Genomic DNA, 60948 nt, shown 5'->3' on the forward strand with positions numbered 1-60948 from the left:
GTTCTGATCCATGGTGTGAAGCAGCAGTTTAGACTCCACTCCCTGCAGCAGGAACTGCACTGAGTTGGTGTTGTTTGCTGCAGGTCACCACCTTTGATGTCCTTCTTCCCTGTCCCAGAGCAGGTCACTGCAAGATGACGCCCTTGTACCAGGGCCTCTTTCTGTGTCATATTGCACTGTGGAATTTCTTTCTCTCCACCTACTCTTACAGGGCCTGGGAAACCTGTAACAAGGGTTTGCTTAGGTTTGTAAGGTATATTTTTGTACTTCAGCCTATAGAAACTTTTTATTCTTTTGGGGAAACACAGCTGTAGATAAGGTCTTGATGTTTTCCAATGTCTATGCTAAATGTCAAGAAGAGGCCTGACTGTTGTTTGGGTTTCCTTCATATAATGTAATTGCTTATCTATTCTGAAGCGTGGTTGACATTTGCAGATGGAAACAACCATTGTCATGCTGCAGCTGTTAGTGATGAAGCCATTCCAGAAAGGGTTGTGGTTTTATATCTCTATTTGTCACCTTTTGGATAGGGAGGAAACTTCTTACGATGGGCGCCCTATGCATTCTGTGAAGCTAATAATTTCGGAAGTGAATAGTGAAGATTATGAACAACCATTTGTCTGTCAGGCCTCCAATGCCTTTGGGCAGGTTGCATCCTATATTATACTAAAACACAGAGGTAAGAAATACTGTTATTTTTGAGGCTTGTGTTTGCCTTGACTTCCCCAGAAGGGGTTTTTATACCAAATGCTCATTTATCGTGTTGCTGGAAGACAGGTGGATTACAGTTTGCAGTATGTATGCATGTACCTGTCCATAGGGGAGGAGTCACTGTAGTACTGTATTTATCATTATGAAAATAATAGGTAGATGGAAGTGAAAAATATGATACTTGAATTTACATTTGTGTAAAAGATCATATTTGGACAAATTCAGCATTTAAAAAAAAATAATCTTCCTATATTTTTGTGCAGTTCCAGATTTACAAAGATGGCTGACTGGAGGGATTGTCTCTTTGTTAATTTTAACATTTATTACTTTAATAATCTACAAGATTTTCAAGATTGACTTGGTGCTTTGGTACCGTAATTCTGTCTGTGCCTTTGCAAGTAAGGAAGGTATGTAAGTGTGACCAGGTATGTTAGTGTAAATAGCCTGTTGATTTTTTTTCACTGGCTATTACTTCTAAGAAATGATGTGATTATTTAGTGGAATGTATGTGGAGTTTCCTTGAGGAATTTTCAGATATGCATAAAGATATTTTTTTGGGTAATTTTTCAGTCATATGAGTAAAACACATAATCATAGTTGATGCAATAAACACTGCATAATACTGAAGGCAGTCGTGGTGAGATAGGTCAGAAAGAACTCCAGGTTTTCCCCAAATTAGCATGTTGCTTTTTGCTTTTCAGTAGTTTCTTTACATGTAAATTTTTGGTCACTCTGATGATGATCAATAGGTGTCAGCAGAGCTACATCCTGTAAACTAGCTGTTTAAAGACATGCACTAAATATTTATATTGAAAATCAGACTCTCATTTTCTCAGAGATTAATTTTGTTGGGTTTTGGGTGGTTTTGTTTTTTTTTTTTTTTTTTTGCAACTTCTCTCTTTTACCCAACACTTTCTTTCTAAATTCTGTCAGTTATGATGGTTATATGCCAAAGAGAAAAAATACTACTAGTTCCATATTCAGTGATTCTTCTTAGGTGTTTTTATTGCTATGGTGTAGACAAATGGATTGGACAGGTGTGAAAAAATTGGAATAAGTGCAACACTAGAGATATTTTGTTTGGCAGCCCTCAAAATTAGACTGTCTGAAGTTCCCCATAGTTTGAAAGTTAAATGGATTTCATGCACTGAGATAGTTAACATTTACTCATGGCTGTTCTAAATGTTTTCACAGAAAAGTAATTTCAACTTCTGGTTAAAAATTCAGTTTTCCCAGAATGCTTTAATAGAGTTCTAGCAAAAAAAAAAAAAAAAAAAAAATCAAAGAAACTATCTCTTGTAGCTTGTTGAGCTAGACTTAACTTGGTGAGTTAAATCTAATTTTGTTGTGGTTTCTTCATTCCTGTTTATAACACAGTTTTAACTCCCAAAACCTCAGCTGCCTTCTGGTCTTTTCTTCTACCTGCTTTTCTCTCGCAGAATTACTACAAGAAAGAGTTGCCATTTTCCACCCTCTCTCATGGTTAGTCAGAAGTGGAGATAATAGCTGTTGAGTTTGTTTCAGGAGAGGTGGTGAAGAAAGTCCTCTAAGAGGACACTTTCTTAATGTCCTGACACCTCTGGGGCTTGGGGCTCCTTCCTGCAGGTCCCAGGTCCTGCATCCAGCTCTCTTGCTGGCACATCCATCCCCATGATGGAAAAAGAGGTCAGGTTTTGTGGCTGATCATCTTTCTTTTGATTTGTAGAGCATTTTAGTGCTTTGATGTTGTTCTGTCAGATAAGTGAATTAGCCCCCCATTACTATTTTTAAACAGTCCAAAATGAAACCTTGCAATAAAGGCACGTTCCTGGTTTTTAGTTCTTTAATATAAACATTTGTATTTGGTTTAGATGGGAAAGTCTATGATGCATATGTCCTGTACGCAAAGAGCAGTGGAGACAGAAGCTTCTATCGTCTGGAAACCTTTGTTCGTAGAATACTCCCAGATGTTTTAGAACAACAATGTGGATATAATCTCTTTATATTAGGAAGGGATGATTTACCAGGAGAAGGTATGCTTTAATTAGTACAGTTAATAGGTTGTCTTTTGACATGTTGTTCTTGGGTTAGAAGATGATATGTACAATTAAAGAACACCTATTTTGGGAAAAAAGTTATATTTGTTTATTTTTAATAGATAATTTGTTGATTTGCCCAATGGACATTTTTTTTTAGTTTAAATTTTGTCAGTTTCTTACAAAAAATTCTGTCATGAGGGTCTGCACTTTCTTTTTAGTGATGAACAAATGAGGATGCAGCAGCATTAATATATCATTGAGGTTCTTTGAATGATACCTGCTGCTTGGGACTGAAGAAAACAATTTTTGTCAGAAATTTCATGCAATTGATCATGAATCATGAATGACAGTTGGGAGATCTTAAACCCACCAGTCCTCTGAGATACCCACTGCTCTCTATATATGCAATTTTAAAATTAAGATATATTTTACATCAGTTGTAAAGTTGCAATGCAAACATTGATTGTTCCTTCATTACGTACAGCTGTGGTCAGTGTTGCTGATGAAACCCTTAAGCAAAGCAGAAGACTGATGATTGTTTTGGGATCAGAAACATCTAGTTGCTGCCTGTTAGAAGACACCTCTGAACAACAACTAGCAATGTATAATGCTCTCATCCGTGATGGGATTCAAGTAATTCTTATAGAAATAGATGAAATACAGGACCACACAAGCATGCCGGAATCGATCAGATATATTAAGCAAAAACATGGAGCTATCCAATGGAAAGGGGACTTCTCAGAGAAATCTTGTTCACCAAATACAAGATTCTGGAAAAATGTGCGCTATCAAATGCCATCCAGGAAGAAGGTATCTTATTCTGGAGTGTATTTATTGCCCCTAACCTTGAACAATTCTGCATCAAAGGGAAGTTAAGATGGACTTTTTAAAATAGTACTGAGAAGGTGCTTCTGCAGTGAAATTTATTTTTTAATTTATTTTCTTTTTTACACAAATTCTTTATATTACAAAGTAAACGTTTTCGTCAAGGAGTATAAGCTACTTATCCATTCCCCAAATTACACCCTAAAAGAAAAGCTTTCTGCAACTTTATTTCTGTTCTGGGTTTTGGACAAAATTTGTTGTGTTAATCTCACACAGATACGAGAAGTAAATGTTGCTGATGGCGGCAGGCTATTTAATAGTTGTGGTCCACGTAAAAGTAATATCCACTGAAGAAGCACGTGTGAAGTAAAGTAATTTTTTTTTTTTTAAAAATTGAAACTACAGTTGATAAATTAAAAATATGTTTCTGTTGTCTGCCTTTTCCTAGTCATTCTGTTCCTCTTCTTGTTGCCTCTCTGTGATTGTCTGACTTCCTCATTACTGCAAGAATCAGCACTGTACAAGTTTTGGGGTCTCTTCCTGATCAATAGGCCTTATCTTTGCTTCTTGAAGAGGCTGGGAAAACACATGATGTAGCAGGTATATTTAAAACTCCTCACAAACTAAATGTGTTTCAGATGAACAGTTGGTACTAAGTGTGTTCAGCAAATGGAATGGAATCTGTGGCTTTTCAGACAATTGTTGAATAATTCCGTGATGTCTGGTCTATGGGGTGTTTCTAAACTTAGTCTCTTGAAATGGTCAGGAAACTGAAAATATTTCAGATTTCTTGCAAAATGGAAGCTTTCCAGACTGTGCTGCTACTCTGGAAACCAGGGGTTCTCATTCTGTGTCTCAACTGTGCTAAATACAAGCACAGAAATTCACTGAGAATCTGTCAAAGGACTGTGCTTGGGCTGAGTATCCTGGAGAGAGTGGAAAGTGGCCAGTACCTAATGGCAAGGAATAACATCTTGTCTGCTTGTGTAAGAAAAAATTAGAGGTATGTGGCAATATCAACCTGCTTGGGGAGTAGCTTGGTATTTCTGGACCCCCATCCATTGTTCTGTGTGCATCACCATGAGAAAATGACATGCTGCTTCCTTTTCAAGATGATCTGAAGTGGCAAGAATTTTCACTCTCCAGCCTTGAAGAGCAGCATCTGAATGCAAATGTGAATTCTGCTTGCTGCTTTTTTTTTTTTTTTGTTCTTTGTTGAAGTTAAGTAGGTTCTTACATTATCTTTATTGCTAGGATAGCATCTGTCACTGAATTCCTTTCATCTGGTTCTCAGAAGCGTGTATGCTGTAGAATATACTCTTTGTTGGGCTGTATTGCTGGGAGAGAAAGCAAGGTCCAGGAGTGGAACATATGTTTAACGTGGAAGATTTGCAATAGCATTTCATGCTGCCTTTTTCTTTGAGAAGGTTTAGCTATAGTCCTTATGAGCAGTGTCTCATTATCCTGTCTGTGGGGTTCACAGCTGTGTAATTTTCCACAGCCTCCATTGACCAGAGACTTATGAAATGTTGCCATGAAAACTGAGAACAGGATAGATCCATCAGATGAAGTACTATTGTTCTAGTAGATGCTGAAACAGTTGTCTTTGGAAATGCATAATGTTTAGGCTGGAGCTTTTAAAAAATAAATTTGGGAACCTAGAGAGTTTAGATAATCATTATTGTCAAATTTTTACAGAGTGTGTAGACTTGTTGAAAACTACACTCTCTTTCAAAGATTTTTTTTTTCCACTTGTATTTAAAAACAGAACCCTCTTATTTCTATGTAGAATGAGAGAAATAATAAAGAAACTGCAACTTCCTGATTTCATAAGCTGTGAAATAAAAAAATACCAATAATTCTAGGATTTGCAGTACTACAGATGAGTACATTCATTTGCATGGAGTTGTGCTGGTATTTTTTGTTTCTTCTGTCAATGTGCAGTTATGATTTGTCACCACTTCTTTCATAGTTCTTTTCAGATGTTTGCTACAATATTCAAGACAAGCATTTTCACACTAAATGAGACTTAAAGGCTTTTAAGTGAAGACAGATAATTGTGAGTCAGCATTTATCTACTTGATACTTTCTTTTAAACAACCACATTTAGTATGATCATTCAGGCATTTTAGTTTTCTTGTGTGAAAAATAAGTGTGGGAGAACGGTTTCAGTTATCGTGGTTAGCTGTTAGCTAACTACTTGAATGTAGCATGACATGAAGTGGCTTATCCTTTTATCATTTTTTTTTATTTTGAAACTGAATTTTGTTTCTGTTTTCTCCCCTTGGAAACTCCCCTTGGAAACTTTTTTTTGCAAGTCACGTAGGAAAACACACTGGTTTTTGTGGTACAATAAAATTCCCATAGAGACAGATGTGCTGCTGATTGCTCTGTATTAAAAAAAAACAAAACAAAACAGTTAGTTGGCCACAGGCCTGCTTCTGGAAACTTGTTAGCTCCAGAAGGAAAAGGCAAATGCAGTGTAATCCTTGAAAAAGTATTTGTTCACCACAATGTGGTAGATATATTTCAGTTTATTGTATATCTGTGCTGACAGAGAAAATGATCTGAATGTTATGTGGTGTAAGATACACTGAAAGCATTCTCTGCACCATTTTTACTTTTCAAACATAACTATTTGATACTTCTTCTGCTGGCTTGTTCCTGACAATTTATTTGGCACTCTAGATTGCCCCTTCCGTTTCTTGCCTTATGATTAACTTGTCTCGGATTTTCTAATTCCACTGCATCTTTCCTTCCATACTATGAGGCTAGTTTTTTTCTGGGAGACTTTCCTCCTCTTATAATTTTCCTCCTATATCCCACTTTCTTGCCTTTATGTCAGTGCCAAGATATAGCCTGTTTCATGTTTTAATGTACACATCTATGACTGTATTAATTCATGAATTAATTCATGAATAGAGGCTTGTGTGATGGGGAAGGTCACTTGCTCTGAGCCCAAACCTAGAAAAAGTTGTTACAACCTCGTGGAGTCTGTGCAATGGCCCCATACAGGACAGCCCTGACTGACTTTTTCTTCTTTTTTCTTTTTAATTTACCTCTGTATTGCATCCTCGCAGGTGGAAAAACACAAAGGTAATTTCATATTTTCCTTTGTTGCCTTCAGCTTCTGCTAGAAGGAGGAGCCTAGTCTGCCTTTTGTTCAGAGGCTATGGTGGTTTAACTACTGTACCTCCTTCCATAGCTGCAGTTAGCTTGCAGATGAAGCAGGCAGAATACAATAAATGTTTATAAAAATCTGGGCTAAGGAGAAATAATTTTTTTTTCTTAGAAATACTTAAGTATATATTACATGTATTTTGAAGCTCTACAATGTAAGTAAAATCAGTGGCTAGCTGCCTTACTCCAGAGTACTCCCAGGTCTCTGGTTTAGTCATAGATGCTACAATGCATGAACACAGGAGCCATAGAGTTTCCTCTTCTCATCCCTACGCTCATTAGTCCCCAGAGTAAAGGCAAAGCACACCAGTTGACTCTTGTTCTCTTTTAAGGTGGGATAATATAAACCAGGACTTGATGCATTTGTTGAGATAAACTGAATATTAGTGAGCTAGAAAGTAGTACAAACCCCTTGTGTCCTCAGCCAACTCTTAAGATTGCTTCCCATGTTGAAATAGATTGGAAAAAGGAGTCTGATATCTGCTGAGCATCAGGTGGCACAGTTAAAAAGTACAGCTCATGTGTGACTTCCTCTGAGAGAGCACTGTGGCGTTGCAGCTGCAGCTAGAGCTCTGCTTGGCGATGACGGTGACTATCAGGAGTTGGTATTTCACCCTGAAGAAAGGCAGAAAGCTCACCAAGTCGTGAAGGTGAATATTCTGCTCCAGAAAGGTTGGTTTGGAATTTCTGCTCCAGATCAGGTGACTTGGATATGTAAATTATTTTTCTGGTTCAGTTTTGCCCCCAGCCACTCATTTGATCTTGACCTAATTTTTTTTTGAGCACAGCAGTGACTAGTAGAAGGGAAATTTTGAACACTGTGTCATTAGATTTTTTTTTATTTTATTTTTTTTTTCACTAAGCCGTTTCCCTGATGGACAATTCCCCCGTTGGCAATTATTAAAATCCATGTTCTCTCATTCCCTTATCTCACCAGCAATATGTATCAGGGGAGTGCTTCCTTTTCCTGCACTGTCCATGGTAACACTCCCCAGTGCTGCCTCATCTCTTCTCCAATCTCAAATGCTGATTTTGATCTTTGGCACTTTCTTGCTTAGTTTATATACTCTGAATACATTAGTAATAAAGGAGGACTAAGGAGAATATCCATCCTTTATTAGAAAGGGGCGGTACCATGGTGGCAAAGGATGAGGAGGAGGCTGAGATACTTAATGCCGCCTTTGCCTCAGTCGTTAGCAGTAGAGTTGGTTGTTCCCTGAGTACCCAGCCCCCTGAGCTAGTAGATAGGGGCAGGGGGCAGAATGAAGCCCCTGAAATCCAAAGGGAGATGGTGAGGGACCTGCTCCAGCACCTAGACATACACAAGTCTATGGGGCCAGGTGGGATCCACAGGGGTACTGAGGGAGCTGGCGGACGTGCTCACCAAGCCACTTGTCATCATTTACCAGCAGTCCTGGCAAAATGGGCAGGCCCTAGCTGACTGGCATCTAGCAAATGTGACACCCATCCACAAGAAAGGCTGCAAGGAGGATCCGGGGAACTACAGGCCTGTCAGTCCAATCTCGATGCTCAGGAAGGTCATAGAACAGATCATCTGGAGTGCCATTATGGGGCACATGAAGGACAACCAGGCACTCAGGCCCAGTCAGCATGGGTTCATGAAAGGCAGGTCCTGCTTGGCAAATCTTATCTCCTTCTATGACAAAGTGACCCACTTGGTGGATGAGGGAAAGGCTGTGGATGTTGTTTATCTAGACTTTAGTAAAGCCTTTGGCATGGTTTCCCACAGCATTCTCCTGGAGAAAGTGGCTGCCCATGACTTGGAAGAGAGCACTCTTCACTGGGTAAAATACTGGCTGGCTGGATGGGTGGTGAATGGAGTTAAATCCAGTTGCCAGATGGTCACAAGTTGTGTTCCCCAGGGCTCGGTATTGGGGCCAGTTCTCTTTAAAATCTTTATCAATGATCTGGACGAGGGGATCAAGTGCACCCTCAGTAAGTTTGCAGGTGACACCAAGTTGGGCAGGAGTATTGATCTGCTTGAGGGTAGGAAGGCTCTACAGAGGGATATGGACAGGCTGGATCAGTGGGCCGAGGCCAATGGCATGAGGTTCAACAAGGTCAAGTGCCGGGTCCTGCACTTGGGTCACAACAACCCCATGCAGTGCTCCAGGCTTGGGGAATTGTGGCTGGAGAGCTGCCCGGCAGAAAAGGACCTGGGGGTATTGGTTGACTGCTGGCTGAATATGAGCTGGCAGTGTGCTCAGGTGGCCAAGAAGGCCAACAGCTTCCTGGCTTGTATCAGGAATAGCGCGGCCAGCAGGACTAGGGAAGTGATTCTCCCCCCTGTACTCAGCGCTGGTGAGGACCCACCTCGAGTACTGCGTCCAGTTTTGGGCCCCTCACTACAGGAAAGACATTAAGGTGCTGGAGTGGGTCCAGAGAAGGGCAAAGAAGCTGGTGAGGGGTCTGGAGCACAAGTCTTATGAGGAGTGGCTGAGGGAGCTGGGATTGTTCAGCCTGGAGAAAAGGAGGCTGAGGGGAGACCTTATCGCTCTCTGCAACTACCTGAAAGGAGGGTATAGCGAGGTGGGGGTCGGTCTCTTCTCCCAAGTAACATGTGATAGGACAAGATGAAATGGTCTCAAATTGTGCCAGGGGAGGATTAGATTAGATATTAGGAAAAATTTTTATGCCGAAAGGGTTATCAGGCATTGGAACAGGCTGCCCAGGGAGATGGTTGAGGCACCATCCCTGGAGGTATTTAAAAGATGAGTAGACCTAGTGCTTAACGACATGGTTTAGTGATGGTTTTTTTTCAGTGTTAGGTTGATGGTTGGACTAGATGATCTGAAAGGTCCCTTCCAACCTAGGCCATTCTATGATTCTAATATATACAAATGACCTGAGAGATTGAAAGGGCCACATTCAAGTCCTTAAGAAGATATTTTTTCTCTCTTTGAGCACATTGTTTTGAATACCCACACTGTTTGTTTGTTTTCTATTTTTTCAAATATGGATTACTAATTTTTTCTTCTGTGCTATGGAAGTGGATGACTTGCACAAGCATTTGGATTTGGAAAGAAATCTGAGCTATCTACTCTTCTACCTCTTGCTCCTAGGGAAGCACATTCAGATCGTATCAACTAGGTCTGTGTTTTCTGGGTAAGGTGTGCCACAACCACATGATTTCAACTGAAGCATAGGAGAAGTGGCAGAACAAATGCATCTTTATAGGAGCAAAGAAGGTACAGACAGGTAAAGGAGGTTATGAATTCTCCCACTTCTGAAATGGCAAATAAGCAGGGTGTTTGGGAGTTACAAAAAATAAGATTCATCTGTCCCTTTAAAACAGAAAAAAAATTGGCAGTTAACTCCCCTACATATTGTCTACAGGAACAAATAGTGAAAAAGCTAAAGAGCTGTCTTGACAGGGACACTCACAGTGGGAAAGAACTTGTGTGCCATATGTCCCCCTACCATCTGTGTACGCTCTCTTCTGGGTCGTGACATCTGGTTCTGCTTGATATCTGGCTCCGATTCCTGTATTTTTAGAGTAAAAGGGGCTTGATTCTCCTTAGAGACTGAAGAGAATAGACCACATGCCGACTTTTGCAAGAAAAGCCAAGTTTTTCATAAAAATATGTCTCCTCAGCCTAGATCTGGATGGCTGGGTGCATGTATGTATTTAAATGAGCCAAAGATGTGCCAGCACCGTCTGCTGTCATTTTCTAAAAACCTCTAACTTTGGCATGTTTGACTTTTGTGGAGGCTTGGGCCATGTAGTTAGTTGGGTACCTAAATTAGGAGGTGAACTGGCTTCTTATTGAGGAAAGGATCACGTCCAAGGGAGCAGACAATTGAGGATGGGAAAAAATCAGGGGTCCCAGGGCGAGGCTTGGTGAGGGAGTAGCAACATCTGCTATAGGAAGGGGCTGTGGGGGATCCCAAATCCCTGCAGCAGGGAGCCGCACCGGCCTTGTGCTGTGCAACGCCTCCACCTAGTGATGCCTGAGGCTGAAGCTCTCCCCACTTAAAAAAAGCCACTCTGTTTACATAAAATCATAACGAAGTTCTGTTGCTAATAATGACAAGCCACAACACCAAAAAAACCCACCAATCCAAACCACCAAGAGGGAGTCAAAAGAAGAAGATATTCTGACGATTGCTGTTCTGAATTATACTGTAATTATTTTTTTAGTGTTTTCCCCATCCTTTGTAGGCACTAGCAGGGAATTTAGTGGAAAATGATATTTTTGTCCTTTGAGTCTGTACATCTGTTAATTGAGTGCCTCAGAATTAATTGGAAAATGGGGAGGAGTGTCCTCTGTAGAGCTGTGTTTCTTTATTGGCTTCCAGCATACGTCAATTAGATCTGACTGCTTTGTGTTGAGCAACCCTTCCAATTGGTTATTCTAAGAAAGAGATTATGAACAGAGAGACCACTTCATCTGGGATCTGCATTCCAGCAGATCCACTGTGCGTGATGGCTGGAGGACCATTACCAACTGTGTGGTCCCCAGGCAACTGGCAGTCCTACAGCTTACTTAACATGGTGATATATGGAGAATTTGTGCCTAATTTAACTACCTAGCCCATTGAGCTGTGAACAAATGGATCCAATGGTCATATGGTGAGAAAATCTTGGAGGCTGGGATGTGAAGTGTTTGTAGGACTCCAGTCTGCAGATGGACAGTAGTCCTGGAGTCCTTGAAGAAGAATTGCCTCAGGGCTGCCATCAGAGAAGAGCAGTGAGGTGTGTCATGAAGACCATCCGAAACTGAACGTCACAACATTCCTAGGAGCAGGAAGCACTGGCAGTTCTCCCTGACTTTGATGATTTGAGAGGCCAATTTCACAGTCAGTGTCTCTGCTACCTGAAATGATCGGTCCCCAATCCTTGCCCTGGGTGGTGTGCCCAGGCGCCAAGGGACCTTGCAAACCCTCTTTTCCTTCCTGGTACGTAGCCTTTTTTTTTTTTTTTTCCCCTTATGTTATTTTATTTTTTAATTGATCTACAGCCATATGATTTGTAAGTTGAAGAGAGTTTCCAAAATGGAAGTGACTGGGTGGCTTCAAAGCCTATCTAAAACCTTTGCCAAAATCTCTGTGGAGAAAAATTTTGTATTTTTATTAATGCCAGTCTTAATAATATTATTTTTAATATTATATTAATAATATTACTATTAATGTGGTTCATAATGCTGCCATCAATTTGAGGATCTCTCAGTAGTAGTTCGATTTTGTAGCGAGCACTCAGATGGCAATTCTTAAAGTGTTATAGTAGTATATGCATTAAGATACATGAAGGTCATCTGATGACTCAAGGGTCCAAATTCGACCTCAGGCATGCTTTGCGTGGACCTCAAATGAACAGTGCTGCCAAAGCTGAAAGTTTCTGCTCCAGCTATGGGAAGGCTATGAACAGTCACTGGTATGCTGGGGGAGGCTGGGAGAGGGGCTCAGTGGGTTTGGTGGGGCTTCAGGAATCTGGAATTCAGGCCGTGCACTTGTTTCTCCAGTCTATCTCTCTCTTCCTTGAAACCCACCAAAAGAGGCTGCCTCTTGCTCACCTCATGCTTGGGTGGCACACAGCTGCTTCTCACAAAAAAACCAACCACCTCAGTCATATGTCTGCACTTGTGACTTACAACAGGTCCTAGCTGGAATTGGGATAGAGCACTTGATAAGGGAGTGATTACATACATTTCTCTTAAGGATGTGAATAATACAGGGTAGTGGCTACTTCCATTTACAGATTAGGGTCCTGGTGGATAGTATGAGGAGGTCTTTCATAGGAAATAAAATGAGAATTCTTGGCCATATCATAATGGGGTTTAAATCAAAGTGCATTTTTTGCAAAAGAAAACATGCTATTTTAAAAATAACTATGACTTCTTCTTTGGCAGCCAAATACCATCTCAGGGGCTAATTGAAAAAAAAAAAAAGTCCTTGTAATGCTTTGTAAGTGTTTAGACAAATTGACCTAGACCTGGCAGTATTATAAAGTCTTTGTGGCCTGGCCTGGGGGAGAAGAAGGGAGGAGGTGAGGAAGAATAAAGCCAGCAGCACCCTACATAATTACTGATTAGGATCACATGTCGTATTTTGAGCTACTTTTGGGACATGTGAAGCAGCAAAGTGCCATTTTATCTCTGTATGTGCCTCTCTCTAATCACAAATTTTCTTACTATGGGCATATTTCACTGCTCTTGTCTTTTCTCTTTGAAGATAATTCCAATCAGCCTGATGATCTTTTGATTTCCTGAGTGAGGCCACCTCCTGGATCACCACGTTCCTCTCACAAGACCTGATGTTGTGGAAATTCCCTTGCCTTAGATGCAGAGCAGACTTTTTTTTTTATTCCCCTAAAGGCTCCTGGTTTGTTGTCAGCAAAGTATTTTCAAGCAGCAAGTACAGAGCTTTTAAGGGGAGCTGTGGAAGCAGTTATTTTTGACCTACACTGAAAGCCTGCACCTGTATTTCATAACAGAGAGTAGGATGTACCCACCTACAGGTGATCCTAAATGCCTCAGGGAGGAAAACAAGGCTTTTGACATGCGATGAAGTTTGGTTACAGATGCTGTGACTCCGCCTGTTTCTCCAGCCAGGGGCTTGTAAGGGCTGGAGGGAGCCGTGCTGGCTGCAATAGCTCCAGCTGACCACTTCCTCAAGCCAAGAGTTGTCTCGCAGCCAAAGGACCCGGTTTACTTATGATGGCTGCTGGGAAAAAAGAGGAACAACAAACACTGGATAAGAGCACAAGAAACACTCTGCAGAATCAGGCCAGCAGCTGACTGAGCCAGGCGTTCTGTCTTCAACAGCGGTGAAAGGAGCTGCTGAAAATCTGACTGATGCCTCAACAGCTGCCCTAAGCCTCTGGGATGACTTTCCAATTGCTGAAGCATCTGGGTATGTCGCTGCTACCTTCTCACCTCGCTGCCCAACCTCAGTGTGCTCCAGCTTCTGGCAGGATGCTCTGTCATTGTGGGAAAAGGGTGGCATTTCTGAGGGTTCAGGTGGGTGTCCAAGCTGAAGCCACCCTTGCTCTGGTGCTGCACCTGCATGGACAGCCTCCCAAGGGTGCCGGCTCTAGCTGCACCTCTTGTTGCTGTCAGCTCAAGCCAGCTTGGCTCCCATGGCCGTGCCACTTCTGTGCCGTGACCATCCTGTATGCTGCTCATGCAGTGTCTCAGGTCTGACTCTGGGCCTGCTATCCTTAACGCTTCCTCACGCACTCCCTCAAGACCAAGGAATGGAGCCAAGAGCAGGCAGGCCCCTAAAAACCAGCCCTTCCTATAGACCAGAGGCTCCTACATGAAGCCTCTCCCATCTTGCTTTATCTGGCCTTACCAAGCTATACTGCTGGTTGTAGAGACACCTTGTGCTGGCAGGCTGATGGGTTTTGTTCCCACTAGCTGTTAGCTAAGCCTAGCTAGGGTGTTTTAGTGTTGCAAGTTTCAGAACAGAGTGGCGGTTGAACAAAAGCAAGTGACACCATCATATAAGCAGTCCTGGAGATCTTGAGGTGCTCTAAGCTCTCAATGTGCTGTTGTCTCCTGCCTGTTTGCCTACAAACATCAGCAGGGAGCTGTGCACATTTGCAGCTGCTGGGCCATGGCTAATTCAGACTGCATGGACTTTATCTCCAGCACTCAAGATGTGAAATATGAACTCCCCTGAAGCCCTGGGATCAGGAAAACATTCTGGTGTCTGAACCCTGATGTTTCTTTAGTATTTTGCTTCCTTTTCCCCTCTGCAGCAACAAACAAAAACCCATGTGAAACCTGCTGGGTTTTGTGTAGCTTGTTTGGCCTGTGTTGCTCCAGTATTTTTTGGCATGTAGCAATCGGTGTCAAATAAAGTTGTGTATTTACAGTGAGATGCTTTTATCATGCTTACTCAGCAAATATTCAGATGCAGGCAGGCTGTTGACCTTCTCTCTTGAGTGTGAAAAAGGTGTTTGTGCTTCCTGCAAAGTCTGTTGCTATTGGTGGGAAAGTCAGTCCCCAGGGTGAAGTGTCAGAATGCAAACGCTGTTCTGTAAGCCTTGAAAACCACACAAAGCAGAGCTTATTTCCATTCATATATAATAATGCTAAGTTGCTCTGTTGTTATAGCATAACACAATTAACCACATCCTCCCCCGGAAGAATAATAAAGGTAGAAGAATAATAGAGGTTTTTGTATATTATGGTATTTTTAGACCCTGGGAGGTATTAAAACAGACAACTTTTACCTTGAAGAAAACAGCATTCTTCATTTGTTCTTGGTTTGCACACTCATGCAACACGAAGTTACTGGAGAAATGTCTTCAGGCATCATGCTGGTGCTGCCATCTAGTGCAGCTGGGTATCAGGAGAGCTGTGACACTTAGGTATTCTTCTGGCATGGTCTGACAGGTGGTTATTCGCTGTCCTCACTAGTTTGGACTGTCCTGATCCCTCTGTCTGCCCACACCCGCTCCAAGGCTGCCCTTTCTATTGTGCCAGCACAGCTGCTAGTGTGTGAAACCTGCTCAAGAACCAAACCAGCTGAAAAATAACTGCTTTTGTTGTTCCTCTTAGCCATCTTTTTTCCTAGGTAGATCTGTTTTCTGAACTGTCTGCCATCTAGGAACACAAAATACTTTTTTTTCTGGCACAGGAGAGGCAGGGAAGGCAAGGGCAGATAACTGGAATGGCATGAGAAGCATTGCTCCTAAAGCACAGCCTTGGTAGGGTTAAGCTGCTGTTTGATGGTCTGTGTTCTGGTGGCTGTACTGTTCCCAGCACTCACGTATGGTCCTTTGTAGCCCCCACTGTAGATTGCAGTACTATGCCAGGAACACACTGAGATAACGTCTCTCTTCTCTGGCCACATATTTGGGTTTTAAGGATTTTTTTTCTATATGTGTTTCATCTGATGGACTTCAGTTCAGGTCAGGGGGCTGAGTGAAAAAGGTTGTATCCCACAGTAAGCAGCATAGTCTGAGACACCAGCTTCTGATGAGGGATGTTTTCTGGAACCGATACAACTTTTCTTCTGTTTGTACCTATTCCTTTATCGAGCTTCAGCACAATCTCAGCACTGTCTATCCAGCACATTAAAGAGAAAAAGATGATGGATCTTCATGAAAGAGATAGAAGCCCTGTGTAACTCCTTGCCAGAGGACACTGCGGAAGTAGGAAGACGACACGGGTTCCTGGAGAGACCAGACTTGGAAGAGAGATGCAATAGGAGGTGAATAAACAGACAAAACATAACAGGCTCAGGAAATTCCTGGTGCTGAGAGCAATTGGGGGCTAGGAGAACACTGAGTTGGAGTTATGGTGTATGTTGGATGTGATCTTCCTCTTTATTTTTCTTAGTAGTCCTTACTAAGAAGAAGTACTGAGCTAGATGGTCTGAACCAGCACAGCTGTTGTCATGTTTCTATGACCTGAACTATAAAAGCAGTACAAGGATGGAGCTATTCCATCAAAATTTGCTACCACTGCTCTTGACAAACATTCCTTCACGTCTTTTTTTCATGTCATTTATTGATGGTTTAATTCCATAAATGGCAAGTCTTGCAAGGAATCTTCTTGTCTGAATTATAGACTCTTTGAAATTCATCATTGTTGTCTACTTTTGTCTATCACTGCCTGTTTCTTCATATCAGCAAAGTTTGCTGTCATTGTCCATTATGTTGCTTCAACAGGCTCCAGAGTTGCTTTTTATCCTTCTGTGGATTTGTGATTTTGCCACGATTTCAGTAACCCCAACGAGCTGTTTGTTGGTTCAAGATATGGTATTTCCATTGTTTGTCGCCATATTCTGTGTCTTTTCAAACTTTAATGGACCATCTGAAGGGACTATGTTCGTGAAAACCACCTGGAGACATTTTGCTAGAGCAGGTTCTACTTCTTTTGTCATCACTATTCTATTGTCTTAATCTTTGGAACATAAATATTTATTTTGTTTTGATGCAGGGGATACTTTTACTGCTTCCTATTGGATATTACATTTTGATGGAAACTTCTGGGTGTTTCTTCCTTCTCATTAATTTACCCAGAATTTCAGTCTTAAGAGGTTAGCTCTTTCTTTCCAGACATTGTTTGACTCGAATGACTAAACAGAAAACAAAGGAGGAAGTAATAATACAGAAAAAATAAGAGGTAGTAAACCCCCGTACCTGTAACCTCACAGACTTTTCTGTTGGCATGGTGCAAGGAGATGCAAGGACTAGACCTAAACGCAGTTATAACAGTGTATTTGGAATTGAACTTCTCCTAGAGACCATACGAGCCTCTGAATAGTTATGACAAATACTACTTACAAGTTCCTTAAATTCCACCTTTTCAGCTATGATGGTAGGTGGAATTGTCCATAACAATGATGTGCAGATGCTATTTAATGGTAGGATTTCCATTCTAGGCTTGCTGTTCTCCAGCTCAAAAGAGCAACAACAAAAAGGGAAAAAAATTAATCGGAATTACTCATATCCACTTTAGGTGGAACATACGAAATATTTACTGGCAAATGGAATTTACAGTAAGGAGTTAGAGGTGAAGTCGATGGAAAAATGGTTACAGGTGGGAAGCTAATTGATTGGTTGACTGATTAACTGAAAGGAAACATAACCGAAAGGTATGCCCACTGAAGTGTACAATCTCAGAGTTTTTTTGCAAGTAATCTCAGTCCTCTTCATGCTGGCTAGAAGGGGTTATAGTAACATTGGTTACAATACTTAGTTGTGCATTTAAAATTTCTTCTGAAATCTGCAGATCCGGGATGTGTCCTTGCTTTCCTCATACTATTTCTTGAAAATGTAGTTGAGATGTGTGCTGTTATGCTGGGTTGATATGCTAATCTTCTATTGTGATGAATATGCTGGAAAACACGCCACAATCTTGTTAATTTTCTATTTTTTTTGCTAAGTGTAGGTAGTTTCCATCTAGATTTTAAGTGTTTACAACGAATGAATTTTTCTTTGATTTAGATTTTCTCATCAGACACATTCTTGCAGTGTAATTCAGTATTTTCTGAAACTCCATAATAAACTACTCCAGAAAGACAACACACTGAACAGAATAACTCAAGGACTTTAGTGTCTCACAACTATTTTTCAAAGAGTATGTAACGTACAAATTGCTTTACATATATGTTTCCTTCATTGGCTTATCAGCCACAGAGTTGCTGTTCTACTTATGACTACTTTTAAACTGTCTTTCGATCTTTAGCATATGAATTCATAGAAAAAGTCTGCTCTTGCTAGTGATGTGGAGAGAGATTAAACTAATTTTCTGGTTTTATTTTGTATGGTAGACTGCCATTTCTACTGACGTCTTAAAATTCAGACTCTGTGGCTACACAAAGGTCAGATCTGACCTGAGGTTTTGCTGGGGCAGAAAATCAACCTGACTGATAGAAACTTTACGCTGGCTTTGCAGTATCAATAAGTTTTGTGATAGCAACAGGAGGAAAGTCTGTAGAAAGAGCTCTCCACACAAGCACTCTCATTCAGAAAACTAGGATAAACTAATTTGCATGAACATAGCATTATTTCTGTGATATCCTGCAGAGCTAGAAATCTGTCTATGGGCAATGCCTTTGCCTGAATTTAGACTCACACCCCAACAAAGGGAAAGGGTCAATCTAATATGCCTTTCTGGTTAGTGGCAGAAGGTGAGGACCTGAACACCTTCAGAGGGAGTTCTGCTCCCTAAATTGGCTACTCTTGACCCTTGCCATTGACTGTAGATAGAACTAATAGGAAATGCTTACTTCCACCCCCAGTCATGATGTAAGCTGGCTATCTGTTTTCTGAGAATAGGTGCTAACGAAGCAGAAACAGCTCTGATGATACAAAAAATCTGAATGCATGGTGCGCCCCCGCTCATTTCTTCATTCTCATACTAGCCTTGTAATCAGAGCAGTCATCGGGAAACTGGTGACCTCTCTTGCCCTGAAGGAGAACATGCTCTTTCAACTCCTCCTAGGACACTTTCTGCTTCTTCTGAGGTACCTGGACCAATTTGTACCTGCTAGAGCAGTTTTGCATGTTGAAAGCAAATGTGAGGGAGGCAACCCACTTAAGAGGAGTCAGAGCCTCAGAATACAAATTTCTTATTAATGTCCACCCCCCACATGGCTTGAGTCAAATTCACTTTTGGCTGTTCTCTGTCTTCCCCACAATTTATAAACCCCAACATGTAGCATCCCAGTTTCAGTGGGCAGGGTGAAGGGCTCTTCCTGTGATGTAGAAGCCTCTACAGATCTTAGAAGCTGGGTCTTCGTGTTTCTGGATAAGTCTTCTGACTGAAAGCCTTGTCTGGGCACTGTGGATTGTTCTCGGTCTGAGCTGTAAATGATTTTACATTGGAGAGAAATCCTTGTCCTTTCCAGAGGATGGGTTCTGAGTGTGTAGCATGCCTGTCTTAAGCACAGAAGAGACTTTGAATGAGTTCAGGCAGTGCTGGACATCGTATAGATGCGATTTTTTCCTGATGTGTGAGTCAGTCCTATTTTCTAAGTCTCAATTCAAGCAATATTTAGCTAGAAATACATGACAGTTGGAGCCTGAATGATAAACAATTTGTGGACATGTCTATGTTGTCTGGGCTTGCATGGCCTTTGGGAACAGCAAACTGACTCTATCCTTTATAATCACGGAATCTTCAGAGTTGGAAGGGACCGCTAGAGATCATCTAGTCCAACTCCCCTGCTAGAGCAGGATTGCCTAAAGCACATCTCTCAGGGCTGCATCCAGGCAGGTCTTGAAAATCTCCAGAGAAGGGGACTCCACAACCTCCCTGGGCAGCCTGTTCCAGTGCTCTGCCACCCTCACTGTAAAGAAGTTTTTCCGTGTATTTGAACGGAACTTCCTATGTTCTAGCTTGTGCCCATTGCCCCTCGTCCTGTCACTGGGAACGATTGAAAAGAGCCTGGCTCCGTCCTCCTTAAACCCACCCTTTAGATACTTGTAAACATTAATCAGGTCCCCCCTCAACCTTCTCTTCTCCAGGCTAAAGAGTCCCAGCTCTTTCAGCCTTTCCTCATAAGGGAGATGCTCCAGTCCCATAATCATCTTGGTTGCCCTTCGCTGGACTCGCTCCAGTAGTTCCCTGTCCCTCTTGAACTGGGGAGCCCAAAACTGGACACAATACTCCAGTTGTGGCCTCACCAGTGCAGAGTAGAGGGGGAGGATGACCTCCCTCGACCTACTGGCCACACTCTTCCCTATGCAGCCCAGGATGCCACTGGCCTTCTTGGCGACAAGGGCACACTGCTGGCTCATGGATAATTTGTTGTCTACTAGGACCCCCAGGTCCTTCTCCTCAGAGCTGCTGCTTCCCAGCATGTCCGCCCCTAACCTATACTGGTGCTTAGCATTCTTCCTCCCCAGGTGCAGGACCTTACACTTGCTTTTGTTGAACCTCATTAGGTTCTTCTCTGCCCAGCTCTCCAGCCTGTCCACGGCAGCACGGCCCTCTGGAGTGTCGGCCACCCCTCCCAGCTTGGTATCATCAGCAAACTTGCTGAGGATACACTCTGTCCCCTCATCTAGGTCATTAATGAATATATTGAACAAAATTCGACCAAGTATTGACCCCTGAGGGACACCACTGTTTACAGGCCTCCAACTGGACTCTGTGCCGCTGATCACAACCCTCTGAGTTCTGTCACTCAGCCAGCTCTCGATCCACCTCACTGTCACCTCATCTAGCCCATACTTCCTCAGCTTCCTAATGAGGATGTTATGGGAGACAGTGTCAAAAGCCTTGCTAAGGTCAAGGTAGATGACATCTACGGCTCTCCCCTCATCCAGCCAACCCGTTATAACATCATAGAAAGCTATCAGATTGGTCAGGCATGATTTGCCCTTGGTAAATCCATGTTGACCACTTCCAATAACTTCCTGTTCCTCTACGTGTTTGGAGACGACATCCAGAATGAGTCGCTCCATTACCTTCCCAGGGACAGAGGTGAGACTAACCAGTCTGTAGTTCCCTGGGTCCTCCTTCTTGCCTTTTTTGAAGATTGGAGTGATGTCAGCCTTCCTCCAGTCCTCAGGCACCTCTCCTGTTCCCCATGACCTTGCAAAGACAATGGAGAGCGGTCTAGCGATAACATCTGCCAGCTCTCTCAGCACTCGCGGGTGCATCCCGTCAGGGCCCATGGACTTATGAATGTCCAGCTTGGCCAAGTGGTCTCTGACCCGGTCCTCCTCAACTAAGGGAAAGTCTTCCTCTCTCCCGACCTTCCCCCTTGCCTCCAGGGTATGGGATTCGTGAGGGACGGCTTTATCAGTGAAGACCAAAGAAAAGAAGGCATTCAGTAACTCTGCCTTCTCTGTGTCTTCCACCACTAGGGCACCCGTCTCATTCATCAGTGGACCTATATTTTCCCTAGTCTTCCCTTTTCTGTTGATATACTGGAAAAATCTCTTCTTGTTGTCTTTAACTGCAGTGGCCAAGCTGAGTTCTGATTGAGCTTTGGCCCTTCTAATCTTCCCCCTGCATAGCTTTGTTATATCTTGATAATCCTCATAAGTTGCCAACCCCCTTTTCCAGAGAATGTAAGCCTTCCTTTTTTTCCTGAGGTCCAGCCAAAGCTCTCTATTTAGCCAGGCTGGCCTTCTTCCCTGTCGGCTTGTCTTTCGGGACATGGGGATGGCCTTCTCCTGTGCTTCTAAGAGCACCTGCTTGAAGTATGACCAGCCTTCCTGGGCACCTTTGCTCTTCAAAACTGCCTCCCAAGGGAACACTCTCAACCATGCTCCTAAACAGGTTAAGGTCTGCCCTTCGGAAATCCAAGGTGGCAGTTCTGCTGGCTCCCCGCCTTGCTTCATCAAGAATTGAAAATTCTACCATTTCATGGTCACTGTGCCCAAGACGACCTCCAACCTTTACATCCCCCACAAGACCTTCTCTGTTAACAAACAGTAGGTCCAGTAGGGCACTTCCCCTAGTTGGTTCCTTCACCAGCTGTGTTAGGAAGTTGTCTTCCACACACTCCAGGAACCTCCGGGACTGTTCCCTCTCTGCTGTGTAGTATTCCCAGCAGACATCTGGGAAGTTGAAATCCCCCAGAAGAACAAGGGCAGATGATCGCGAGACCTCTGCCAGCCACTTATAGAATACTTCATCGGTTTCTACATCCTGATTAGGGGGTCTATAACAAACTCCCATCATGATATCTGCCTTGTTGGCCTTCCCCTTAATTTTTATCCATACACACTCAACACTGTCATTCACACTGTTGAGTTCTAGACATTCAAAACCGCCCCTAACATAGAGGGCCACCCCACCACCTCTCGTCCCTTGCCTATCTCTTCTGAAAAGCTGGTAGCCATCAATTACAGCACTCCACTTGTGTGTGTCTTCCCACCACGTTTGTGATGGCAACCACATCATAGCTTCCCTGCTGCACGATGGCCTCCAGCTCGTCCTGCTTATTCCCCATGCTGCGTGCATTAGTGTAGATGCACTTCAGTTGGGTTAATTGTCCTGCCACTTTCTTGGGGGGACAGGCCCTGATTTGCACCTGATCATTCTCGGACACTACTGTAGTTACCAAATTATCACTACTCCTTGTGTCTATGCTGCCACACAATTCACTATCCCCCACCATCGCTGAGACAGGCTGCAAGACCTTGCTATCACTTATACCCATGAGCACTGCTATGTTGCTCCCAGGCACCACTTTTGTGATCCTGGTTTCGTCCCCATCCCCCATCAAACCTAGTTTAAAGCCTTATGAATAAGCCCTGCTAATTCTTGTCCCAGTCTCTTTCTTCCCCTTCGGGTTAGGCTTCCCCCGCCTGATGCCAGCATGCCTGGTTTCCTGTAGATCAGCCCATGTTCAAAAAAGCCAAAGTCCTGCCGGACGCACCAGTCACGGAGCCAGGAGTTAATTTGCTGGCTCCTCCTATTTATCCCCTCGTCTACCCCTGCAAATGATGGGATAGAGGAGAACACTATTTGTGCTCCCGATCCCTTAACCAGCCGTCCCAGGGCCCTAAAGTCATTCTTCATTGCCCTCAGACTTCTGGTACCTACTTCGTCACTGCCTACCTGAAATATCAGTAGCGGATAGTAATCTGATGACTGGACCAGGGAAGGGAGTTTCCTCCGTATGTCCTTAATTCTGGCCCCAGGGAGGCAGCTGACTTCCCTGTAGGATGGGTCCGGTCTACAGATAGGGCCCTCCGTTCCTCTCAGAAGGGAGTCACCTACTACAATAACCCTTCTTTCTTTCTTTGTTGAGGACGTCCTGAGGCGTGGGGGTGAGTGACGAGCACTGTGCATTTCACTGGATGGATCAGCTTCTCCATCCTCAATCGCCTGGTCCTCAATTTCCAGAGCCTCATACCTATTACGTAAGGGCAGTTGGGATGGTGAGGGGGGCCGTGAGAGGTTTTGCTTACCTCTCCGAGGAGGGATCTGACTCCACTCCCCCTTATCCCTTGAGTCCTCTCCTTCTGCCTGGTGACAGGAGGGAAGTGGGTCATCCACTTCTGATAGAGCCTCTTCCTGCTGCCTTTGCCTCAGGGTATGGCTCCACCAATCTATTTCATAGATTACTTCTTTCATAGGTTACTTCTTAACCTTTCTACCTCTTCCTTCAGTTCAACCACCTTCCTGAGCAGATCATTTACTTGATCGCACCGTATGCACACAGTGTCTCTGGAACCCTGTGGGAGCAGTGCCAGACTCAGGCATTCATTACAGCCCAGGACCTGCACAGCCACATGCTTGCAGAGGAGCTCAGTCTGAGTTCCCACGTTCTTCCTCGCAGCAGCTTTTGACTGTTTTGCGGCCATGTTCTCTTCTCGTACCGGGAGATGGAGGATCTCTGCTGTCCGCTTCCCTCGCGCCCTGAGCCGGTGCCCTTGCACGCCGGTGTTCCTCTGCTTGTGGTTGCCCAGCTTCTGCTTAGCTTAGACTCAAGGCTTCCAGTGACCCACCGTGCGAAATGCTGCTCCTTGTCCGTTCGCTCGCACTGCGGCGCCGCCCCGGGTGGCCCACACAGGCTGCCCGCGTGCTGGGCGCGCTCCGGGACCGCCCGTTTAGAGCTGCCGCGTGTGACGCTGACTCCGCCCCCGCCGCGTCAGCAGCCGCCCCCGAGCTGCCGGTTCCGGCACGAGCTAGCCGCCTTTCCTGGCTACAAGAGCCCTCGAAAGAGCCCTTTGCCGGCCTTATCTGCCGCGATCCCCTTCCCCAGTGAGGCCTTACCTGCACTGAAGCTGGTCTCCACGGCGACTGCAGATAAAAATAACTTTTTTCCTGGATATTGGAAATGAATACCAGGAAAGAAGTCTCCTGCCAGTCTGCAACTTCTTTAAAGTAAGAAAATAGCAAATCTTATTACTGTCTGGATGTGCAGCGTGTCATCTCCATGTCACCTACCTGTCCTATGACACCCCCAGCAGTGTGGACGTGCCTGCACTGAGGATGCTGAGGCAATATGGAGTTGGCCAGGGAGCATCCTCCGCTCAGCGACATAGACTATGAGTAGCGTGTTACATAGTGTGCGCATATGTAATGTCACCTGAGGGTGCCAGACAATTCGTTTAAGGCACAAGAGCCTCAAGATCATGACTGAGCTAATCAATAATCTGCACACGGGCTGTAGCAGTCCCTCACATGCAATTATCCGAATGAACCATGCAGGGTGGCTGGCACTTGCTTGGGAGCCTGGTGCACAGTGCACGCTGACTCTGTGGAATCAAGAGCACGTTGAGGGCTTGATTTGTCAGTCTTTGCAGGACAGATATTCACTGAACTTATATGCAATTTTAATAATTTTTTATCATTTTTATTACTTACTTCTACTTCTGCATTAGGGATCTTTATTTACCCTGAGAGATACCAACAGGTCCACATTAGGTAATAAGAACTAAGCATCCTTGAATTTTTCTTCTTTTAGGCCTACTTGTTTCAACTGCTTTTTTGTAAAGATAAAGGAGGTGGAATATGGTTTATCTTTGACACTAAAGTGTCATTTCCCTGGCAATGGAAAAAAAGGAGTTTAAACTCAAATAAGAGTTACCTCCCTTCATTTTTGTGTTTCTTCTGTTTCCCTATTAATGTAAGAAAATAACAACTATCATACCAGCTCACACAATCTCCCCCACCCCCTGTCCCCAGGTCTTTATTCTGTTGCTAACCAAAAGCACAGGCCATCAAAAACAGGCAAAGGAGAGGACGATGAACCCTGTCAATCATGTGGGATGGACACCCTTAGTTTAAAGTAGCTTTTCCAGCATCTTCAATGGTGATCAATCTATCTCTCCTCCTGAAATTCGAGTCATGCCTTTCGAACCCAACTATGCATCTACTTTTGACAACTTCGTGTGGCACTTCACGTGCCTGATCCTTTCCCTATTTCTTTTATCATAAGAGGTACTGAAAAATTGTTCCCTGTGTAATTTTTCCTCGTGCTGAAAGTCCTCCCTTTTCTCAGCTGCAGATTGCCAGTCAATCTGGCTTATCCTTGCAGCAAAAGCCCTCTGTACCTCTTATATCCTTACTGCTCTTTTTAGTAACTTTTTTCGCGCTATTATATCCTTTTTGTCACTGGCAATCAGAATGACATATGCTGCTCAAGATAAGGATATGTTGCATCAGTGTAATAACATTTCCTGTTTTGTTATCTTCTTTTGCTAATAACTCCTCACAATCTGTTTGCCCTCTTGATAGCTGCTGAACGTTGGCTGTTTTCAAAGAAAATCCAAAATGATTCCAAGATGTCCTTCCCAGGTAGTGAAAGCCGATCCCTTTCAATGTGTTGGTAAGATTATTTCTCCAAGAATATTTCTTTATGTAGATCAGTGGCTAACAATAGCAAACCAAGTAAACCATGAAAATTTATCCATTGTCCAAAAGCAATCATTCTGCTACAGAGCTGACTGACAGAGTGGCCCTTGGGTTTCAATTACTTTCACAGGATCTAGGAAACTTCCAACATTTGGGTCCTGTCCTAGAGCCTCAGTCGTGGACTGGTGTGTCTGGGAGCCACAGGTAGTTAGTACAGCTGTTGGGCTCCAGCGTGTGAGGCTGTGATATGGTGAGAGGATGACAGAGGGATGTACCTCCTCATGTCGTACAATGCAGAGCATGCCCTTCACTGCTAATGTGGGAGGTCTTGGACAAGCTTGCTTCTGCAGGCTGTTAGCTGTCTAGGAACATAAGCCTAGGAAAAGTTTGGCCTGTGGTCACGGGCTCTGAGAGCAATCAGGCAGGAGAGCTTGAAACCTGCAGCTCTTGAAGGCACCGAGTTCCTCAGAAGCTGCTAGGAGACTGTGCAAGTTCTGCTGCTGGCCATGGAAACGAGGTGGAACAGAGAGGTTTCTAATCAAATACTTTTGGGTAAAAAAAAAACAGACATGAACTGACCTCCATTTCTGGCTGAATCCATGCTGAGGACTCACATTTCTAGTGTAGGCATTGATTAATTGTGGATTAAACTCACAGGGGCTCTGGGGGAGCTTGTGCTCCACTGCTTCAGAGAGCTGCCTCCCAAAAGTCATACATGGACCCAAAATCAAAAGAATAAATGGCTTTAGAAAATGTTTGCCTAGTGTGAAGAAACTCCACCATTCAGCACTGAATTTCTGCATAGTAGTGGGTTGCCTGTATTATATCACTTACATCCTACAGGGAAAGCAGATGGGGCAGGGTTTCTCCTAAATCTTCCCAGAAGCTGGTGCTTCTTATTGGCACCTGGCAGGCCAAATTGTTGTGCACAATGACCTCTCAAGTCTGTGAAATAGCCCTGGTGAAGACCTGCATGGGTTTGCAACAGGCCATAGTTACATACAGGTTGTTTTCCACGTAGAATCCTACAGAAATGAGGCATTTGACCCTGGGGGACAATAGAAAGGTGAGCATTTGATACACCAAGTCTATGTTATGCAGGGCGAGTAGGCATGGTGACCACAGATGTGAACAAATATCTCATTTTAGATTGACAGGAAAAGCAGCTTGGTTCTTGGAACAGCTCATCTCCCAAGAAGACTTGCAAGAAATCACATGGAGAGCTGCAAGAAGGTTTTCCATAAACAGAGGAGTTTTGCTTAGTGAAGGGAGAGAAAAAAAGGTTGTGTTGAGTTTATATTTTCATAGTGAAAGAAACAAGCCTGAAACCTCAGGTAATAATTGCTGGAAGGAACGATGCATGCCATTTGGTATCTCTAAAGCTTACAGAGACAGGAAACTCTCTGTGTTCCCAAAATTTCTTGTCCCTGGCCAAACTGGTTATATGCAGTTCTACAATAAACAGCCCGATTGCTGACATACTCTCTCCTCGTTTTCACGTAACTGTCTGCTGGGAGCCAGGGCCACAGAAGGTTTTCATTCTCTAGCCCTCGCCCCTCTGGTTTTACAAGTGCTCTAAGGTCTAAGGGTTGGGCGTTTTAAGGATTTCTGAACTTTAGCAGGGGACTCCTTGGGGTCTGGGCATCTGGCTTCTTCAACTGTAACAAAAACTAACAAAAATGATGATTTTTTTATTCTAGCAAAAATAGGTTGGGTGACATTTCCTTTCCATAGGAAAAGTTCGGAAGTTCTAGTTTTCATGAGAAGCCTTGTTTTTCTTTCCAAAATATTTTAAACCTTCAGGGAGTGCAAGCTCCAAGTTGTAGCCAGATCTGATAGAAAATACGAGATAATTATCAGAAAAATGTTCTTCTAAAAACCCAGACATTTTCTTAAATAGTGGCATTATCAAAAATATAAATAATTTTTACAACTAAAGCTCTGCTCCTGCATGCTGTCAGTAAGTCATGACCCTCTTTTATCAGTAAAACATTAAATTCCAGTAATTCACATACATTAAGGAAAAAACAAGACTATTTAGTAAAAAGTCATTATGAACAACATCCTTTGTCAACAAATTATCTTCAATGACTTTCCAGAGGATCCAAATTCATTTTAGTTGTGTAAATTAGTAAGAACTGTGTCTTTCGCATCCAAGTGATGATTTCCAGAATGCCGTGTATTTGTAGAAGTGTCTTCCTAAGAAATCATGTAGAAAAAACTCCTCATTCTTAGTCAAGAGGTCAGATAGGAATAACAACAATGTGCTGAATAATCTTCTGTTTCCACAGTAATGGGAAATAGAGCGGGTGCTGCACAGGAGGTTAGCTTCCCGTGCACTCCGAGAGGACGGTTGGCTGTAAGGGCCTGGGGCTTCTGGTATTAGTCTATGCTGTTGCACCAAGGAATGACCTCTTGGATCTAACGGTCTTTGACTTCAAATTTGGAAAATTTCACTTATGCACATCTTTTCTGTGCCCTGAAGTTAATTGGACACAGGAGGGCTGGTTTATTAGTCTTTTCTTTTGTGGATAAACTTTGGATAGGTTCCTTGCCCAAAGATACTTGCCTGCTCAGACTCACTCTCATCTCTGTACTGTACGGCATTCTGGTACCCAAGGACAGGACCACCTGTGGGAATGGAAGATCCTGGAGACTCAGTGGAGTATTTTTATTTCCATAAGAGCAACAGATGTACTGTACCGATCCTCTCTCTGGTGGGCTTTGTGGTCTTCCCCCTGGGGATCTTGCTGGCGGCCCGGTGACATTCAGAACAGCTGCTGTTGTTTTCATTCTGGCTGTCTGAATCCAGCCTCTGTGGGATGGTGGCGCAGCTGCTTTCCTTTTGGGGCAAGGCATGGAGCAGAGAAATTGAGAACTGCTTTAGAACGGGAATCTGGTTTTAAGATACAAAGGCTTTGGGGTTGGTGTCAAGATTTTTGTTTCAATATTGTCCTTAGCCGGACTACATAACTATCATTGTTAAGATCTTTTATAAACTGCTGGTGATCAAATAACTTCCCAAGTAGCACATCAATGTGCAACCCAAAGGTAAGTACATGCCAGACACATTAAAAAGGGCAGATATAATTATTGTTACTTTAGCCAATTGCTTCCTTCAAGGTATTCTTACCTCCATTTTTGCAGCATCTGAACTTTAGTGGCAGCTGTAGTGGAGCTGAAAACTCAATAGCTCTGCCTTGGTGGGATGAAGGAGAAAGAGGAGTACGCTGAAAGTACTGATGGCTTTGTAAGACTTAAATTCTTATTAATCTTTTTATGTCCACGTGGACATCCTCACCTACTGTTCTGTGGCACCCTGCCATGACAGTTGACTTTGGCTGGCTGCCAGGTGCCCACCAAGCTGCTCTATCACTTCCCCTCCTCAACAAGACAGGGGGAGGAAATACTATGAATAGTTCATGGGTTGAGATAAGCACAAGGAGATCAATTACTGTCAAGGGCAAGTCAGACTCAATTTGGGGAAATTAATTTCTTGCCAATTAATAACAGAGTATGGTAGTGAGAAATCAAACCAAACTAAAACCACCTTCCTCCTACCCCTCCCTTCTTCCCAGGCTTGACTTCACTCCCAACTCTTCTACATCCTTCCCCCGAGCAGTGCAGGGGGATGGGGAATGGGTGTTGTGATCAGTTCATAACGTTTTGTTTCCGCTGCTCCTTCCTCCTCACGCTGTTCCCTTGCTGCAGTGTGAGGTCCCTCCCACGGGAGACAGTCCTTCACAAACTTTTCCATCATGGGCTCTTCCCATGGGCTACAGTTCTTCACGAATTGCTGCAGTGTGGGTCCTTTCCATGGGGTGCAGCCTTCAGGAACAGGCTGCTCTAGTGTGGGTCCCCCACAGGCCACAGAACCTGCTGGAAAATCTGCTTCTGCATGGGCTCCTCTCCATGGCCTCAGTTCCTGCCAGGAGCCTGCTTCAGCATGGACTTGCCATGGGCAACAGCTTCTTTCAGGGCACACCCACCTGCTCCACTGTGTATGTCTGCTCCACCATGGTTCTCCATCGGCTGCAGGGCAACAACCTGCATTACCATGGTCTTCTCCATGGGCTGCAGGGCAACTTCTGCTCTGGCACCTGAAGCACCTCCTCCCCCTCCTTCTTCACTGACCTTGGTGTCTGCACGGTTGTTTCTCTCACGTTGTCTCACTCCTCTCTCACAGTTGTTGTGCAGCAGTTTTTACCCTTTCTTAAATATGTTATCGCAGAGGTGCGCTGATGGACTCAGCTTTGGCCAGTGGTGGGTCTCTCTGGAGCCAGCTGCAACTGGCTCTCTCCAACATGGGGGAAGCTCGCGGTGTCTTAGAATCATAGAATGGCCTAGGTTGGAAGGGACCTTTCAGATCATCTAGTCCAACCATCAACCTATCACTGACAAAACCCAGCACTAAACCATATTGCTAAGCACTATGTTTACCTGTCTTTTAAATACCGCTGGGGGTGGTGCCTCAGCCACTTCCCTGGGCAGTCTTCTCACAGAAGCCACTCCTGCACCCCCTCAAGTCTTGCCACATAAACACAATACACTCTGGTTAGGCATGTACCCCCCAACAGTGTCTTCTTGGGATAACTGTCTCAAACTTCTCTAAGAAAAGAACCAGCAGAGCTATTTGGGGGCCAACCCATTCGTCTTTATCCCAGTGCGGGTGGTAATAGGACTGCATGATTCATGATAAAGACTACGGGCAACTCTTAACCTTGGAGTAAGAGGGTCCATCCCCATCAGAATATTACGACTCTTGAAAAATCTTTCTAATTTCTGTTTTGCACAAAGCATGAGGTGCCTATGCTAGCCACAAGTAAGGCACCACAACACAGGGGAACAGGAAGGATAGTGTAACCTCGGTAGGGTGGATCCCCACCAGCTGAAAAACATTAGACCTACTATGCGTATGGACACACCCAACAACAGCTTTCCCTGCCACCTGGCCATTTGCCAACTCCGCCAGCGTTACCTAGCTTGGCCTCAACAAATGTAGATAGTGAAACCTTCCCTGCCAGGGTCACTTCTGTCCAGGTGTCCCCTATTGTGTGCAAGACAGTCTGCAAGCAGGGTGCAAAAAATGTACACAGAAATTATTTCCTGGCTAATAGAGGTAGGTATTAGACACCCAGAACTAATAGGCTGCTAGGCTAAGCATTACTTCTTGAAGCAGAGTGAACCCTGATGTTGCTGAGTTGCTGTTTTGCTATTTCTGTTTTTTATCTCAGGATTTTATCTTTTTTCATGTCATCATTTTTTCTCTTGAATCCCTAACTCGTATGATCTCAATAACTTCATTCGATCTGGGTTTTCACTTTTTGTATCTAGCATGGCTTTAACTTGCATACTTTTCACAGCTCAGGAGTCATTTTGCCAGTGCAACCGAGTTAAGTTCATACAGCCATGCTGCACCAAACCCAGCCACTGAATCACAGACATCTCTGGGCCATTTACTCCTAGTCCTGGTAAGGATCTGTGGGGCCATCTACAGCATCTTGATACCAATACCAGATTTTTCTTTAAGGTCTAAAACCTAATGGCAGCTCCACTAGGTTCCCAGCAAGCTCTTCCAGTGGTTCACTAGCTTTCCTGTTAAAAGATTTTTCCTGCTTATCTTGCCTAACTATTCCCTGCTTCATTTAAGCCCATTACTTCTTGACCTCTTTGCTTGGAGAACAGATGATTCTCTTGCTTGTTGGAGTGCTGTGCCTACAGGCTGTCAAAGGAGCATGAGGCATCTAAGTCCCCAAAGAAATTTCTTGCCATTTTTATGTAAGCACATTTTTCCATATACTTATCAAATAGGAATTTTTTAGAAGCTGGACCAAAAGTTACAAAGCCTTAACATGGATTATAGCTTCTTATGAAAGCTGCGGGATGGCTTGTGCTCAGCTGGCAACTATACCCTTTTGTCAGGAGCTCAGTTTCCCACCTCCATCATGATCTGGGAAGAACCTGGGCATGGGGAATGGATGAAGGTCTCTTCTGAGTTGTGGAGCAACACAATAAGCATCTCTGATTATGTTTCAGTGGGCTTTATGACAGAAGAACTCATTCTGTATCCAGGCAATGGAAGTTAGTTTGACCCGAATGTATTTAACATTTCCCTGGAGTAATCTGACATGTTTTGGTGAGAGGATGCTGAATCTACCACTGAATGCAGATGGTTGCTCCAGTCTTTTTGTCTGAGTCTCTAGAAAATGGTGTCAGGAAATGAGGAAGGTCTTGATTCCAATGAAACTGCACAAACCTGAGCAGGGAGTAGTTTGTGAGCTTTTCAAGGTAGGGATCTGAGCTGACCCCAAATGGTTGGCTATTGTGAGATTTCATTGTTGCAGGGTTGGGTTTTTTTGAGCTCTTTTGCATTATCTGTGTCATATGGGAAGTGCAACCCCCAGGCCACTTCAAAGTAAATGCTACACCAAGAACCGGGGAAAGCATGGGTGTGACATCAGTAAGATCTTTACATACTGGTGTATAATTGCTACATCTTTGTGTACTGATGTGGAGATGCTGCATGCTGACAGCAGAGTCACAGGAACATGGGAAGTGATAAATGGTATTCATAACGCTGCCAGGGAAAAATTAGAGTTGGGGAATGACTGTAGCATAAAATCTTTGGTTAAAGAAATAATGAACAGTTGGTTCTCAAAATGTCTTTAGGGGTTATTCTGTTAAGATATATGAACTGATTTGTCTGCTGGAATTTGGCTGATTTGGTACTGAGCGTACCCCTTTAGATTGGCTGCTGCGCAAGAAGGGGATGGTTTGGGACCTTTGGTCTGATGGGTCCAGGTTTGGTGCTGATGTTTGGAAGGTTGCTCAGGAGTCTTGAACAGTGCTCCCTGAAAATGTCTTTCAGATGTTCGGTGGCTTGTACGGTCTCCTGAATACCTGCTCCGTACACTGGGTCATGTCTCTCTGTACACTCTGTACACTGGGTCATGTCCACTGCTGCGGCTACTTCTCCCTCTCCTCTTTCTTTCCCAGAGTTGCTTGTGGATTTCCTGTGGAACGGCCCTGCCCCTCCAGCCTTCTTTCCCTCAGAGACTTCATTTAGCTGCTGGTGCAGACAACTGGTTTCTCAGCAGCCTTCTTTTGTCAGCTTGACTTCAGTGAAGCAGTTTCCTTCACTGAAAACTCTTCCTGGTGCTCCAGGGACTTTAGAGCTGTTCTCCGGGAGCTGCTGCCTGACTGGACAAGGCAAAGCTGTCACTTGTTTTCAAACAAAATCTGTTTCCAAGCACCCTCTACTGGCTGAGTGTCTCTTCTTTGTTCTCCCCGGGCATGTGAGAAAGCCAATAACCAGCCGGCAGATTTATTGCAGTATAATCATGCTGAAATGTAATAACTTGTGATTAATGGAAAACCTGTGCTATTGGTAAAAGATATCTGATTAATTGGAACTGTGAGATGTCATTTCTGATAGGTACCTAAGGTTCCTACAGTAGTTTGCATTTTCTGCTCAGTTCAGTGGGAGGTGTCTCAAAATGCAGCTGTCTGTCTTGCTCCTACAGATATGAATTGCACAAGCCAGTTAAAAAGAGTTCCCAGTAATATCTGGTAGAAGCTACGGCAGAGAAATAAGTGCAAAAGACCCAGCCAGAGAGAGCAAGCCACTTCTCTGCTTTCTGAGTTTTCCAGATGGTAGGTTGAATTTTTATATTATCATTTAACCAAAAATAACTGATGCTGCTGGAAAGAGTGAGAAGTATTTTAGAAGAAAGTTTATTTCAGTTAATTTATGTGCTTCTTTATCTCAAGAAAAAATATTAGGTTTAAATAGGGGATACACTTATGTGATAGACAAATAATTTTGGGAACAGCATAAAGGCTTATCTTATAATGAAGTGTATTTAGAAATGGATTTGTCCTCAGTTTTCTGGCAGATATTTTTACTAATTATTCAAAGACACAGAAAATATTTACTGTGCAATGGATTTTTCAGAGTTTAGTATATTTATGTACCTTTTTTCTTCAAAATAACTTGTATGAATAATGTGTATATCAATTCTAGCATTTCCATACTTAAATATTGGAATTCCTAAATTTTGCACTTACAGATGTAACTAGTGTAGGTGTTAACTATTGTGAGTGCTAGTTCTGGAAGAAGTTCAGTGCTCCTGCTGCTATTTTAAAAGCTCATTTTCAGTCAGAATGGGTTTTCTTGTTTGATAAAAGAATGAAAATAACTTTCAAAAGGTGAATAAACGAATTTTATGTCTTAGTAAACAAATTTCACGCAACTGCTATTTCATGATATGTTTACACTGTAAAGTCTGTTAGGCTTTTGAAAGTAGAAATTGCAATACCGTTTCCAAGTTTTATTAGGTTGTAAGGTATGGTACCTTTATAATGTTTGTTCACTTATATAAACAGTACTATAAACAGTTTGTTGCCACATACAGTTTTGGAAAAAAAATCACAAATATGTTACTAACATAGTTGCCTTTGGAGAAGCAAGGAGTTAAGCCCTATAAACTACTACTTCTGTAACAAAACTAGGGGGTTCCCAGTTCTTTCATCTTCCTTTTGTATTTGATTTTAGGGGCTAGGTTTTGACATACTCAGGTAGTTATCCCAAACCTCTGTATTTGGATCTAGTGCTTTTTCAGCATCATTCTGAAGTTTTCCTTCACAGAGCTTAGAATTAAGCACATAACATGCAGTTATTGTGAGCTATAGGAAGAAAGAGATTTATGGAAAATCTCTCCTTTTCCTTTTTCCCCTGGATATTAGCAGTCTAAATTTATGGTATACCGAGGACCCAACAATCTGTTATGCAGATTTTACTTCAGACTAATGTAATAAAACATAAGTTCTAAATACCTCTGCAAAAGCAGTAAGACAACTCAACTATTTGCAGAAATCATGTCCTTTGTCTCTCAGTGCTTCAAGCTACAGGAACTTCTTCCTTTTGATTGTGAGACGTGAGGTGTCTTAGTGCCTTTGTCTTGTGCCTCATAATGCCCTTTTCATTTGATGGAGGTGTGGGTGCTTTCATTTTGCTTTGCACCGAGTAATGCCACAAGCTGCCAGGCACTAGTGAATCAGTCCGTCTCTTTCTATTTGCTGTCTAGAACTGCAATCTCTGCCTCGGTTTTTACTCAGGTAATCTGGCAGTTTGCTGCTGACTTTGGAAATTGCAAACAGAATCACATTGTTCTTTGAATTGCCTGAGCTCTTTGTATTTTCAGGAAACGTTCCTCTTTAATTAGAGCCCCATATATTGCATGTATTCACACAGACAAACCCCAAACTCTACTTAAACTACCACCAATACATGGCAACTTAAAAACGGGGGGAGAATCCATAAAGCAATCAGAGTTAGGTGGGGAGAATCTGTCCTTTCAGTACAACTATTTTGCACTGTTTTGGTGCAGGCTGGTAGCCCAGTATGTGTAAGATCTCTCAAAGACATACTTTTTCAAGAAACAGAAGGGTAAAAGTACAACAACTGTCAAATACGATGACAGGCAAATGTAAATTTCTTACTCCTGGATCATTCTGGCACTTGTTAGAAGAGTAGGTGAAGGCAAGTAATTGGCTGCCACTATTCCTGGACAAAACTGTATCTCAAAAATGGAGAAAGCACAGCTCCTTGCAACTTCTTGTTAATCGCCATCCTTCCATTTCTAGGGCTGCAATAGCACTGTCAATAAGGGACTCGCCAGTATCTCCAATAGTGGTATCAGTTGTGGTGAAATACAATATAGACACGTACAAATAAAACATGAAATGAGAAAGAACCTGATTTCAGACAATCTCCATATCTAGTCTATGAAACTGGTTTTCCTTTGAAAGTCAGTTGTTTTACTTTTTGTCATCTTGCTGAAGTATCTTCTTGTTTAAACAAAAGAGCTCTGAAAAGTAGTAGGCCATTTAGTATAACTGCTGATATACCTCATTGGGGGCAAACAGGTTTGTGAAACAAAAACAAACACTTGAAGGGAAAAGGCTCCCAGCAGAAAAGCCATATTCTGAATATTTTTTATGTCTATTTAATTGCTCAAATACTCTAATGACATTAAATTCTATTTATTATACGGCTTAGAGTTCTTCACTTAGCTGATTGATTGTTAGGGTCTGTTTGGAGACTTCACTGCAGAGACTCAGTTGATATAGATGTACCTAATCTCAGTTGTACGAACCAGCCCTACTGGAGTTAGTGTTTTGCATATCATGTTTGTTTGCGTGTATACACATACGTGTATTTCGCATGCTGTAGGCATTCAGAAACTGATGGCACTGGAAGTGCTCTGGAAGGCTGCATAAATACCCTTTGGAGGGATTCACCTTCCCTTGCTATACCACTAGTTCTGACTATGTATATACCCTGCTGCAATCCCAGATGCGTCGGTCTGTCCCTCTCTGAAACAAACGAGCCATTCCAAATGTATGTGGGTACCAAATAGTTTAAAGTCAGCTTGCAAAATGGGACATCTGGCTGGACAGAAGGACCCTTTAGGAAGAAAAGGTCTCCTCTGCACAAGCCAATGCTAAATAGCAAAGTCACAAGTAACTGGAGATGATGAATTATTGGGAATGATCAGTAATGGCTCTTGTGAGCTGCAAGTGAAAAAAGTGATTTCTGTGAGAACAAACAAGTGAGACATAGGGTAACCAAAGCTGATTTGGATCAATAAGATTAGGTACAGTAACAGGTAGTGAAAGATAGTTAACTACAGTGGAAATTACTGCAGAGAATGAAGAGGTGTTTGAGAGCAGATCTATATCGTAACAAGGCTCAGTGAAACTAAGTCAAGGAGCCACGACCCCATATCATTTTTCAACTGCGATCAAAGTAGATCTTAGCTGGTGAATGAAGTCAAGCAAGTTGCTGGCAAATACAGGACCTGTTTAGGTCCTGAGCTGGATCCAGGCCTCTAATAATCCTGCTATGTGAAACTCAGCTCCCCGTTCCCACCTGTGGATCTAGTGTGCTTCCTGGGAGTCCCAGAAATAAGTTCTAGGAGCAAGCCTTCTGCTTTAAAGGATGAACAAAGAAAAATGCTTTGCTGTGTTGAAGCTGTGAATATTTGTTGTGTGCTGTTTTGCTCTGTATCTTTCTTCCCAGAGGGCCTATCCTGTCCCAGGTCACTCCTGAACCCTCTTCTGGGCCAGCTCATTCATTCCTTCCAGGGCATAACTCCTGATGTTTGTTGTGTTGAAAAGTACCTCCTAAAAATCTATTAACCTGGCCTAAGATTTCCTTAAAATTAAAGAAGTCAATAGACTGCATGTGCTTGTATGTGGTGTTTTTCTCCAGCTCTAATGAAAGTGAGCATTGCTGATGCACAATGCTTGTAGGAGCTCCTGGCTGGTTACTTGCTTCCCATAAAAAGCACAACATCAGCCTTGCCATGACATTAAAGCTGGGATGCTGCTTTTTCGGTCTAAACCTCATCTTTTCTGTGATTTGTGAGTATCACTGCAAAATATCTACACTTAAATTCGCACGCTTTTCTCTTCCAACACTAAGTTCTGTTATTATTTTTTAAAGTTTTAAGAATAAAAATGTTATTAAACATTTATTTGGATGTTATTAAACCCTCTAAAAGAAGAAACTTTCCATGCCAATAAAAAGCAAATGACATTTCTGAAAGCTCAAAATCTAGTTTGTTCTGAATTTCAGACTTGGCAAAAATGTAGGTCTTGATAAGGTCTGTCAGTGTTTGTTTAGTCTGGAAATCCTTGGCACTGAAATAAAAATTCCTTGCCGTAAGTGTGACGACCGTACTTACCCTGCCTGTACGTTTCTTGCCTATTTTTCACTACTTCTCTTGTGCTTACTATCTGCAAGATAAGTTATAACTTGTTTCTAATGTGATTTCTCTTGAAAACTTATCTGCCATCTGTAGCACCCTGGGACCGCTTCTTCCTCACGCATGACGGTAGAACCCACCGCTCTGTGATCTGCAGTGAAGGACAGCATTCAAGCGAAGGCTTTATTAATGGTAAGTAGAATGCTAACAGCTGCGTAGTATAGCTGGATTGCGTGTCTGCTGTCTCCTGAATTATCCTGAGATTAGGTCAATTTAGTATCCACAGACAAATAACCAGTTTCTTTAATAAAGGGGATTGCTGGAGGGTGCCTGGGCCGCATGGCAACTTGTGAATTACAGGTGCATATCAATTAGACACAAATGAAAACATCAGTAAGGCATGGGATCTGCCCTACTGCTGTTACTTGAATATAATATATGTTCCTTTCCAGTCAATTTCTTCAGTTCCCCCTCAGGTTAGCATTGCTGATGACGCTCACCTGGTTTTGTTCTTACTGTTAAATGCTTTCCTAGAGAAGCACTCACTGAAGATACCTCCACCTCTGTAGAAAGCCAAAAAGGTGTTATGTACCTAAGCAGTTGATTGGATGTAAGCTTAATTCAAAGCCAGGGTATATATTGTCAAATCCAGGACCTATCCTTTTCTAAATTGAGGTATAATTTTTTCTGCATTGGACTATGAAGGGAAAGCCAATGTACATTTGGCTTCCTTAAAAAAAAAAAAAGCAACTAAGCAAGAAGAGGCCTCTGCCTGAGGCCCACCGTGGCAGGGTAATTCCCCCGCCCCCATTAAACTAAGTCATAACAGTAGTTTCAACGGAACATCAACTATTGCACTGATTATAGAGCAAAGAGGATCATCTCAAAGCTGTAAAACCACTGCTACACACACACTCTGTACAGAGCAGCTCGCATGATGCAGTTTATCATTGCACGATACCATTATCTGTTAGCAGATGTACATCAGTGCCATGGCAGTAGCATAACTGGTACAGCCAGAGTATATTCTGAGATATCAATGTTTTTCTTTTTGGTTTAGAAGTATGATGGGATGTGTACATCTGATCTTCCTATCTGCCTTCCTCTCAGTTTCCATGACAGCCGAAACATGTAAGTTTCATTTTAAAAATACTTTCTGATGAGGTTTATTCTGTAGGAATGTGTAGGCTGTTCCCAAATTGTCAATTTTTTAACACCTAAAATTAGCTAGTTTTCCTCAAGCCAAAAATCACCGTTGCAAATCTAGCTTTATGTGTTTTCTCTGTATATTAAAATGCACCGAGTACTGTCCATTTCTGTGACGTTAAGCCTAGGTTCTACTTCTGCTCCTTGGCATCTCTGCAAGCAGAAAGAAAAGGGTCTTTTTGAAAGGATTTGGGAGTAGCCAGTGTTCCAGGCCAGTCTCCAAGAGCACGATTAAGTTGCCCTGAACAGGGCACATGTGTATGCACCTTGCTGAACCAGGGACGTAACTGGGCGCTTTGCTCTCTAAAAATGCTTGTTAATGTCCTGGTTTTGAGGTGGTAATACACAAGTGCAATGTAACAATAACACTTACCTGCCTATGGGGGATGTTCAAGACAGTAAGCTCTTTCTGACAGGTCAGGTCTGTTGACTCAGCTATATAATGCTGGCCAGTGCTGACCGGTGACGCACCATTACATAGCACTCATGTAGTTCTAGTCTCCAGCTGAGCTGCTTATTTGTCTGAAAAACATTATAAGATATGATCTCTAAATATTTCCCCATATTCTCAGTTTTACAATACGAATGCTAATTTTCAAACACATTAGATTTATTAAGAGGCCAAATTCTGCTGAAGAAATTGCCAAGATAATTTTCACTGATGTCATTGAGTTTAGATGAGGCCTCTTATTTTCTATGTGTTCCCTCTCCTCCTCTTTTTCCTGGAAGAAAGCTGTATTTCCAATATACTCTTCCTTCGGTGGGGCAATGCCCGCTTTCCGGACACCCCTCATACCTCCCACTATACTTGCAAGGCTCATGGGTAGGAATGCTGTTAAAATGGTGGGCCTGGGGTTACTCATACCTGATGTGGCTAACTTAGGTGCCTGAATTAGTAAGCGAGGAGACAAGTAATGTCAGTAGAGAAGGTCCGCTTCTTTAGAAAGAAGCATAGCAGAAGCCAAGTGTTCACCATGTAGAGAGACTCACCACCTGATTTGTGCACCTACGTGTCTAAAGCCAGGCAGTGGCAATACTCCCACAAAGTGTGATTTTTGATAGAGGTTCTCTACTTTGTTTAGCTATTTGGTTACCTACTCTCATTTTCATGTTCCCTTACCTATTATAACTCCTTTGCCAATCTCCATCTCTGTGCAGTCTCCCTCCTGGCTTATTTTCTCATCTTTCTCTTCTCCAAAATGCAATTTAACTTTCAGATTAGCATTTCTGTTTTCAGCAGCCAATTCACTATTCAGGTGCCTGGGCACTTAAATATCTGTCATAATTGTTTGATTCAAGTTTCTCTGGACCAGTTTCAGTATTCAAGAGTAGAAATATACTCAGTTGAAAAAAAAAATAAATTAGTGCCTTACTGCCAACTCCTTCCTCTTTTTTCTTTTGTGTGAGCGTGTGTGGGTTTCTTCCTATGCTTCTTATTTGTCTCTTATTCCTTTCTGGCATCTATTCACCTTCCCATCAGATTCTTCCTTTCAGTCTGTTACATTTCATTCACTTTTTTCACATTTCTGTGAACTATGGAGAGAAGCTCTTCTGGCTTTTGTCTTTTTTGGGTTTTTTTGATGATCTTATCTGCAGGCTTCCTCCTTCTTCTAGTTTTTTCTTCAGTGAAAGAAAAAAAATTCTTGATTTCCTTTTTATGTATTAAAAAGACAGAGCAAAAACTCTTTTCTGTTGATAAACATTATTTATACTGAAGTAAGGAAAGCTAACTTCATAGTACAGCATTAAAGCCAGTGCTTTTCTGTCTGTGTTTAAATTCCTGTTTTGAATAAAACCAGGTTTTTAAGCAAAGATTTGCGTAAGAAGTTCATTTCAAGCAATCACTGTTTTTCAATTAAAACAACATATTTTTTAGTGTATTTCTGGTTTGAATCTAGGGTTGGGGTTTTTTTTCCTTCTGTCCCACACATTAATTACTATTTTTGCAAACAAATGACTCAATAACTCAAGGTAAAAATGTCTTTCTTTATCCAGTGGGCATAAGTTTGCTATATATAATCTCTGAAAACTCAAGGAAGGTAATTAGAGGCACATGGCTGGCTATTGATCCAGGAATGCTAAGTTCAGCTCTGTCTCAGTGGGGCTAAGGTTTGATTAATCTGGTATTTTTATCTTTTGTTCATTTGCAGTTGATGCAATGGAAAGTGAGGCTTTAGTTATAAAATGTCCCCGATGGAGTTCATCTGTGAAAGTGACCTGGTATCACATGGATACTAACAAAATAATTCCTCCAGAAGAAACGGGATCACGAATATTTTCCTTAAATAGATTTCTTTGGTTTCTGCCAACTTCTAGGGAGGATTCTGGAAACTACACTTGTGTTATACATTTGTAAGTGCAACATTGAAAAGTGAAAAGCATAAGACTGCTTATGCCCCCCATGCCCCCGCCATGTTTTATAATACAATCTAATTATTATCTGTGGAAATGATGCCTTTTTTTCATGGTATACACAAATTCATTTAACTTTTCATTCTGAAATTGCGCTTCTTATGACAGGTCATCAAAAATCAATCTGTGACTGAACAACAATAGCCATCCATATGTTTATAAAAACGAAAACTCACATTTGTTACAAGTATTTAGTATATTCCGTATAAAAATACTATCATTGATGTACCTTTTTTCCCACTTTTAAAGTTCAAATAATCGCACAAAGTTGTTCAACGTGAGTGTGCAGGTGCATCCATACAAGCAAGGACTATGTTTCCCAAGTCAGATTCGTTACCCAAATGACACTGGAAGAGGAAGAATTGTTTGTCCTACAATTGACAATTATAAGAATGCTACTATCATCCAGTGGTATAAGGTAAAGAGAACCCTGATAGTGCCACTTGTATATCAGATTACCTTGAGAAGATATTTGCAGCCAAATAAGGTTAGTTTTCTTTTCCAGGACTGCAAACCTCTTCAGGGAGAGAGATACCTCAAGGAAGAAAAATACGTTTTTATTAAAAACCCAGGAAAGGAGGATGATGGTTATTATACTTGTCAATTTATCTACACTCATAAAGGGAATGTGTTTAATGTATCAGCAACAAGGATTTTCATAAGTGAGGGTAAGGACTGTTGTCTACTCAAAGCAAAAGAAGATGCTTTTGCACATTACAGAGAACAAGAGTTTCTGTTGGTTTGTTTTATCTTCTTAATGAAACTTTAGATCAGCTTTTTTAGGTGAATTTTGTGGATGGGGATCCAAATGGAGCAAGGGCAGGTGGGTAAATTCAGACATGGTCACTTTCAGCTTTTTTGTTAAAAGTCTCTGATGACTCTGGTTACATACTGTGGTTGGTAGAGCTGTCTGGTAGTACTTATTTCTGAAATTAAGGGTCTCCTTAGTGGGATGCCACAAAGCTTGACTTTCTGTTTGTTCAAGGGGAGAGGAATTTGTTATAGTCAATGGATCACTGATGCATTGATGGCCTGCAACGGAATGCCTTCTGGTCCCTCTTGATTATCTAGCATTAATTTGATAGTAGGTCTTAAAAAACTTTTAGATTTGTCTTGAATGAGGCAAAATGCCAGAATATATATATAGACAGAAAATGAGTGGAGGTCAGTGATTACTGTGTCTTTGTTATTGTGAACTCAGCCACAATGGCTGAGACGTGTGGACTTTGGGGCGCCTCTAGGATACAATCTCCTCAGGGAGGCTTTGTATTTGGGTGGTGGTCAGGGGAAGAGCACGCAGCAGCGAGCAGTTCAGATTGTATCAACTTCCAAGACTTCAAAATGTGTCTTCAGTTCTGCAGTTAGATCAGTAGAAAAAAAGTCAGAAGGGCTGTTGTGGGTTTGGGGACAGGGAGGGCTTGGGTTTGTTTTTTTTTGTTTGTTTGTTTTTGTTTTTTGTCCCAAAATAGATAACGTTAATTTGCAGACTGACATCAGATCTTTTTGCTGTGGGAAGGGACCCAGCTTTGTGGCCAGAATGCAGATTTGGGGTGTAGGAGCCTTGATTCTAGCTTTTGCTGCTGTGCCCGGGTCTCCGTAGTGGAGTTTGTTCTGATTATTCTGAGCTGGACAGGAGATAGATTTGAGCCGAGACCTAGTAAGCCAGTAGCATATGAGGTGTGGTGCCGTTCCTCCCCATCTTCCTTGTAATACCCTGTTGGTCTACATGATACTTCTCTGCCTAATAATTTTTGCTTGAATGTACTTTCACCATAACTTCCCGAACTGGGTCAGGAATATTGGCATGTCTGTGCTACAATGAAAATTGCTGGGGTTTATTTGGCACAAAGATATCCAAATTTGCAAAAGCCTGTGTTACATCCAGGCAAATTACTTCAATTCGAAGTTAGTCTGACTTTCTTTTGAAATCATGGCAGAAAGAAGTGATTGCAACATAACAAGTGAAATCTGAGCCCAATTTTTACTAAATTCAAAGTACTTAATGACAAATTGTTTGAGGTTTTATCAGACCTTAAAATTAGTATCCTGATGAGTGGAGCTGTTATGTTTTGATAATATTGGCTTATGATGTACATTCCTGTTGCCTTGCAAATCCACACTGACCCTGCCTCTGAATGCTGGAGGCTAAGAACTTACCATAGTCAGCTAGCTAGGAAGTTACTGACTTTCTCCTGACTTCTTTTTTACCGGATCCAGCTAATGAAAATGAGAAAGAGTTAGGACGGGTAAAGAGATTTGTTTTTCTGGTGGCCTGGGAAGCAGGGTGTTAAATGAGTGCCTGCAGATTTTTTAGGGGTTTCGTAGAGTTGCCTTGAGATCAAAAAGCTTAATGAGGGAAAAGGTAGCAAGCAATGTTTTGGGAGTGGGAAATATAAGACAGTATAAAGAGCAAGAAAAGAAGAAAAATGCACCAAGGGAAAAAACTCTGAAAGGTTTTAAATACCTAATTCAAGTCAAGTGGCTGGAGGTAGTTTGGACCTGTCCATAACAATTATTAGTGGGGACGGAAAATAAATATGTCAAAGGAAAAGCAGTATTCCTTCTAAAAGGTAACGATAAGGGATGCTCAATGTCATGGCCGACTGGTGTAATGGGAAGCAGTTGTGTGCAGCAGTGGTGCGCAGAGAGCAGAAAGAGGGGCCTGGGAACCAGATGTTCTCGGCTGTCAGGATGCAGAGATGGGGGCGACAGAGGGGAACACAGGCAGGCAGCTGGGGGCTAGAGGGTCCCCAGTTCAGATACCGCATGAAAATACATGTTCACTATTTCATTTAATGGACATGAGTAATTTCTCCAACGTCTGAAGGAATTTCTTTATCTCTTTTTAGAAATAGAATAAGCAACTGAGAAAAAACACAAACCTATAACTGCATTTGCTTTTTTTTTTTCCACTTGAGAAGCCAAAAATTTTCCTTGCTCTTTATGTACAAAATGAAAATTAAATAAATGCGGAGAAAATACTGAAACTATTAACATGCACAGAATCCCCAGGAATATTTGGTCATAGGAATAAGATCAGATGGTCTCAACAGACATGTGAAACACTGTTGTAGTGTTAGTTTGCAATTCTGCTTTGGGATCTTAAAATATTAACTGTACAGATTGTAATAATTATCTTACAAAATGCTTTTTCAAAACTTTCTAATATGTGCTTTCTTTCCCTTCTTAATTTCTAAAGCAAAACACTCACCTCTACCTCCTCAAATTTTATTTCCAAAAGATAAAGATGTAATAGAAGTGGAGCTTGGTAAGTACAGACTATAAACTGTTTTTAAACTAACATTTTGCGATGACCCAGTGAACACAGCGATCTTCACGAAGATTTTATCATGTAATTTTTCATTATATTTTTGCACCGTAATGTTTACCAGATTTAATTTACCCCAGGCACAGTGATGTGAAGTTAGATATAACTGATGGGTTATTTAGGTATTAAGCAGCAATTTAAGGGGATTTAAAAATTCTACCCTTACTGGGATAGACGAGGATTACTTACATGGTCAATGATTACATTTCAACTGAAGGGGTGACAGCTTCCATCCACTTCAAAGAGGGCTGTAGATAAATCCCTTTAAACCCATAAGAGAGAAGGATGGACTGTTCTTGCAACTAGAGTTACTCCTTGTTCCTTGTGGTTCCAGTCTGGAGACAGTGGCTGTGGCTCTCTTGATGAATGAAGGAAAGCAAGGGACTGGTTGCTGGCCCTAAGGCCGTGGAGGACTGCCTGGCTCATGTCCACATTGGCTAGCATTGACCGGACCTCTCTGGATGGAAGATACCAAGAGGGCTGAAAGACAGGACCAAGGAATGAACTTAGAAATAGCAGTTGAAGAGCCCGCGATGCAGAGCTTGCTCCCTGGCTCCCTTTCATTTAGGACCATAGGTGTTCTCAGTGGTTCAGATTCACCCTGCGTAACTTGCAGCATCAGAGCAAGGTGCTTGTGGCAGGAGTGAGAGCCATCTAGGGCTTTTGTATAGTTGATGGAGAGAGGTGGACCTCTCCAGAAAGTAACTGAGCCCATCAGAAACATAAATAGGTAGCCCAGGATACTTGTTTCCCAGGGCAGGTGGGGTGAATCTGAGCTGCTGGGAGAAGGGATCACAATTACCTCTCCACTGTTTCTGTCCTACAGCAACACTGCTGTGGTAGCAGGCACTGCAGGGCCTGGGGACACTGTCTGAGATGCCAAATACTTCGGGAGTTGCCATGTTGACTTGCATTCCCATTCTTTTTTTTATCTTTCCCCCAGTTGCTTTGTCACTCAAAATAGCCAATCTGTGCTCCAGGAACACCTTTCTCTAATAAGATGGTTAGTCTCTAGTGCTCTGTGGACTCTGTTCACCCCTCTGGGACAATAAATAATCTGGCACTGCTTACAAGGAGCAAATGTACTTTACATTTAAAATCCCTTTTCTTTACTGGATCTATTGTTTCCTATTTGCAAAACTGAAGGTATTTCTCCTTAATATTAATGCAGGATGTAAGTCCTATGATTTGTTAATCTTATCTAAGCCCTGCTTACATGCCGATTTACATGGAAATAATTTAAAGTGTTTTAATTATACCTTCTTCCACTGCAACAGCGACTCTTACTTTGGAATAAATATTTCCTAATGACAAATACTTAATAAGTAATTTCCTGTTTTAGTTTTGTTTGGACTGGTTCACTTTACTTTTGTCCAGCTTGAATAAAATCCAAGATAAGACTCTGTACTCAAGACTTGCGCAAAATAATATATACTAAATTACTTTTTGTTATTTGCATGTTTATTTGTGTGTAAACCAGCATTTACTTTCCATGTTCCTTGATGGTTGATTACGTGGGTTAAGCATCACAAGTAACGTCTCCGTTGCCTTCATCATAGCAAATATAAATAATTCCATTTAGGAATTATTCTTGGTGTCGTATTAGATCATTTGTTACAATCTCCTTTTACTGTTTCTTTTCAAGTCTTTTCTATGGATCATTTTCTCAGCAGAGAAATATGTCAAAATTGTTAAGACAAAACTCACAGGTGGTATGAAAATTTGTAGAAAAAGGTGTTATGAGGAAAATTAAATTATACTTGCTTTTTATGAAGGAATGTTTACCTTTGTGTTTTGATTAGGTGTTGCTTGGTCTCTGAAATGTCAGGCCCGCCTGGGGATTAAGAAACCGCCAATGGCTGCTGTCACATGGGATGTGGATAACATCCGGGTGAAATACTTAGATTTTTCAAGATTTCATGAAAAAACTAGTTTGTAAGTACATATAACACAGAATAATCTTTCTTCTATGCAAACTGTGCCTAGCTATTAAAGCCAACGGTACCAGCTCTTTCTCTCTCTATTAGTTTTGAAGGGCGTGAGCAAGAATATTACAGAGAGACAACTTTGCATATTACTGAAATAAAAAAGGAGGATCTGCAAGCAAATTTCACCTGCGTAGCATTGAACGAAATGCAAACCACAAAGGCCACGGTGACATTACGACTCAAAGCACAAAGTGAGGGTAGGATTTTTTCTTTTTATTTTCTTACACTTTGCGCTCAGTTTGAAACATGTTGGTGATTTTATTTTTTGTTTCTGTTAGTAAGAATGTTTCTGCTAGTAAGAGGGAACACCAGCCTGCTTCCTCCCTACATATTCAAGCCAGTGGCAAAATTTTTGTGGCTTCATTAGGTCGTGGAAGTCCTGGGGGGACCGAGGGGAGAGGATTAAGTATGCAGAGCAGGACAGTGTATCAGTCCTGTAATAACAATATCCTATTTCCAGGATATTTCTGCTCGGTGACAAATTCCCCTTGCCTTGAAGGCATGTGGTGCGCTTGGATTTGAAGCACACTGGTGTAGTGCGGTCTGCTCTACAAGATACTCAGGCTGTAGAGGAGCCTCTGCAGATGAGAGCCGGGCAAGGAACTGACCTCTCCTTTGGTCATCAGCACTACAATGCATTGTGAGGAGCAGAGTTTCATCTTCTTTTGAGAATCAAACTGTTGTTTCTACTGCAGAACCATGGCAGAATATAGGCAAACTTTAAAAGCTAGAATTTCAGCTGCCAGTTTACCAGTTGGTTTGCCTTCCCTCCCATACCACATCCACTGTAGTGCCTTGTTTTTTGACGGAACGTTAAGTGGCTTGACTAACTTCTGTGATGTCTGGCGTTACCTTCTCTGCCTCTGAGCGCCACTGTGTTCACTGTGTGCCACACAAAGGTGTGAATAACTGTTCGGAGGCTTTCCCTTGGTTTTGTTTTTAAGTTTATGATTCTAATAACTTCTGCCAGAGAAGGAAAATCAAGGTCAGTAAATGGTGGGGACTGGGACTTTAGCTCCTGTGGGAACTTTTTTTTTTAATAGGGATAGCCAGATCCCTGAGAAAGCACTGTCACCGGCACCACTGAGTTTGACTTTTATGGCAGAAAATATTGCTGTGTCTGTGAAGGCACAAAAAGAAGCTGTGGTCAATGGCTTCCTTTCTTATCCCTTCAGATATGCTGAACCACCAAAGACCTTGAGAAGAAATCCCAAGGTCTTTAAGAGTGATTAGTTTTCTATGTGAGAATGCTGGAAAGAGCAAAATTAAGTGTATTGTGATCACAGGGTGTACACAGCTCTGTGTCCTGCAGTATTCCTTAGTGTTCATAACTTCCTACAGGATTATGGCTTCAAAGCACAGACCTATTTGCTTGCCATAGTCTAGACTAGAAGGGATGTAGGTGAACTGTAACAGAGGATGGGTCATCATCCAGTAGGACAGCATCAGTTCCCCCGAGAGGAAGGTGACAGGAGATGTTTTGGTTGGATATTACTAAATGTGTGGAAGCGTAGCATCACCCAGGAAGCTGGAAACACATCAGCTCTGCACCGAATTATCTGAGTGTGGGAGTGCACTTGCATTGAGAGGGAAGGAAACTGAGTAACAGTTCCTATTCACTCTAGTTCAGGCAATACAAGTCCTTTATGGGCCCCATATTACAAACTACATGAAGAAAAGGGTATATTTTATATTTTGTGTTCATCAAGTGATTCATTAAATCTGATTTCTGTTGTAGACAGTAAATGCTAATGAAAGCTCTCAACTGTGACCTTCCTTTGCTGCTGCCTGTTTTGTGTGGATGTCTCTCGCCTCCTCCTTGTTGCTGCTATTGTCACGTTGCCTGCTTCTGCTAGTAAGCACTGCTGGTGTAAGCAAAGCTACATTCAGAAATGGTTGTGCTCTGCTTTAGTTTTCTCCACTCACTCCTCACACAGCTGAGCAATATTTGTGCTAAAACAATGACAGCTTGTCTCTAAGTATAATAACAATGCTGTAGGGTTTGCTTTTGCCTCACATCTTGTAAATTTTTAATAAAAAATCTATCTTTTTTGTGTGTTTTGTTTCTTTGTTTATTTTTAATGGAAAAAAATGTCAGTTTTCTTTTTTTTTTCTTTTTAAATATGTTGTTTTTCCTTAGTGTTTCCCACAGCACAAATTGTGTCTGCTAGCTACTATCCTGTTAATGTGCTTTTTATGCAAGTTCCTGTTCTTTTCAGGGCGTTCATTATGAGTTACCTTATCATTATTTGTAGCACAGATCTGTGATAGGAAGTAAGAAAGAGATGAATAGATGTTGTGCCACTTACTACTAAAATTAGTCAGTTTTGGGGGCATGTAATGAACTAGATAGATAGTGTTTAGCAGCACAAATGACAGATTAAAGGAGGAAGAAAAGATGCTGTAAGCAAATGCATTAGAGCTCTTCCATGTTAGTACCTGTTGAGTCTTACAGCAGTTGTCTCTGTCTTCAAAAACCTGCTGAATGAATGGTTTGCCTCACCGTATGGAAATTTTCCACGGGAACCAGGAATTAAATCTATTTTTCTGAGTCATAATCGTGTACTTTAAGCCCCATTTCACTGTTAGCAATATCATTATAATTAACCCGAGCAATTTGCTTTGATAACAATTGTAATCCACGTAAGAATAAAAACTTGCCAGAAAGGAGCGATGAGAAAGGAGGAGTTTCTTTCACAGTGAAGAGTGGTGAGAGCTGTTTGGTTTTGTCTCCATGGCATACAAAAATACTCCCTTAATACTGCCAGGAACAGGTGTCATTGCAAAACTGCTTGGATGTTTCACGGGGAAAAAAGGTATATTTTCCAGTTTAAGACACATGCTGTGCACACATATATGTATTCACATATGTGAGTGTGAGGAAAAGTGCTGCATTGTGAAAAAAGCATCTGTCTCTAATGTCTGTCCCAAGTGTCTTTTCACTTGTCTTTTTAAATAGGAAATAAATGCTGCAAAGAGAAGCTTATCAGCTGTTTAGAAATGATCTACATGACCTAAGTACCTCAGTTATCAGGAGTAATGCAATGCAGTCAGCTGCTTTTGGTGTGTTTTGGTGGTATCTAGACTACGCATACTATATCTGTTAGGCACAGAAATCAGGCAAATTATTTGCTTTAACAGAAGAATTTTAATGAGTATTTGTCTATGAATTTTGACAGTCTCTGCAGCTATGTTCTTGCCTTCATTAGGAGGTGCTAATGTCCCTGTGTCTTTCAGCTGCTGCTGCTGCTAAATTTGGAGGTTTCTTCTCCTCCTGCTGAGGATGATCTTCACTTTTTCCTCATCCATCACCCCGCCTAGACTTTGATCACCCCCAGTCAATATGGAACCCATCCTTCCACACTATTTCCCATCCTTTCTCTCCCCTCTTTGCCTGAAGCTGTTTGATATCTTCTGACTCCTTCAGTGACACTTGTTCACTGAACACATTCTACATGTCTCATAATACCTCTTTACAGAAAATACAGGCTGCCCCATTTCCTCCAGCTTTTTCAGTCCTACATCTCCCTTTTCAACTCCAGAGACGGTGATCATCCCATGTTTTACGTTCCCTCTCTGCCACAAGACATGTCCTCTCATGTGCTCCGAGATCATCTGTATAGCTTGTTGTGTGGTGTTGGCCTCTAGTCACTGTAAGGCTAAGAAACTTGTGATATCTAATTCCCTTTTCTTCCACCTTTCCTGGCAAAGATGCAGCTAGTCTTGGTAGATGTAGCTGTTCTGGACACCTGGCAAGAGACAGTGACTCTGCCTGCCAGACTGCTCCCAGTTGCCCTCCACAGCTGCTTGGTACCTCTCACGCTGGAAGATGTCACCTCTCAAGAACAAGAAAACTAATTGGCTACACGGTTCATGCCAGTTCAGTTCATTGATAACTACAGTGGATCAATGCTCACAAAAATAGCTCTGCTGGGGGAGGGGGTTGGAAGCTGTTAGCTCCTGAGGTGGAGGCAGTGACAAATAATTGGAGAAACACTGAAAGTTTTAACTCCTCCTACCAGCAGAGCTGGGTCAGGGCAGGAACGTCCCTTCAGCATCCCCTTTAGCCTGTCTGCTAGGGAATACATGGTCTGTCTGAATGCCTTCCACATCCTTCCCTTTTTATTAATATATAAGCTGCCACTGGCTTTTAGCTCCTCACTTGATTCAGGGATGATTAAATAACTGGAAGTGGCTTTTCATGTGTCTGACCCACAAGCATCATCTTATTTCTCCCTGAGCGTTCCTCAATTCTCATTCACAAGGAAGTGTAAAAGGCCCAGAGGACCACAAATTTTTCTGGCGTGAACTCTCTTCTCTGGGGAATGTTAGAAATTCCAGTCATTTGGAGCAGAGATAAAGTTCAGCCCAGAACATCAGCTCTGTTCTTCTTCAAAGATATTTAACACCAAACCTAACCTTTTGGCTCATCTTTGGCAGACAGATGTGGACAGGAATTCCAGACTCAGTTCTCTGCCTTTACTGTCTGGTAGTGCATCCACCTTAGAAGCCAGAGGAGTTACAAAAACCTGCTGTTCTTCTGAAATTTGTCAGGAAATTCTTCAGATGTTGCTTTCTGACTTGTTTTGTCTGGCCTCTCCAATATTGTTTCCTGTAAGCTGATAGTTCTGTATTCCCATTGCGCTTGGATATAAATAAATAGGATTAGAAGACAGTCTGCTCATGAACTTTCTGCCGCTAAATGGTGTAACAAAGTCAAATGGAACAACGGGATCTGTTCAACCTCTGTTCAGGGCCTCCAAAAATGGCTTCTGGCCCTTGCCCACATTATGGTGGAGATAGCTGATTTATTCCAGAGAAATGAGAGGCTGAGTCAGCCTTACTGGGAACTGAACCTGCTCTTCCAGGAAGACCCCTGTGTGGTTCTTGTCTGATGCTTTACAAGCTGTATAAGCACAGGAAATTCATCGCTTCTTTTCCAGCCTTGGTCTAATCAGTGCAAAACCAAACGTAAACAGCATTTTTTTAAGTTCGTAATTTCAGAATTTGTTGTTCGAACCTGTTTCTTCTCTAGATGTTTTACAGATACTTACTCAATGTGTTACAACAGTATTTGTAATGTTGTGGTGAGCACCCTCTCAGCAAATGAAACAATAAGAAATAATGACAATCTCTGATCCTTGGGTCGTCCTCACCAGGTAGTGGAAGAGGTTTTCTGCTTTTGTCTCTGCGTGTTTGTGTATAGACCAGGAAAATGGATCAAATTATAAAATTTGAAGGGGTCCACAAGGACAAAGTCCCTTCATGGGCATCACATGACACTGTTAAAACTACAAAATGGCCAAACTTCATTATAAAAGAAACCAGTTCTTTCCTTGCCTGCTTCAATCTTATTGGAAGGTAGTTTCCCCAGATGTCCTAGTTCTGGTGAGGTGGGCTTCATCGTGTGCCTGATGTTTCTTTCTCCCTTTAAATGGCAAAGAAAGAAACAGGATGAGTGTGAAAATCATGCCCGATTTACCTCTCATCCTACTAGAGGAAAGGGAAAATGTACTTGTAAACTCTTTATTTATATAGCTTTTCAGTGGAATTTCTCAGGCACTACTATTTTTAGATTGCCTCCATAAGTACTACTCAATACACTGCCTCATTCAAATCTCCTGGAGAAGCCAGGGAACCTTTAAATTCCAATATGAGACTCTTTCACTGCCAAGTATTTTACTTTATTACGGTCCTTTAGTGCCAAGTCCGAAAAAAAGCTCTGAAATTGCTCCTTGGTGTCAGTGAGTGCCTTCACCTGGCAGCTTGACGGCTGCATAGAATCTGCAGCGTTTTCCAATCTGTCTTGCTGCCTCTTCTGTAGAGGAAATGGAGACTGCCTCTTCAGCCTGCTGTAAGACGCACCTCCTCAAGTGCTGGTGAACGGCCTGCTGCTGCAGCCGCATGTGTCTTGTGTGTGTTTTGCAGGCAGGGGGAGGAAAAGCCCTGATCGTCTGAATCACTGCTCTGAACGCAGGAGACTTGGCTGGGTGAAGTTGCTACCAGTACATACCATCACCCTCCATGGGTTGAATTGCTGTGAAGGGTCTTTACAGTGAGGATGCCAGAGCTCGCCTCCATGTTAATACTGATAGAATGCTTGTATTTAAATTTAAATGTGGCCAACATTCAAAGGAGTATTTCTTTCCTCTGCTAAGATAATTCTGAGTTTGCAGCATACCTCAGATCTCATTGGAACACTGAAGAGATACATGCTTCCAGTCATACTCCAAGCTAGGGCATTGCATCTGGCAATTATTATGTTTTCTATACCATAGTAAAATAAAAATACAGGTGGGCCCGTTTATGCAGATGTGATGCACAATCTGGATGTTTTCATGTGCATTTCTTTGGGGGTAATAGTTCATCACCCAGTACGATGCCTCTGGGGGTATATTTTTCAGTCTAAATCATTTCAGTTGTCTGAATCACAGAAAAGTCCACAAAGCAGCTATATTATTACAACTATAGGATGAGGAGTTGTCATGCTGGGCAGCAATAATTAGGTAAAGAAGACGGACTGTGAATGGAAAGCTCTTAATGGATTTAGTTGTCAGAAAAAAAAAAAGTACATGGAACTGCTCTGAGTGTACAAGTTAAAACAAAGTGGAGTAGATTTAGGTCTCTCTCATTTGCTTGGGAGGAGGTTTCTACTATGAGACAATTGCCATTAATCTGCCCTCCAAGGGAATAATGAATCCTCTTTGTGTAATTCCTATATAAAGCCTTTGATGTTTTATTTCAAACTTCATAGAATCACAGAATCATAGAATAATTTGGGTAGGAAGGGACCTTTAACGACCATCTAGTCCAACCCCCCAGCGATGAGCAGGGACATCTTCAGCTAGACCAGGTTGCTCACAGCTCCATCCAACCTGACCTTGAATACTTCAGGCGATGAGGTATCTACCACCTCTCTGGGCAACCTGTGACAGTGTTTCACCACCCTCATTGTAAAAAATTTCTTCCTTATACATAATCTAAATCTAACCTTGATAAATCTTCATCTCTGAGGTGGAGGCGGTCAGATTCAAGAGTTCTTCCACAAGGGAAGCTGGAACTAAAGTGGATCGCTCCTTTCTTTCCCAGCTTTCCTTACTTACTTCATTGTTGTTGTCCTTATTTACTTCATTGTATATTACTTACTTCATGTTCCTTGACCCTCTTCAAAGGAAAAGGCAGGGGAGGACATCATCTGTTTCCAGCATAGTTTATTTTACTTTTGTGACCAGGACGTGTTCTGTTTTCCTGCTTGTTTTGCGTACTTTGCTCTTATCTTGCAGATTTCATTATTTGCACATGTTTCTCTGCGCCCTGTTTGTGCAACTATGCCAGAAGCCTCCACTTGTCCTTCTGTGGACACTTACGGTTGTCATGCGTAGGCTTGGATGCCTTGCAAAATGCTTGAAAATGATTGGTGGTTGTGTTATTAACAGTTTTACAATGTTACAAAATATTTAAACATCATCCTCAGCTGTGGTGTTTAGCGTAGGTAGGTCTGGATTCAACGTAAGTAAATATTAATCATATAGTGCTTAGTATGCCTGTAGTTCAGGGGTCTCTGTTGGTTCCACAGAGCTGGGGAAGGAAAAAACTTTGTCGTCTCTGTTGAGCTCCTTAAAGCAGCAATAGAAGTAAGAATATGAGAGGCTGACGCTTGAGACCATGGGTTAACTTCTCTACAGCTAACAATATATTCCTCTTCTTTGCAGTGGATCTTCCTAACGTACTCTTGATCGTAGGATCTCTAGTTCTGCTATTTGCAATGGCAGGCTCCATTATACTTTATCAGTCCTTCCGAGTTGATATCGTCCTATTGTATCGGGAGATATTTCAGCCCTACTCGGTCAAGGATGGTAAGTAATAATAGAGCAAGAAAGTCTAAAAAAAGGAAAAAGGCAAATCATATGGAAATGAATTTGTTTGGTAGTTGTTTACTAACTCATATGACACCTGAGCCTGATCCTTCACTTTCTCATGTGTTCTGAAGTTGTCTAGATAAGGGGGGAAAAACATATCTCTGGTAGGGCTCTACATTCCTTTGTTTCCTGGTGTCATGATTTGGGTTCTGTAGCGATGTATGACACAAAAGAGGGACTCAGTCCTGGTTTCATATTTTTTTAACAAAAATATTTGCCGTGAAACATTGAACGACACTGAAAATCCAATTTACATTGCTATTAACTGTACTTGTTATGTGCTCTCTGAAACAAAGGAACCAGCCTTCTGGCTGATATGTTCACAGGCATGTGTTAGAGCAATACAGTTCTTACCAGCCAAAAAGAAAGGTACCAATATTGTGGAAGACATTTATGGAGGGAATACATCCTATCCAACTTTAGGGGTGGACTTCAGCTCATCTAAATTCAGTCTCATGCTATGAAGGTGAACACATGCAAGTTCCCATCATAGACATGAAACCTGGAGGCCTGGGGCTGGGTTCAGTTGTCAAGCTATAATCAGCTGGTGCCACTTGAGCTCCCTTAGGAGAGACCTGAATCCCTCTGCAGTGGCAGCTGAAGGGCAGGCAGTGCCTAATGACATTATGTGGTATATGTTTTTAGGTGACCAAATCCAGCTCCTCATCAATAAAATCAACTCAGCTAAGCAGGTGCTGGCACCTTTTGTCAGTGGTCTAAACATGGTCATCTAGAGTCATTTGGCATGGCCAAAAGAATGAATACACAACACAAATCTGTCAGATGTTTCGGACTTCTAGAGTAGGGGATGGAGATCAGGCAAGGTACCTGAAGTACCAGGAAGTCTCAAATGGCACTAGAAGTGTATGTTTAGGCAACTCAACTGGGTCCCTGGAATTTGCATGAGAGTAATCTGAATCACTCTAGAATTCACTAACTGCAATGGCTACTTTTGCACTGATTGTAGCAGGAGTTTAGACACCTAGCTTTCATGTAGACACCTCAATTTACATTTTTTGAATCTGAAGCTGACTCCTATCACAGATGTCCGCACAGTAGATACCTACAGCTGATCTAGTTACTTATGTTCTCTTTAAAGAGGTAAGAATTATGCTTGCTAGGGAAGCTTCCATTTAAGTATATTTTAGGATAAAATAAATCAGACTCTAGAAATGGCTATTTCTTTTTTATTGCAAGCATGGTCTGGACCAGGACCCAAGAACCTCAGATAGCAACAAAAGAAGAAGGGATATGATCATCTCCACTGCAAAGAAAGAAATGAAACATTTGGGATTAGAAAACAAATGCTATAACGGAAAACATATTTGAGTGAAATGAAGAAGAGAGAAAAATAAATATTTGACTTTGTACTTGGTACTGACTGTAAGACTACTTCCTGAGTAAAGGAGCTTTTCACTCAGAAGTATGATATGCTGTGGGAATGATGAGTAATTTCTTCAAGGTGCAAGAATTTAAGTGCTATGTCTTGTCCTAAATGACAAAGGCTGATGACAGCCTGTTATATCACTGAAATAACAAATTATGAGCTGCGGCTCTATTTGCTGCTAATATCCATCAATCAGTTGAATTCTTACTCTATATACTTTGGGATACCGCCTTCACAATGCAAAGTCAGGTTCTTCAAAGTTACAAACACACAGGACATAACAATTGAGCATGGAAAACACCAAATGTGCACAGTCTCTAATTTCCAAACGTGCATCCAATGACATACATTATTCACCTTAGCAGGAACTTTGACTTAGATGTCTTTCAAAGACTGATATTTTTATTTCTCTTCTAGCTTTTGCAGCAGACAGCACTAATTCATGTTAACACTTTTCTCTTGTTTTGCCTTACAGATGGGAAGATATACGATGCATATGTTATCTATCCCAGAAGCCACACCAATGAAGCTAATTTTGTGGAATATTTTGTTTACGAAATCATGCCAGATATTCTAGAAAATAAATGTGGATATAAACTGTGTATTTATGGGAGAGACATATATCCTGGAGAAGGTAAGTTTCAGATTGGATAATGCACTGAATGACTTGTCAAGGTGGAGCAAATTGTGGTTCTAGTTTCTTTTAGGGGTATAGGAGGTTCCTTTACGTTCTTGAGCTGGCTGCTCACTCCTCAGCCGCTGTGTGTCTGCTCTTTCAGGCAGGGTGAGACTATGGCACCCTGTACTTGCTGGTTCTACAAAAATCAAGCTACAGGACAGGGGCACAGGCTGTTTATTATCTTCTTGGGTCATTCAGGAAATGTGACCCCAAGTACGACTCTTAAATCTACACCTGCCCTTTGGGTAGTGTAACTCTGCATAGCCATTATCTGGGCAAAACCTCAACCAAACTGTGTGTGAGTAGGTCTACAAGACACGGAAGAAGAAAAAACCACAAACTAAGCTGAAGAATTTACCTTGCTGTTATCACTCGGGGTTTTTCAACCTGTTATGAGGGTGTTAGCGTCACAGGAAGTTCAACTTCTATTCACTGACACGACCTACTTTCACTTCACACAATTCCCAATGTTAGTTTAGGAGACAGTTGGTATTCTTTATTCCTGCTTCCTTGTCTTCCAGAATGGAATAATGTTAATTAATCTGTGCTAATTTCCATATGAACACCTCTATGCTACCTCTTATGATTGCTGTCATCTAGGTGCTCCCTGCCTCAGTTCAGAGCTGACTTGTCTGGTTATTCTGTGCTCTGGTTATTCTGTGGAGCAAATCTTCTCTCCCTGTCAGTAAGCAGGCATGAAGCCAAAGCTGACACATTTTTTGTTACGTATTCCTGACATCATCTGCGTTGGGCCAGGTCTCATTCACCTGCCCAGAGCTGGGCTGAGATCTTTGGTGTCCTTCTCCTTTGGAGAGTTGCAAAAGTGCTGCCTGGCCTTGAGAAAACCCACCGCAACAAGAATGTAAAAAAAGCTGCAAGACTTGCTGAGACAGACTGTTCCCAGCCAGATCCAGAACAAGGAACTAACAATAGCTCACAAAACTGTCAATGCCAAAGATTTATGCCATCTGTTCAGGCGATTAGAGACAGGGCAATATTTTGTTATGGGACACTGCTCTGAAACTGTGGTTTTGGACAGCAATCCTGAAGAAAACTGAGCACAGCATACAACTGGGCTGAAGACTGTGGGATTAACAAAGGCTCTAAGAAATTGGCTGAAAACAAAGATATTTTCACTGTACAAAGGCCTGCAACCCAGGGGTCACAGACAGAACACTCAGCAAGCCAGCCTTAGACAGTGAGTAACTTTTGTTTGACTTGTTCGGTCTGATTTAATTAAAACTCTAAAAATCTCCTGAGCGTTGACTCCTGTCCTTCCTTTTGTCTTCTTGCCTACTTTCCCAGCCTTCTGCTTTTCTCTTCCTTGTCCACTTTCATGCCCCAAAATGCTTCCACTTGGGTGGAAAAGCTATTTAGAATCTGTCTGCCACAGGGAGCACTTAAAAGTTCTCTGCTTCCAGGCGGATGGGCTTTACCCATAGGGTCCCCACTCTTGTTTATCTTCCAATCTTGAGCCTTTCATGACCAGGTTTCCAAGTTCAAAACCTTACAATTAAAATATGCTAAGCAGAGTAAAACAGGAAATGCCACTTCAAGTTACTGTAATCCTTCCTGAACACATATCATAGCATTTGATGAATCATATTTTTCACTGTAGAACTCCATGTATTTCCAGAAAAAAAAAATCAGTGAGGATATACAATGGAATTATTATTTCAAGAACATGCTTATGACTCTTCATTCCAAAGCAAAGCTTTGCTATTTGAAACTTGTGTTCTTCCAGTAAAAAGTAAAGTTAAACAGAATGATTCAAGTGATAAACAGGACGGCATCTAACCAAACACTGATGGAGCTGCTGTATCTGTAATACACAAAACCATGAATGAATAACAGAGGAATGATCATACTGCACTGGAGCAATATTCTGTGTAGCCCAGTGTCCTAACTTCAGCAGTGGCCATGGGCAAAGGACTGGAAAAGAGTTTAAGAACAGGGCAAGCTTATATTATAATTCCATGAGTGCACTCTCCCAGCAGTATGTGGACTTCAGATGCTCAAATTTTTGTGTATAATAGCTGCTTACAGATTTTTGTTTCCCAGTATTTTCTGTCACTTTCTGAACCCACATAAACTTCTAACATTCACAAAACAGGATGCAATGAATCCCTGGATTAAAGTATTTGCAGCATGCAGCTCCATCTTTCCTCTTGCAACAAGTATGGTATCAGAAATCCAATGTGGAACTGAATACCTCCCCAGCTCCCTGGTTTTTCAGTCGTGAGCACAATGGTCAGCACCTCAAAATGGAGAAAGATGTTTTTTAAAAAGTGTTTTTATTGTGGGAACTAAACATATGACAGTAGCTGCTTACCACCTTCCAAAGGATCTACTCTCCTAACATCAGGAAAATTTAATGAAAAAGAAGAACATTAAAGGAGTTTGAATTGGTGACATCACAGAAAGGCAAATTATTTTCATAGAATACTCTCAGAGCCAAGAAATAGGATGGAGAAGTCATTGTAAGGGTTCCTGAGCCAGGAGCTGAAAAAGCTGGACCTCTCTGAGATTGAGGAGACCATTGCAACGGGCTGGCAGCCCCCAGCAAAGGAAATGAGGATATGTATAGAATGGGCTGATGACATCTGCAAATCAGTGGCTTTGTTAAATAACTGTTACATTGAATTTCCTTAGCTAGGCTCCCACCTCCTTTATTTTGGCCCAGCATCACATGCTCCCACCAAAACAACTCCAGCTTTCATTCTACAGACTGCAGGAAACTCTTCTAAGTGGGATGAGCATTCCACTGGACAGGAATTAATCTGCAGTCTTCCTGCCATAGATGTCACATCAGGTCATTGAGAAAAGCAGCTCCTGGAGGCTTGATGTGGACCTTTCCAAGCTGGCACAGAAGTTTCTCCCACAGCATGCTGGCTCTTGAGTTTCCAAGGTTCAGCACCTTCAACATGACAGTCCCCATAGTGGTTGATCAGCTCTCCCTAACAGGACAGTGGGAAAGAAAGAAAATCACCTTCAGTCATCCTGAAGTATAAACACCCTGCAAGTCTGGATCCACCCCTGCAGGGCAGATGCCAACCCTATGCACAGGTTAAGCGTATCAATTAGCATGCTATAGCTCAGGAGAATTAACACTCCCTCTGCCGGTAAGTAAGTCTCTTAGAAGTCACCCACCCAAAAGTCTCCAAATGACTAATTTTCATGGTTAAGTATTGCAGGATCTGTCTGTAAAGCACTAAACTTGATAGAACATGATTCCTTACATGCAGACTATTGATCAAGCACAAATTTGATGCAATCCAGATCTACTGAACTTGACCCTAGGTTGTTGGATTAGAACTTCCTAACAGTTCTTAAAAGCAGTGAAAATATTAATGTTTGAACCAAAGAAAACATCTGAAAGGAAAGCTTTGGGTGTTTTTTGTTTTGTTTTGTTTTCTTTTCCTGTTTGTTTTTTTTTCCTTTGTTTTTTTTAGGTTTTTTTTTAAGCTCTTTTTCGAATGAATAAACTGTATGAGACTGAAGTGATACAGAAGTTATTTCTGGTTAAAAAGCAATGAAAATGAAGTGCCTAAACACAAAATAGTTTATAAAAGAAATTTTGGGGTCTCATCATTTTCTTGTACTTTCCTAGATACAGCCAGTGCAATTGAGAAGAGGATGCAGAAGAGCAGGCGGCTGATCATCCTCCTAACGCACCAGCTGACTAATTGTAAAGAACCTGCATATGATCAACACATCGCTTTATACAATGCCCTCATTCAAAATGATACAAAGGTGATCCTGCTGGAAATGGAGACAATTGGGACTTATGAGAAACTTCAGGAATCTCTTAGGTTTATTATTAAGCAGCAAGGTACCATCAAATGGAAAGAGCAGCACACTGTGCACCCACAGTCATCCAACTCTAAGTTCTGGAAGCAGGTGAGGTACCATATGCCACTGACACTCAAGTCTTCCTACTCAGCTAATGCTGGATGAGCAGTGAGTGGAAGAAAACAGTGGTACTCTATCAGGATGAACTACACGCCTGCAGCTCCTTTTTCTTTCAGTAGGTACATGGTTTTACAGTCTGGAAGTCTGGCTGTATTTTTGGACTTTTTTTCAGTCCTTCGATTGAATAACAAGAAGGTAAACTGATGGAGGATATCTGGGGAACTGAGGGAAGTTTTTATAGGTATAGGAGTTCTGTAAATACATCATTCTAGGCTGTATGCAGAATTTTGCATGTCACAGGAAACAAAATTTACCTATACTCTTTCTATGTACACTCATACAAATAACTGAAAGTTTTAATTTCAAATAGCTGAATGTTCTGCAAGTTCGCTTTACTTTTCTAATGCAGTTGTTCAAAGATAAATGCCTTCTGTATTATTCAACTAGAAAGCATAGTGTGTATTATTCAACTAGAAAGTGTAATATTGTGCTGTTGTTCATTTTTAATAAATACACACCGATACATATTTATACGTATTTTAATATTATATATATAAAAAAATTAATCTCACACAAAATGAAAATTTAAATCTTTCAAGTACAACAGACCATGCTGTTGCTATTGTTATTATCTCCAGATAGAAATAACATTTTAAAATGTAATTATTTTTTTTGTACACAGATAGCATTCCTTTAAACTAATGAAAAAAAAGTCTTGCTGCATTTTATAACAGCCGGCATCCACCTTTTTTCTTTCTGCTTTGACCTTTTGCCTATTTATACTTTCTTCTGACAGGCATACCTTGAGATGCAAAGGTCAGAGCCAAATCTCCTTCTAGTTCAAGGGTGTACAAACAAAATGTTTT

At 41.9% G+C, this 60948-nt stretch overlaps 2 protein-coding genes across 6 annotated transcripts in view; both read left to right on the forward strand.

The window, feature by feature from the left end:
- Positions 1 to 4368, forward strand: part of LOC141737908 (interleukin-1 receptor type 1-like) — a 17343-nt gene extending 12975 nt beyond the window's left edge. For all 3 annotated transcript variants that reach the window (XM_074572908.1, XM_074572907.1, XM_074572909.1), the window contains 4 exons: positions 531 to 679; positions 975 to 1118; positions 2562 to 2723; positions 3214 to 4368. In XM_074572908.1, coding sequence (XP_074429009.1) covers positions 531 to 679; positions 975 to 1118; positions 2562 to 2723; positions 3214 to 3605 — 847 coding nt within the window. In that variant the 3' untranslated portion in view covers positions 3606 to 4368. The remainder of the gene's footprint in view (positions 1 to 530; positions 680 to 974; positions 1119 to 2561; positions 2724 to 3213) is intronic.
- A 28635-nt stretch (positions 4369 to 33003) lies between these two features.
- LOC141751903 (interleukin-1 receptor-like 1) lies at positions 33004 to 60608 on the forward strand. 3 transcript variants are annotated; one of them, XM_074609509.1, is made up of 12 exons: positions 33004 to 33133; positions 37348 to 37443; positions 38312 to 38382; positions 40608 to 40809; positions 41119 to 41287; positions 41375 to 41537; positions 44069 to 44137; positions 46000 to 46132; positions 46225 to 46382; positions 53898 to 54041; positions 55967 to 56125; positions 59781 to 60608. In XM_074609509.1, the coding sequence occupies exons 3-12, from the start codon at positions 38316 to 38318 to the stop codon at positions 60125 to 60127; spliced, it is 1611 nt and encodes a 536-aa protein (XP_074465610.1). In that variant the 5' UTR covers positions 33004 to 33133; positions 37348 to 37443; positions 38312 to 38315; the 3' UTR covers positions 60128 to 60608. The 3 variants fall into 3 exon arrangements, with proteins under 3 accessions (XP_074465610.1, XP_074465619.1, XP_074465630.1); XM_074609518.1 differs by lacking the exon at positions 59781 to 60608 and adding an exon at positions 57210 to 57335; XM_074609529.1 differs by lacking the exon at positions 59781 to 60608 and adding an exon at positions 56692 to 56805.
- The last annotated feature ends 340 nt before the right edge of the window (positions 60609 to 60948 follow it).

This window comes from Larus michahellis, chromosome 1 (assembly GCF_964199755.1).
Source record: "Larus michahellis chromosome 1, bLarMic1.1, whole genome shotgun sequence".
NCBI lineage: Eukaryota > Metazoa > Chordata > Aves > Charadriiformes > Laridae > Larus > Larus michahellis.

Coding starts and splice junctions, on each gene's coding strand:
- LOC141751903 (XM_074609509.1), top strand. CDS start 38,316: ATGATGGGATGTGTACATCTGATCTTCCTATCTGCCTTCCTCTCAGTT. Junction 38,383..40,607: donor TTCCATGACAGCCGAAACAT/GTAAGTTTCATT, acceptor GTTCATTTGCAG/TTGATGCAATGGAAAGTGAG. Junction 41,288..41,374: donor CTATCATCCAGTGGTATAAG/GTAAAGAGAACC, acceptor TTTCTTTTCCAG/GACTGCAAACCTCTTCAGGG.